The sequence below is a fragment of the Asterias rubens genome, chromosome 8 (assembly GCF_902459465.1).
Source record: "Asterias rubens chromosome 8, eAstRub1.3, whole genome shotgun sequence".
Taxonomy (NCBI): domain Eukaryota; kingdom Metazoa; phylum Echinodermata; class Asteroidea; order Forcipulatida; family Asteriidae; genus Asterias; species Asterias rubens.
In genome coordinates, this window is record NC_047069.1 from 6,617,543 (window position 1) to 6,689,631 (window position 72,089).

Here is a 72,089-nt window from a genome sequence, read left to right on the forward strand (position 1 = left end):
TAAGAATTTGTTATTATTATTACACATTTGCCTCGAAATTGCGTGGTTTCCCCCCTTACTTTGCGAACTAACACGTTCGGCCATTTATGGCAGTCAAAAACTTGACTCCCATAAAAAAGTAGTCGGACGAGGCAAAAGGAAAACCGAGCAATTTCGAGGCATGTTTGTGTGGATCATTATAATCTACTTTTAAAATATCTTTCTAATCATATGCATGTAACAAACGGTTTCAAACGCTTTTCAAAGACCAACTCGACCGATCCAAGGCAACGTGCTCCTTTAAGCATGGTTGTGGATAGCGGGCAGTGTTTACCCGCGAGCACGTACCGTTCAAGTTAATATACACGAAGGAAACCAGTCACAGTGGGAGAACAATAATGTCTGGGAGAAACACGCTTGTTGGGGCAGTCATTAATAATGTAACCTACTTCCTGAACGACACGAAAATATTTACGAGCCGATTCGCGCGTCGGGACTTCACATCATTTTTTGTTTTCGTGTATTTTAATGTGATTTTTTTTTGTGGGTACGCATTTCTCCAGCAAATATGAGATTTAATTTGTTCATTGAGCTGTGCACAAATTGTGCTAGATGAGAAGGAAGTCCACATGTATGCATGGTCTAAGCGTGAACCCTTGAAATTACTCGGTTCCCATTTCCGACAGATAGTGGTTTGCTGGCCGCCAAAATGGAGTAAATCCTTTGCCCTGATTCCCGCAAAAAAAAAAAACCTCTGAAAACCAAATCAAGCACTATTTATCACTGTATATTCGCCTTCCTACATGCAACCATTTTCCGCGTAAACTTAATCTACTGCAATCCTAATGAGGCCGGAGTGCTAGTGAAAATCAGCAGAAATAAATAGCACATGTATACGTGTGCATATAAGTGCTAGTAGAGTGTAGTATGACGCAGATATTTACCGGTCTTGGCACGGCCTCGATTAATGCGTGCGTTTCACGTAGCCAGTCTGGTACACGCGCAGCGAAACACGCGTCTTGTTCGTTCGGGTAAGCACTTACTATATTTTGTGTTTCCAGCCAGGCAACGTGAATGGACCCATGAAAATAAATAGTGCGAGAGATATTGGGGCAGTTTGCGTCTTTGTTGGTTTTACTTATGCTATTTTCTGTGTTAATCTTCCGGTTTTTTAATTTTTTTTATAAAGGTGCTCTATAGCATAATATATAGTTTGGTGTGAATGTTCGACTATGTACGTTTATAATCATTTTCTGTGGTGTTGTTGTCCTTAATAAACTACAACCCAGGCAAATATCAACCATACAGCATTCGTTTTTATTTTGACCCCCACAAATGGTTTCCTCAATTAACATATACCGTTCAATAACAAAGGTGCTCCCATTGCATATTGAAAACATTACATTGTGTGTGTAGTTAAACTATATCTCTCGCTGCGTCACAATGGTCTTTATTATATTATTATTGTTAAACAAATCAATCCAACAACCTAACTTTATTAATTCCGGTTTCTCAACTTCTGTCAAGATCAGACACAAGAACAATTCCCACTTGCGATAAAATATCAGATAATGATAAGTACGTTTTGTCGGTAATCATCAAACGCACACTGCGACGGCAAGACCACCATCAACGGTCAAAATCATCTTATGGGATGGGAGATAGACAGTGCATAGTAATCTCAGTGCAAATCACTATAGTTCTTCGGTCCGTGCGGTAAAAAATGTTCAGCAGCCATCCATGCGACCATCCTGCCGTATAATTTGAATTCAACCGCGGGCGAAACGTGGGAGCTCGGGATAATTTGAGATTACCTGCAAGATATCCTGAGGAGCCAAAGAAGAAGTTGTTTCCCTCCGTTTTTTCTTTTTCCGGTCTTTGCTTTGCAAAACAAATGTGGTTGTTATCGGTTTGCTTTTTAGAGTGACGGTCGTGACGTTTTTTAAGGCCATTAAAGCCTGTGTTTACGGTGTGGGGTGAAAGTGAGTTTACCAACTCGTGTTCGAGCAAACTTTCCCTCCCGGATCGCCGGCTCTTTACCCCCGTGAGGCATGGCTTTACATTCACCACTCGATGTGGGCAGTCAGCCATTAGGGACTTTTCGTTTTCGACGACGGATGGTTCTGCGACGGTTGTTCAGCTAAACGTTGTCGTTTTCAGCACAACGAAGATTCATCCCAAGTACTGTCGTAGAAATTGAGGGACGATCGTCCTCAAAGCCGACGCATGCGCAGATGACGCCAAATGTCATCTTTACCGTCGCAGAACCATCCGTCGTCGAAAACGAAAATTATGCCACAGGGTACGCACGAAGTCCCCTTTTGTAGAGGGGAAAGAACATGCTGAAATCTCACACGAGAGAGAAGAGGAGGAAGACAAAGCGCCGCCGGGGGTCTGACTTCATGCTGCTCTCCCCGCCGCAGCCCGGCTCGGAATTGCCCGATCCTAATCAGATTTACCGGGGACATCACGAGCGCATTGAGCGAAGTTCCACACAAGGCGCTCTGGGATGGGATTAGTAAGCAGGGTCGTCTCGGGACGAGGCAAAGGTACTGATCGTTCTAATAATTGAGGGCCGAAGGGAAGGTGACTGTTTGCCAGAGGTACAACTCATTGATGTGACTTGATGAGCTGAGGTTAGCCGTTGACTTTGACAATGAACAATCAATGCGTGGTTTCAATGTAAAAGTTGAGCAATACTCGCAGAGTGGGGGTGGGGGGGGGGGGGGGGTGTGCTCAATAGTGGGTACTGTCGCTGCAGAAGTTGTTGTTTAGGAAGACAGTCGCCAACAGTTTTCTTCATATAATGTGCAATGTCATAAACCCTTTAAGCAGACGTATTCTGCTTTAAATGGCCTCCCTTAGCAGTTTTCATTTTTAAACGCCGCCAGTGCTACCTTGCTCAAGCAACGCAAAGGGCAGCCAAACTTGCCAGCGGTGCAAGGGGTCGCTCCCTGCACTAAAGTCAAACGCACTATGTCTGTTGCGCTCGCATGTTTGGGAGTAACTGGTAACTCAATATAGGGGAGTCACTCCTAAAATGCGCAATACTACACATAGGGACATTGACCTCAAAAGGTGACGATGACATCATGTGACAGTTTATGTAATGGAAGACTTTTTGGACGCTTGGTTGCAGCAGACTTACCAGGTAAATTCCATTGTTTACGGTCATGTACGCATGCTCAGAACTACTTAAACGATTGAAATTTACCTGGTAAGGCTGCTGCCACCTAGCGTTCCAAAGTCTCCCATTGTTTCTGCTACAGCAAGCCGTTTGAAATATGAAAACAGCTTTATGAAACTGGTTCATACAATGTACGTTGCAGTTGGTCTACCATTAATCCGGTTTAAAACCATCAAATAGTGTTATGTCAAACAGCTTCGTGGAATCGTGTCCAGCGTCATACCATGCATGGGGACAAATTAAAGGTATTAATTATCTGTGGGTTTTTTTCAATTGATTTATTCAGGAGGAACGGAAAACAAGAACGCAGACGGCTGGAGCAAGAAACACAGATTGCTGAAAAGGTATGAGCAAAATCATGTTGAAAACTTAAAGTATACATTTGCGAACCTTAAGTGTCCAAGCTCTCTTCCCATTATCAAAACCGTTTATTATCTAGACGTGCTATACAGCCTCGTGTTAGGCCCTGCCTACTATTCTGAAAGCGTGTGCTTTCGATGCGGGGCGTCAAACAAGCGTTTGGAGCCAAAAACATCATAAAGTCATCTAGCCCAATCCCGAACCCAAAATTGGGCCCAAGTTAGTCTGCTATTTTAGTGTGCTTTCGATACGGGGCGTCAAACTATACGGGGCCGGAGCCCCAAAACGGAGCCCAACGTCCTGTAGCCCAATCCCTAACCTGAGCCGTGATTTCGAAAAGGGCATTCCTGCATTCGGACCACAGAACCCTCGCACGGTGTATAGGGTTCAAAGGTGACATTCGTGGCGAGAATTTGTCGTTGATGCCTATATAACGAGCCTGCGCCTTTAAGTCAAATGGAGTTGATGTCAATTTCTAAATCGGAATAGACCAGAGGGCAAATTGTCCAACCTCAGTATCTGCCCCGCGCAAACGCAACCCTTCCCCCTTAATTCCAGGAGTTGATTGTGTCTCATCATTTTTCTGCTTTCTGCTCCACTCAAATAATTCCACACCTTGGCCTAGTGATTTGCATTCTGGAAAATTCATGGGGAAAATGCACGGTTTGAGCGTGCTATATATTATTTCGCACTGACTATGGGGATTCTTAACCTGGCAATTTCTAATCAGGACACGTCCTTGTGCCGTTACCAGGACCATTAAAAAAAGAATTTCGCATTCTATTTGTTCGTTTGTGAATCTCTTGAGGAATGTTGATAGAATTCTACGTAGGAGTAATGTTCTGGTAGTCTACTTTTTTTTCAAAAAGACCTTACTGGCAGGTACAGAGCAGATTGTCCCACTTGGCCGGCGCAATGCTTTTCTGTACTCCGAAGTGCCACCGTCGTGTTGCTTTTCAATAGGGATTTTTGTTCTTCTAAATCCATTCAAAATAAGGAATCCTTAATAAAAATCCAGGAAAAGTTCTAAAGTGCTGGGGACAAAATTGATGGCCGGTGTCCCAGGGGATTCGGTCCCCAAGGGGAAATTTACATGATTCAAAAGAGGTAGTTTTTACAGGGTGCGTTCGATAAGCTTTCCTGGGTCGACCCCGCAGTGCTCACTCGGGTGAGCCCCTTGCAAGAGCTAATCGAACGATCACACTCGCCCTCTCGTGGTGACGGCATGCACCTCAGGTCACCCCAAGTGACCCACTCCACATGCAGGGCACTGGGGGCTGACCCGGGTGAGCCCCTGGAATGACGTCAAAGCTATTCGAACGCACCGGGGGCAGACCGGGGTCGACCCAGGGAAGGTAAACGAACGCACCACACAGTTTGCCATATTGGGAGACCGAATCTCCGTTGGGGGGGGGGGGGGGGGGCAAAGAATCTCCTGCCACACCGGCGAGGGAGTTGGAATAGAATGTGACACACTGCGTGTGGCCCCAATAAAAGTAAATTATAATTTTTAGTGGAAATGAATGATGCGTGCTCACTCACAAACTGATCGGAGGGGCTTGGGTCCTCCGTCCTTCGTTCTCGTTATCAAATGATTGTTCACTGATTTGTGTTTTGCATTCATAGACATGAAGTGTGCTGCTCCCTTTTATTGAGAATTATGGCGGGTTGGCGAATTTAATTCTTTGTTTTATTTTTTTCTGTATGACGATATTGCTGTAATAGGGAAGACATTTACGCGAACTCGAGTAAACAGGACAATGCACACAGTTAGGTTTTGTGTGGTCCTCCTGCAGTTGGAAACTGTGTACCAAACAAACTAATGGGAGCTGCTGCCAAAAAGTCAGTGCAAACCAAGTCATGAGGGACAATATTATGAGGTCACCGCTTGCAGGTGTTACACTTTGCTTATTATTATTATAATAAACTTTTAACAAAACCTATTATCAACTTAAACATAATTATCAGCAAAAAGCCTCACTTGGTAATGGGGTGAGGTTGTTAATAGTAAAAAACATTGTGAGCAACGGCTCCCTCTGCATTGACGTAGTTTTCGAGACAGAAAAATTTCAAATTTGATTTCAATACCTCAAGTTTAGAATTTGAGGTCTCGAAATCAAGCATCTGAAAGCACACAACTTCGTGTGACAAGGGTGTTTTTCTTCTGTCATAGTTATCTCGCAACTCCGATGACCAATCGAGCTCAAATTTTCACAGGTTTGTTATTTTATGCGTATGTTGAGATACACCAAGTGAGAAGACTGGTCTTTTACGTTTACCCATAGTGTCCATTGTCTTAAAAAAAACATCACCTTGACTTCCTCCAGTCAAGGTTTTATTCATGTATTGTCGGGTCTCAATATAACTTGTCTTTGACAATTACCAATGCTGTCCGCATATTTAAATAATTGCATTTTTTTTTCTAAACATTTTGTTTACTACCTCTCGTACAAAGTTTACGGGAAGATAGTTTTGTTATCGAAAACAGTTGATGCCCAATCTCAAGCTCACACTATTGATAAGTTGATGTCACCACCAGTCTTCATTTCATTCTGAAACACTCAAACATTGGATGAGAGAAAAAACAAATGGTCCTCAGTCGGGATTTGAACCCAAGACCCCTGAAACTCCAGACAGATGCTCTATGCCAACTGAGCTATGAGATTTTCCTTAGGTTCTCCCCTAAGAACCACATTTTCCTCTCGCCATTTTTTTAGGCAAAGAAACCTACACTGATTTGGTATGGTGCCTATAATCACCATATAAACACTGTCCATGTAGCGGAGATAGCAAAGTCCTCACAAATCACTGTTTCTTATTTCGATTGCCGCAATCGAATTACTGCGAATGTAGTCTGCGCAAATTGCACTCCTGGCTGTGGATTACAATGTATGATACTATTGTATTTCAAAAACTACGGAAATTGCATAAAGGCATATAAAATAAGTTATTGCCCATCAGTTGATAGTAAAAAGTTTATAATGATTTAAAAACTATTTTGGGGAGACTCCACAGTTACATGAAATTTAATGTGACGTCATCAGGGCCTTGGGAGTTCACTGGTACTCGGTTATTCACGACATCATCATAGGCTGGTGGCGGGTCATCCCCAATCGGGTAGGGGGCAACCACGGAAAAGTCTGGCGGGGGTTCGTTCGCATGTTGGAAGAGCTGCGTACTAGCCACGCCCCCGCCCACTTCTCGGATTTGGACAATGGGGTGCTGGGCGTTGGCCGACAGTGTCCGGCCGTTGTCGTCGACCGCCGTCTGGGTGTCGACTGATTTGGTGCAGGCTCGACAGCAACCAAGCACGATGGCGATGCCTAAAAACACAGCTATGACGATGACGATGCTGTTTGATAGGGCATCCATAGTAAATCAGTCTGTTGAACAAAACAAGTAAATCAATTGAACTTTATGATCCATCTTTAAACTTTTGTATTTTTTCACCGGTTCTTGAAACACCGTTTTGACATTTCGTCATACTTTAAAGATGCTTTGTCAGATTTTTGGCCGATTTGACGAACAAATTATGATTTAAAATTCAATAGGTTTTTTGATAGGGGTCGAGAAAGTTACAAGCTTTCATTTGAGCCATTGCTCGAAAAAGTCCGCCAATTATTAGTAGCAGTGAAATAAAGTGCTCAAAATTAGTTTTTGTCGGGATCCCGACAATATATCACGTGACCAATTCTTATGTGTTTTATAAGAAACGTTTTAATTTTTTGTCATGGTTCCATTAAAAGTAAAAGTTAAACTTTTCTTCGTTAGAGCGGGTGATACTCTTTAAAATACCATTCACTCAAAAAAAAATTGGGTTTAATGTTTGGGCCAAAAATCTGACATAGCATCTTTGAATGCCCTACGCTGCGATTGCCTGTTGGAATGTCTGTGTCTGAGTGTAAACATCCCCCATGTGTAACTTAAGACAAACAACAAACTAGCAGTAGAGGGCTCCCTTTGAAAACATGAAGTAAGGACAAAACATTTTGTCAACAATTTGTTCATGCTGAACAACCATTCCTGCCTCCTACCTTACCACCAAACACCTCATCGGGTCGAACGTTTTCAGTTTGTGCGTTTGTTTCAATCGCATCAAAGTAATGAACGTAGTACCCCCCCCCCCCCACCCCATAATATGATGGATTTTCGTTTACATTTTTAAATTCTTGAGGGCCAAAATGTAAGTTGTGGTGACACATCTCCTTCTTCATATTTATCCTATAAACAAGTACAATTACAAGCCTTTTTTATGTGTAATAGATTTAAAGGGACTGGACACTGGTGGTAATGGATTGGTAATTACTCAAAATAATTGTTCGCATAGAAACTCACTTGGTAACGAGCAATGGAGAGCTGTTAGTGGTATAAAACACTGTGAAAAAACTTAGTTTTCGATGAAGAGGTAATTTTTCACTACAATATTTGAATTGAGCTGAGGTATCGAGTTCAAGCATCTCAGAAAGACCACAAGTATGCAACAAGACTGGTCTTTGACAATTATCAAAGGTGTCCATTGCCTTTAATGCCATTTTTATTATTAGTGTAATGTTTTACTCCAAATTATTAATTATGTAACTGTAATTCTGCTGCTGGCAGCGACTTGAATAATTTTTTAATAAACCATTGAATACAACATAAATGGATCAAGCCTCATCTGTGAGTATTATGTCGTGCTATTATGTGGTGCAAAAAGTAAGCAGGCCGCGGGAACACATCAGCAAAAAGCTCACAGAAAGAAGGTGTATTTATTAAAGACACTGGACACTATTGGTTATTGTCAAAGACCAGTATTCTCACTTGTTGTATCTCAACATATGCACAAACCTGTGAAAATTTGAACTCAAATGATCATCGAAGTTGCGAGATAATATGGAAAACAAACACCCTTGTCACACGAAGTTGTGCTTTCAGATGCTTGTTTTCGGGACCTAAGAAAAAATAATTCCGATGTCTCGAAATCAAATTCGTGGAAAATAACTTCTTTCTCGAAAACTATACGTCACTTCAGAAGGAGCCGTTTCTCACCATGTTTTATACTATCAACAACTCTCCATTGCTTGTTACCGAGTAAGTTTTTATGCTAGTAATTATTTTGAGTAATTACCAATAGTGTCCACTGCCTTTAATCATGCATAATATACATAATAGATGCAGGTAGGCTGCTAGTGCAAGTACAACCTGGTGGGCTTATAGTTGTGAAAAGATCTGAGAGTTCACCTACTATAAAAGGCATGCATTTAAAATTAGAATTAGAATTGTTATTGTCCGCATCAAAACTATACACAAAAATTAGTTTCCATTGGGATATAAAGAAACATCCCCGTGTACTGTCAAACTTTTAGTCCCCAGACATGTTAAAGGGACACGTTGCCTTGGATCGGTCGAGTTGGTCCATGAAAAGCGTTTGAAATATGCCTCGAAATTGCGCGGTTTTCCTTTACTTTGCGAACTATAAAAACTTTCGGCCATGGTATGGAGTCAAAAACTTGACTCCACGAGCCGTGTTAGTTCACGACGCACAATGAAAACCATGCATGCAATTTCGAGGCATGTTTGTGTGGATTGTGTATTCTACTTTTAAAACATCTTTCTGCATTCCATAACAAACGGTCTCAAACGCTTTTCATATACAAACTCGCCCGATCCAAGGCAATGTGTCCCAGTCATAAAACAATCATACCTTCATGCAGCAATCACGATCCAGTTTGGATACTGTTTTGTCCTGAGATAGCCTGCATTAATAAATACAGTAAATGATGAATTCTACACATTATTCACATGTACTATTAGTGTTGAATGCAGCTCGCGCAATTTCCAGCAAACACAACTCTCCAATTGAATTTGTATCAGTGGGGCGACCTCTGTTAGTTTCAGTGACAGGTACGCACTAGTACGACCTTTGGATTTTAGACCCATCAATGTTTGATCAATATGTAAAATAATACAGTGGTTATATAGTAATGCCACTTGTGTACACTTTTGTCATACAAAGTTAAAATTGTTCCACACGGGTGACGTTATGAGAAAAACTATATTATGAGAAGTGAAGTTCAAGTACATTTCCTGTAATTTAAAATGTAAACAATGTCTAATTGGCGAGGCCGGCAGTCGAACTCAGACACGTCGTCTGAAGTTTGGCAATAAGTGCGCCTCAACTCACTGAGCTAGGCCGGTAGTGCTGTTATAGGAACACTATATAACGCGTCCTATGGTCTTCTGTTCACGTCCCAGTGATCAAACGACCGTCCCACAATGCACATGAACATAATAATGAGCACCGTTCACATTTTTTATTGTGGGTCCGTCATTATTCAAATAACTCATAATAATTTCACTGTCTGACGTCACTCGTTATGTGCTTTGATTGATTTACAGTGCGACTTTACTGACATCCTTGACCTTGACAGCAAGAAGTTTTCCAAAACACTACATCATAACGGAACCATCCCGCATTGCAATACAAGAACAGGAGAGGGCGCCAAACATTCTTTGGGGTAAGTCAGAATTATTATTGTAGGAATTTAAGGTGACAGTTGTGTAGCTTAGTATGCCAGTTCAAGATGCAAATTGGGTCAGCCTGCTGCAATTACATTTATATGTTAATTTTAGCACTTTTATTACAGGGGAAATATAGTATCCGAGACTGTAGCCGGTAAAACCTTAAACCAAGTGGTTGACAACATTACAACATGTAAGGACTGAATTTGTCTATGTCCCCGCTAGATACCCCGTATAGCGAAGTAAAAATGAGACCGTTAAGTTGGCATAGCGCCCTCACTTTGCTCTGTTTTCCTTGATTTATTTATTGTTCTTTCCAGTCGTAGGGATTCATAGAGTTGTAGGAGTCCCAATGACCAATGTGGTGTTGAATTGAAATTCTGGAATTCTATCGTGTTTAATTATTCACAGTTTTTATTTTGCACTGTTGCCAGACCAAACAAGCTTCACACAAATTATTTTCAGTAAATAGCCATAAGATGCCATAAGGAAAACCAATAAGCTTAGCGCACGGTTACACAAAAATAGAACTATAATTCTGGAAAGGAAGAATATTCCGGAGTTTGTGACATGAGACCTTACCGGTCGCTGGCGATGCCAGTAATTGGTAAACACAGTTCCACCAACTAGGAAGTTATGTGGTTTTACATTGCCCTCATTGTAATAATTTTGCTGCAGCCAATATTTTCAATAAAAATCCCCCGAAGACGCGGCAAATTCCTTCATTTACACCCCTCAAATTATTTGATTAGAAGGGGTGTTGTCAGCTAGAATCGGACAACTTCGCGATCTCCCTTATTACAGCCCGACTTCACGCCGTACACAACGCAAAAACCCGGCGCTTGAGCTCGCTCAAACCTCAGTAATTTACGTAATCTAGCCATACTCACAAAAGAAACCTATTCGGCTAAAACGCTGTCCCAAACAAACGTTGTGAAAACCTTTTCATCAGCTCATGTTAATTTTAAAAAATTTATTACAGGGGGAATCTAGCATTCTAGGCTGTAGCCGGCAAAATCTTAAACCAAGCAGTTAACATTACAACATGATTTTTGTGGTTTATATTGATAACGTTACAACATGTAAGGACTGAATCTGTCTATGTCCCCGCTAGATACCCTGTAACGCGTAGTAAAAAGGAGACCGTTAAGTTGGCATAGCGCCCTCACTTTGCTCTGTTTTCCTCGATTTATTTATTGTTCTTTTCAGTCGTAGGGAGTCATAGAGTTGTATAGGAGTCCCAATGACCAATGTGATGTTGAATTGGAATTCTGGAATTCTATATTATTTAATTGCTCACATTTCTATTGTGCACTGTTGCCAGTCCAAACAAGCTTCACACAAATAATTGTCAGTAAATTAAACCAAGTTTACCTTGGAGAAGATGCTATTAGGCAAACCAATGAGCTTTGCACACGGTTACGTGCAACGTCGGGACGAGCACAAAACAAACCATTTACTTAGTCTCGCTACACATTAAATTAGAACTTTAATTCTGGAAAGGAAGAATATTCCGGAGTTTGTAACATGAGACCTTACCGGTGACTGACGTTGCCAGTAATAAGTAAACACAGTTTGACCAATGTTCACTCAATGTCATGTGTTTGTGCACGGAAAGTATATGGTTTTACATTGCCCTCATTGTAATGATTTTGCTGCCAATATTTTCAATAAAAATCTCCCGAAAGGCTGCAAATCCCTTTATTTTCACCCTCAAATTATTTGATTAGAAGGGGTAGCTGTCAGCTACCAGTCGGACAACTTCGCACGCCGTATACAACGCAAAAACCACTGCGCTTGGGATCGCTCAAACCTCAGCTATTTACGTAGTCTATTTACTCACAAAAGAAATATCGTGGGCTAACCTTCTCATCAGCTCATGTTCATTTTAGCACCTTTATTACAGAGGGAATCTAGCAAAATACAGAGGGAATCGGCAAAATCTTAAACCAAGTAATTGACAACATAACAACATGTAAGGACTGAATCTGTCTATGTCCCCGCTAGATACCCCGTATAGCGAAGTAAAAATGAGACCGTTAAGTTGGCAAAGCGCCCTCACTTTGCTCTGTGATCCTCGATTTATTTATTGTTCTTTTCAGTCGTAGGGAGTCATAGAGTTGACCAATTTGATGTTGAATTGAAATTATTGAATTCTATATTTTTTAATTATTCACAGTTTCTATTGTGCAATGTTGCCAGTCCGAACAAGCTTCACACAAATAATTGTCAGTAAATTAAACGCTTTTTGAGATTCTCGGGGCAGAAAATCGAATAATACTTAGATGTCTCGACTAGATAGTCGTACTTTTTTGTGACCGTTAAACTGACATAGCTCCCTCACCGGGCTAAGTCATCACCCATTCTTCTTGTCGGTGCTTTTTGTTCAAGAAGTTGGTGGAGTCCCATGAGGTCTAACGTGATTTGGACTTTAAATTAAATCTCATTCCAAGGGAAATCCTTTGCTTGACCTCCATTGTTTTTTCCTCTCAGCCTCGATATGAAAGTTCCAAGACCGAGTATCAGAAGAAAATGAAGAAGTGGGAAATTTTCTGTAATGCGAAATGGAATATACGCCGACTGTATGCGTGTGTGCTCTTCTGAAGTATTAAACTTGTTTTTGACAAACTTATTGTTCACGCCTTAGAAGAAAACAAAACAAAATAAAATTAACAATAATTGTGCTCATCAACAAATTAATACTGGGTTACCAAGGTGTACACTTTTGTGGTAGGCCAACTTTTTTGATGTTCTTCTGTAATGTGATGTTCCCTGGACAAACCTTTAATGGCTTTCCCTCATACTTTGCAATACAACACATATTCTAACTAGATCACTCGATTACAGAGTGTAAAACAAATCCAATTTTAGGTTAAATTTGGCGAATTTACTGCTAGTATTACTTCAAAAACACAGCAATCTGATAGTTAAAAACTGCTAGTGCCACCATTTTTTTGTTTCTCTACTCTGAAACCAAATGTAACCAAACCGAGGCTGAAAGGGAAATTGGTCTGGTCCCTCAGTTCTAACTTCACAATCCGTATGTGTTATTGTTATTGCAGTCTGGAACACGGGACGACAAAGACAGATGGAAGATGCTTCGATTATAGCTTAATAATGGAGATTGAAATGTTGGTTGCTGTTGATACTTATAGTGGTAAGTCAAACAAGATTTTTGATTTTACAACATGAAAGCCTCAACTAATTTTATATCTAGTCAACATTGAACGGTTTGGAAAACAACTGTGCATGACTTGTCTTTTACTTAGTGGCAATCACTTTGCAACATGCGTTTAGGGACTGTGACAATTTAGGGGCCTTAACGGCTTTGTATAGACTCATAGAATCCCACAATGACACTGCTATTATTCTATGCATGGGAATTATATAATACTACAAAGGATGGTTGCAGTTGGCATTGTTCCGATGGTAGTAGTCAATCTGTACAAGTCTGAAATCGTACATCACCCTATGGTTAGCTTAGTATGCAATAGGTTCATAGTGAATACACCCAGTGCAAAAGTATTGTATTTTTAACAATGGTCCGTTTGCCAAGCGCTTCTGCCAGCTCGTCATTGCTTTCCCATAGCTATGTCAACCACTGCGAGAACAGAAAAGGCACTTTGGCTGGTCTTTTCTTAATGGACTGGCTAAGTGCTTTGACCCTTAACCTCGATAGAACACATTCCATCTATAAATATTACCTATGACCTTTGTTAACACCGAAAAGGGAAATAAATCATTTAAACAATTGTTGAAAAGCGTTACAAAAAATTGCGTTATAATATTATTCCTACAGAGAAGCGTGTTTTTTTTTGTAAAGCAGTTAAAACATTAAAAGAGGGGAACCAATGTCTGTAAATAAAATCTTAAAATTTATTGCACAGTTAACACAGATTTGTACACGTGAGCGTGCTCTCTTCTTTAAAAACAATGGTCATGTTTTTTGCTGGTCATGTTTTTTGTTCACATAGGAACCGTAACAATGTTTTTAGGATAATAATCTTTGAAAAATAATTGCATTAAAAAATATTGAATTGTACAGTAAGGTTAAAGGCAGTGGACACTTTTGGTAATTACTCAAAATAATTATTGCCATAAAACCTTTCTCGGTGACGAGTAATGGGGAGAGGTTGATGGTATAAAACATTGTGAGAAACGGCTCCCTCTGAAGTGCCATAGTTTTCGAGAAAGAAGTAATTTTCCACGAATTTGATTTCGAGACCTCAGGTTTAGAACTTGAGGTCTCGAAATCAACCATCTAAACGCACACGACTTCATGTGACAGGGGTATTTCTTTCTTTCATTATTATCTCGCAACTTCGATAACCGATTGAGCTCAAATTTTCACAGGTTTGTTATTTTATGCATATGTTGAGATGCACCAACTGTGAAGGCTAGTCTGTGACAATTACCAATAGTGTCCACTGCCTTTAAGCTAGCCTTTTAATTTAGAATTTCATGAACAAAATAATAACGTTCAATTTTTTTTTTTCTTTTTTTTTTTTTTCTTTCGATTGGAGTTATTCTACTCCGTTTGTTCTACAAACGACACAAACATCACTTAATCCACATTAAAAGCTTGAACAACGTTTTAATATATTTTTTTGTCATGGTTTTTTTCTGCCTCGAAATAAATTATCTAAACCTATATGAAAGGGCTATTGCCTGGCATTTTTTTGATCAGTATTTGACACTTTCATTTGCTGCGAGGGACCGTGTTCACATAGGGACCGTAAGAAACTTTTTTGGATATGATTAAAGGTTGCCCGAACTTAGCATTGTACTGGTCTGGTCTGTTATATAATGTTACAATGGTGTGGTTGCAAATTCCTTCTAGCTAGTCTTTGCTTCCCATAGATATGTAGATCACTGCTAGTTGAACGAAATGGCACTTTGGCAGGATTGGATAGAATAACACAAAAAAGGAAGAAACAAGTGTCCATTCTAAACATCTTTGAAAACAAATTGAATACAAAATATTGAATTGTCAAGTTAAGCTTGCCTATTAATTCTAAAATTCATAAAAAAAAATAAAAAAAAAATTAAATTTATGTTTTATATTTTCAAAAGTTTGAACTACGTTTAATATATTTTGTTTTCATGTTTTTTCCTGCTGTTAAATAAATGTATCCAAACCTATATCAAAGGACTATTATTGCCTGGCCTTTTTGATCAGTGTTTGACACTTTCATTTGCTGCGAGGGATCGTGTTCACATATAGGGACCGTACAACAAACTTTTTTGGATATGATTAAAGGTTGCCCGAACTTAGCATTGTACTGGTCTGGTCTGTTATATAATGTTACAATGGTGTGGTTACCAGTTCCTTGTAGCTAGTCTTTGCTTCCCATAGATATGTAGATCACTGCCAGTAGTACGAAATGGCACTTTGGCAGGATTGGATAGAATAACACAAAAAAGGAAGAAACCAGTGTCCATTGATATTTTTTTTATTTAATTAATTGCATACAAAATATTGAATTGTCAAGTTAAGCTTGCCTTTTAATTTAAAAATTCATGAATAAAATAATAAATTTAAATTGATGTTTTTTTTAAAAATATTTTTCTAAGACTTAAACTACTTTTAATATATTTTGTTGTCATGTTTTTTTTCTGCCGTTAATGTATCCAAACCTATATGCAAGGGCTATTGCCTGGCTTTTTTGAACAGTATTTGACACTTTCATTTGCTGCGAGGGACCGTGTTCACATATAGGGACCGTACAACAAACTTTTTTGGATATGATTAAAGGTTGCCCGAACTTAGCATTGTACTGGTCTGGTCTGTTATATAATGTTACAATGGTGTGGTTGCCAGTTCCTTGTAGCTAGTCTTTGCTTCCCATAGATATGTAGATCACTGCCAGTAGTACAAAATAGCACTTTGGCAGGATTGGATAGAATAACACAAAATAAGGGAAGAAACCAGTGTCCATTGATAAAATCTTTGAAAATTAATTGCATACAAAATATTGAATTGTTAAGTTAAGCTTGCCTTTTAATTCTAAAATTCATTAAAAAAAAATTAAATTTAAATTTAGTTTTTATATTTTCAAAAGTTTGAACTACGTTTAATATATTTTGTTTTCATGTTTTTTCCTGCCGTTAAATAAATATATCCAAACCTATATGCAAGGGCTATTGCCTGGCCTTTTTTTGGCGACGTCATCAATGACGTCATCATTCCAAAAAAGTGGCGGTTTCATCCACTCACTATTGCCTATGTACATAGTAAGTTTTAAGTTTGTACAAGTTTTACTTTTGTTTTAAAGCTCAAAAGTTGTTTTTTGATGAAAAAATGCGAAGGCGAACTTTGACCCAGGGTAACGACTGGAAGATAAGGTCATACGATTGGGCGTTAACTTTTCAAAATGTTGTCCAAGTCTTTATCTATCCGATGCCCAAGTATGAACATCGTTGAGATACAACGAAAAACAAATGTCGTTTTTGAACTTTAAAAACCTTGCCATGACGTCATAAATGACGTCATCATTCCCAAAAAGTGGCGGTTTCATCTACTCACTATTGCCTATGTCATAGCAAGTTTTAAGTTTGTGAAAGCTTTACTTTTGTTTAAAATTGCTGGAGAAGGTTCGGAGAGAAAGAAGAGCGCGAGAAAAAAAAAACGAACAGTAACAATAGTTGTTCGGCTGTTAGCAGAACACCTAAAAATAAAAAGATTTGCGTTGCCAAAATTAAAATTAAGCAGACTCGTTATTGTCGTGAGAGATGTCAACCTATGAGGTTACGGGAGACGATAGCGGAACGAAACCGCATAGTTCTAGCATAGGTTCTAGGAGTAGGGGGACCGAATCTCCGGGGGGGGGGGGGGGGCAGAATCTCCTGCCACAAACAGTACAGGCAAATAATAAACTGAACAGGGACAAAATTAAACGGGGTATGAACGGGACTCGTTGTTTTTTTCTTAAATCTGGTCTAGACTACGCGAAACTGATTTTCCACATTGATTTGTATTGTGACTCTGAGTGTCCCCACCCATACCCAATCATTTGCAGCAACGATTTCTAGCGGCATGTGCCGAGCGAAAATAATTTATCAAAAACTAATAATAGTCAACAGGCGGCGCCGTTAACGACTGGTGAGTGCGCCACCAATAGTTTTTTACTCAACAGTCCATGCATGCATTGACATGTGTGTTGTCTGTCGGATGAAAACGCGCTCCAAATTAGACGACAATTTCTTCATAAACATTGTCATTGTAAGTTTTGGTGCATAATCATTCATATTGGGTAACCGGTGGATATCCAACGCAAGTAAGTATTTTTTTAGAATTATAAGGTAGGGCTTAATTAAAGCCATTATACACTTTCGGAACAGAAAACAGAAAAAAAGTTCATAGATTTACAAATATTATAACTTATAATAAATAGGGTTTACACTTACAGAAGGTAATGGTGAAAGACCTCTCTTGAAATATTATTCCATGAAATGCTTTACTTTTTGAGAAAACATTTAAACAATATCAATTCTCGATATTTTCTCCCGACTCCGATGACCGATTGAGCCTAAATTTTCACAGGTTTGTTATTTTATATAGAAGTTGTGATACACGAAGGTGTGGGCCTTGGACAATGCTGTTTACCAAAAGTGTCTAATGTCTTTAAACGCTTTTTAAAATTATATCTGGCATAACAAGTGAAGTACGGTCTCTGAGTTAATACTTGTGCATTTATTGGTGCCACTGTTAGCCCTGGTTGGACTCCTCCATTTTGCATGCCATTATATGTAGCAATAAAAAACCAAGTTGCAAACAAAACGTAATTTATTGTTGTAACATTTTTTTGTTTACCTTAACCCTTAAAGCCATTATACACTTTCGGTAAACAGTATTGTCCAAGTCCCACACTTCGTGTATCACAACTTATATATAAAATAACAAACCTGTGCGTTTGTGTTTAAAATAAGTCCGTAATTCTCGCTATCGAGAATTGATATTGTTTTAATGTTTTCTCAATATTTCAAGAGAAGTCTTCCACCATTACCTTCTGTAAACCCTGTAAATTATTTGTAAATCTGTGAACTTTTTTTTTTTTTTCTGTACCGAAAGTGTATAATGGCTTTAATTAATTGAGGTCAAGCTAAATTTGTACTCACATTCTTGTGCCTGATGGGTTCAGAATTGTTAGTTTTATCCTTGGATGACATTATTTGTGAAAATAAAATTGATTTTTTTTTGCCTCAGTTGTGACATCCCGAACTGTCAAGCTTGTGTCGTCAAGACTTTTGGCAAATAAATAATTTTAAAAAGTTGATCATCCCCGCCTGCATCCTTTTATTCCTCTTTTTGAGGCTGCTTCCTTTTTTTTTAATACTTCAATTTTTCGTAAGAAAGAAAGATTTTTAATACATCTGTATACAAAGGTTTGTGTGCGTTGTGTTATGTGTGATGGCGAAACCGGTTCCCGGTACCTTTGAGCGAATCTTTTTAGGATAATAATTCCTGTTAACCTGGGTCCTCATGCAACAAATAGATAACAAGTAAGTGTGCAGTAGTTTTAAACTGAAGAATTGATGGCCTGCTTGAGTTAAAATACTTGGCGGCCATCTTGGACACTGGACACTATTGGTTATTGTCAAAGACTGGTCTCCTCACTTTGTGTATCTCAACATCTTATGGAAAAATAACAAACCTTTGAAGATTTGAGCTCAATTGGTCGTGGAAGTTTAGAGATAATAATGAAAGAAAAAAACACCCTTGTCACACCAAGTTGTGCTTTCAGATGCTTGATTTCGAGACCACAAAATCTAAATCTGAGGTCTTGAAATCAATTTCGTGGAAAATAACTTCTTTCTTGAAAACTACATTACTTCAGAGGGAGCCGTTTCTCACAATGTTTTATGCTATCAACAGCTCTCCATTACCCGTTACCAAGTAAGTTTTTATGCTAACAATTAGTTTGAGTATTTACCGATAGTGCCCACTGCCTTTAAGCCAGTTTCTTACTTCCAGGTGATGCGAATGCCAAGCAAATTTTGCTGTCACATCATTGGTTTTGCAGCGAATATTTGGCAACTGTTGCAAATTATTCGTTGAGAGCTTGTGACATCAAAATAAATTGCATCGCATTCACATTCTCAAGAGGTAGCATTTAAACCAGACTTTACTCTATGTGTGTACTTAATTTGTATGCATAGCAACCACGATATTATTTCTGATATGCAATTTTGTTCATGATTCTTGTTTATGTTCTTTTCCCCCCCCTTCCATGATATAGGATGGTTGTACTGCACTTTTACAGCAGCCCAGGATTGCAGGCTGGGGCTGCTGATGTATGTCTGACTAAAATCAGATCCTTACTCAGCGATGCTGGCAAGGTGGAGTTGAAGACAGAGTTGTGCTACAATGTTGAGGTCCCGGACAAAGGTAAAGAATCCTTTTTTTAAACTTTTTTTTTACACAAAACTACAGATCCTTTCAAATCAAATAAATGTATTTTTGCCAGAGTTTGATTGATCAAGTACCGGACATTTGAACAACACGAAACTTTATAACGGGAATTATCGCGGCCTTAGTGGTTAACAGTACAAAGTTCAATATCTGTTGTTTCTGATCAGCAGAGTGTGGGTTCCAGTAAGCTAGACACCCAACCATTGATTTGTCCTTCAGATGGGACGCAATAAAAAGAACCAAGTGCACTTATTGAAAAGAGGAGGGGTTTTGGCCCTGTGTTCCTGGTTCGATGAGCAGCTTATTGTGCTACAGAAAGGAGCAGATCTAATAATTCAAACGTAGTCCCACATACCTTGCAGGAAATTTCTGTATGTTAAAGTGCTGTGAGCGTCACTTCGTATCATTTATATTATTACACAATCCAATGTGTTGACTTAAATTATCACAAGATTCAATAATGTTGAGACACAGGTCTTAAACAGCTTTATCTACTATTTTATTACAAACCTGATTTTTTATAAAATGACATGCATTTACCTTGGTTGGTTTCCTCTCTGTCAGATCCTCTGAGCAAGAAGGATCTTCAGACCTTGTACTGGATCCTAGAGACACCCTTTGAGAGCACCGGCCTGGCGACAAGCTCCTCCCTGAAGACCGACCGAACCAAAGAGGGCGCCCTCATCATTGAAACAGGGCCAAGGTAACGCAGGAGTTAATGACTTCTTAGACTGGTCCCCAAAACTTCCAGTCCTGTATGGTTCTTTTTTTTAAGGGCAAGGGCACCAGGGAATTTTCTCCTTTAAAGCCACTAGACACTATTGGTAATTACTCAAAGTAATTATTAGCATAAAACCTTACATGGTAATGAGTAATGGGGAGAGGTTGATAGTATAAAACATTGTGAGAAACAGCTCCCTCTGAAGTGACCTAGTTTTCGAGAAAGAAGTAATTTTCCACGAATTTGATTTTGAGACCTCAAGTTTAGAATTTGAGGTCTCAAAATCAAGCATAAGAAAGCACACAATTTTGTGTGACAAGGGTGTTTTTTCTTTAACTAATATCTCGCAACTTCGACGACCGATTGAGCTGAAATTTTCACAGGTTTGTTATTTTATGCATATGTTGAGTTACACCAACTGTGAAGACTAGTCTTTGACAATTACCAATAGTGTCCACTGTCTTTAAGGGTCTTTAAATTTCTACTTTAGAGCATTTCATGGGCACCAAGGCAATGACCAGGAGGCGTGGAGGCAATCACCTTCGATGTCTCCTGGAAGTATCACACCTAACCTAAACTCCCATCATCCTCCCAAGACACGTATTGGTGTTTACAATTCAATAGCTCCATTGAAAAAGTTCAAAGAGTTTTATTTATTTGTAGTTTTGAGTATTTTGGGAAGCATGGTTTTCCTTTCCTGTTTCTTTTTTCTGCGCTTGGAATATCTGAGGTCACATTACTATTATTTTGGATTCAGGGTTGAGCAAGGAAACATTGACTGGAGCGGGATTTGAACCTGTGATCGCTGAATTAACATGCCAGCGATCTACAAACTGAGCTATGACATGAAGGCAACTCATGATTTATAAATTATTTTTGCAGACTGAACTTTTCTACTGCGTGGTCAACCAACGCTGTCTCGATGTGCCAGTCTGCTGGTCTGACTCAAATCACTCGCGTAGAGCGCTCGCTGCGATACTTCATCATGGCATCGATGGCGAACGGGTCTGGCGTGAAGATCTCATCCGTTGCGGAAAGAGAAATCAGTGGTTGTCTACACGACAGAATGACAGAGTGCCGATATGCTGAACCATTGGAAAGCTTCGCAATAGAGGTACCAGACTAAACTCATAAACCTCCTGACGATGACTAGATCAGTCAAAACATTGAGATCGGTTAAAGGCACTGGGCACCTTTGGTAATTGTCAAAGACCAGTATTCTCATTTGGAGTATTCCAACAAATGCATGAAATGACAAATCTGTGAAAATTTTGACTCAATTGGTCATCAAAGTTGCGTGTGAATAATGAAAGGAAAAAAACACCCTTATTGCACAAATTTGTGTGCTTTCAGATGTCTAGAAAAGGCTGCAGTGACAAATTACCTCTTTATTACAAACAACGTACTTCAGAGCGAGCTGTTTCTCACAATGTTTCATACTATCAATAGCTCTCCATTGCTTGTTCGAAAGGCTAACAATTATTAATAGTAACTACCGATAGGAGACTTTCCAACGCTAGGCGGCAGCAGACATACCGGGTAAATTTCCATTGTTTACGTAGTTCTGAACATGCGCATAATTCTGAGAACAATGGATTTACCCGGTAAGTCTGCTGCCCTCTATCGTCCCAGAAAGTCTCCCATTGTGTCCAGTACCTGTAAGAACTTGCTCAGTGGCAGTAAAGTATAGTATTAAGGAGAAGTCCCCTCAATCCTTAAAGCAAAAGTAGTCGACCAAAGTCTGCAAAATTCTGAAAAATTCTGGGCCCAATTTCATAGAGCTGCTAAGCACAAAAATTTGCTAAGCATGACATTTTTTTCCTTGATAAAAACAAGATTACCATCAAAATTTCCATGTGATTTCAGGATAAACAAACAACAGCTTAATACCAGTAACAAGTAATATAAAACAAATGGAAATTTGGTTGGTAATCCTGTTTTTATCAAGGAAGAAATTTCATGCTTAGCAAATTTCTGTGCTTAGCAGCGCTATGAAATTGGGCCCTGTTCTGCGGCAGTAGAATACATTGCAAGACAAGTTCTCCAAAGACCATAATCTACACAGTGAATATATATACACATGGTGTTACCGGAAACCAAAAATATACATTCAATAAGCTGAAGAACAGGAAATATTTCTTGTGTTTTTAAATAAGTTGTGGCACCTGTCCTAAAGAGGGAATGGCTGTTTCATCTGGCAACCTCTATTCTGCTAAGCAGGGCTTGTATATGTAGCTTACCAGGTTTATTAATTTATATGCAAAGTAATCAGGTTATTTTGTAAGCAATAAATGCAATAATCCAAAATGGGGGTTTCATTTTTGTCTTTTTAAAGATTATCATATTGAATGTGTTCTGGGGAATCAGAACTGTAGTAATGGGATGAGTTTTTAGTGAGCTTGCAGATTGAACCTAATAATTTTGTTTATTTATTTTAAACTCTTTTGTGAATAGGTGCGTCCAGAACCGGTATATGACGTCAAAGTAATGGAGGAAGGAAGAAGCGCTCTAGAAAAAGCAAATAAGGAATTAGGTGAGATGTCTGTTAATTACATATCTAACTCCAAGTCTCATCAAACCCTCTCCAACAACTCAATCAAGTTCTTAAGTTCGGATTGGTCTGCCCAAGCATTCTTTGCAAGATACTATACATTATCCTGATACAAAGAGTATTTTAGGCTCACCAGAAAGTCTCTCTCGATGCCATTGTAAATGTACATACAGTTCCTTGTCTTTGTCCAAATATATAACTTAAGTATAGAGCAAAACCTTTTACATCTGATGTTTACAAAAGATACCCATCCTTACAGCCTAACAGACTATGAAGTTTTAACCACTTGGAGTAGGTGGCATTGTGCCCCACGTGACGGTGGATTTAGTTCAATGGCCCCAAATTAGTTAAAGCCAGTGGACACTGTTGGTAATTGTCAAAGACTAGCCTTCACAGTTGGTGTATCTCAACATATGCATAAAATAACAAACCTGTGAAAATTTGAGCTCATTCGGTCATCGAACTTGCGAGATAATAACGAAAGAAAAAACACCCTTGTCACACGAAGTTCTGTGCGTTTAGATGGTTGATTTTGAGACCTCAAGTTCTAAACTTGAGTTCTTGAAATCAAATCCGTGGAAAATTACTTCTTTCTCGAAAAACTATGGCACTTCAGAGGGAGCTGTTTCTCACAAGGTTTTATACCATCAACCTCTCCCCATTACTCGTCACCAAGAAAGGTTTTATGCGATCAGTTATTTTGAGTAATTACACGTAGTGTCCACTGCCTTTAAGTGTAGTCATTACCTTGAAGTGGCCGACGGGTCCGGGCCTTGTGATGTTAGGCAATATCTCATAAAAACAAATAGCAAGCAAAGTGTTTCAATGTTTCTGTTATTATTTTTTTTCAGGGCTGGCTTTTGATGACTGGGATTTAGAATTCTACACCGAGCTATTCCAGAAGAAAGCAAAGCGCAACCCGACAAGCGTAGAGTGCTTTGATCTAGCACAGTCCAACAGGTAAAGCACCATTCTTAGCAGATGCCTTGTCTTTCGTTATTATTTGACTTTTCAACCCTGGCAGAGTCTTTCTTAAAGGCTAAAGTCTTTCTTGAAGGCTATCGAGAAAGACTCTGCTAGGGTCGCAACATCAGGCCATTAACTATTATTTGCTTTTATAACATGGTGAGCGGTTTGCAACAGCTAATTCTATTTTCTCCTTAAAGGATTTGGGTACTTTTATTAACACAACACACAATGTCACAGATTTACATTAAACTTACACGGTTTGAAGATAATGATAGTAGAAAGCGTACCTTCAAATATAAGTTGCTGAGGTGATGTATTTTTTTTTAGAAATGAGTAAAACAATGTCATTAAAACACGTTGTTACATGTACATGCTAGAATAATTTTTGTCTCATGATCACTGAGACGATGACATTGTTTTACTCATTTCTCAAAAACTACAGCACCTCAGTAAGTAATATTTTCAGGGAAGCTTTCTACCACCATTATCTTCAAACTGTGTAAGTTTAAGGTAAATCTGTGGACATTGTGTTTTATGTCCTACAGAAAGTACATAGACCCTTTAATATTTGAATTCACAAACCAGAATGAACATAGACTGGGAATGTGCCCCTTGTGACAGTTGATTTGGGTACACCCCAAACCAGTTGTGTAGCCCTTTGCTTCTGTCTGTGGCCTTGTGATGGTATGCGTTCTCTCATAACCCTCCCCCATAAAAAAATAACCCCAAAACAAAACAAGCTACTATAACAATGTCCTCCCATGTATTGCAGTGAGCACAGCAGACACTGGTTCTTCAAGGGGCGGATGGTGATTGACAAAGAAGAGCATCCGCAATCTCTCTTTAAGATGGTCATGGACACTCAAGAAGCCAGCAATCCAAATAACGTCATCAAATTCTCCGACAACAGCAGGTAATCAGGGGTTTGATTTTTGTCTTCCTTTCTACTAATTTAAGAACTGGCTCTGCGGTAGTGCAGTTAATCACTATCCTACATGTATTATTATTATTGTAGTCAATTATATTGACTGTCATTTCTTATTCAGTGAAAGTTGTGATCTATAATATTCAAATTATCACAAGATATTATACATACATGTAGAAGCAAAATAATTACTTTCATCCGCCTGGGTAATAGTTTTAAAAAAGCAGGGCAGTTCTTTTCAGAACTGAGAAGTCCCTCGAACCCCCAAACATTTACCCCGCGGTAGTAGAATAAAGCTAGACAGTTCTCAAAGAACAAACTCTGCCTGGCAAGTAGATACACAAATGGTGTTCCCGCAAGCCAAATATATATTAATAACAATGTTTTTTTATATTTATAATTAAGGTCAAATTCATAAAAACATAGAGATAAAAACTAAATGGAATGCCCCAGATTGCAGAGTAGGGCTATTAAAACTAATTTTAAGTGTTTGTAAGCTGGCTTGGCGCTCACAAACGTTCATGACTTGCGTTCTCAGTTCAGTTTTGTTTTCTTGAATAGCCTATCAAATCCTTTGGTAATACAGATTGTATTAAGTGGAGATGGAGTTTGGTTCCATACACGAGGGGTACGTTTTTTTAGGTCATAACAAATGGCTGTTTCGGTCATTGACCAGTGATTAACCAATGGCCAGTTAAAGACACTGGACACCATTGGTAATTGTCAAAGACCAGTCTTCTCACTTGGTGTATCTCACTTGGTGTATATGGATAAAATAACAAACTTGTGAAAATTTTATCTCAATTGGCCGTCGAAGTTGCAAGATAATAATGAAAGAAAAAACACCCTGGTCACACGAAGTTGTGTGCGTTAAGATGGTTGATTTCGAGACCTCAAATTCTAAATCTGAGGTCTCTGAATCAAATTCGTGGAAAATTACTTCTTTCTCAAAAACTATGTCACTTCAGAGGGAGCCGTTTCTCACAATGTTTTATACCACCAACCTCCCCCCACTACTCGTCACCAAGTAATGTTTTATGCCGACAATTTTGTTTTGAGTAGAGGTTGACAATGCCATGACGAGAAATGGGGTTGAATTCTTGGCCCGTTTATTGGCCGGTGATTGGCAGGCACTCATCTGTGGCTGATTATAGATTGTCTGGGTTGTCCAGAATCTGGTCCGATGCCTGCCCGATGTGAGCAATACCCTCCCTTACATCGGCCAGACTTCAACCGATTTATAATGAGAACATTATATTAGAAACTAGAGGCTTTGAATTGTTTACTCTGTGACAACAAAAGTCGGTAGGCTATTCTGAGGAACAGTTATCTCCTTTAAAGGCAGTGGACACTATTGGTAATTACTCAAAATAATTATTAGCATAAAACCTTACTTGGTACCGAGTAATGGGGTGAGGTTGATAGTATAAACATTATGAGAAACGGCTCCCTCTGAAGTTAAGTAGTTTTCGAGAATGAAGTAATTTTCAACGAATTTGATTTCGATACCTCAGATTTAGAATTAGAAATCAAGCATCTGAAAGCACACAACTTTGTGTGACAAGGGTGTTTTTTTCGTTTAACGTTATCTCGCAACTTTAACGACCAATTGAGCTCAAATTTTTAACAGGTTTGTAATTTTATGCATAATGTTGAGCTACACTAAGTGAGAAGACTGGTCTCTGACAATTACCAACAGTGTGCTGTGTCTTTAATATGTGTGTTTCTGTAAAAGTGAAGACATTAACGAAGCACATTTTACAGCTGTCTTCATAAGTGGAATTATGGGAGAACCCGAAACCTGATCCTTTTATCTAAATAATTAGTTAAAGGACCTCACTAAAAGAAATGACTGAACCCGAAAATTAACGGAGACATGTTTTATATCTGTCCCACTTCCATTCTTACTTGATTCTGCTATTTTGTGTTTGGCAGTGCAATTAAGGGATACAAGGTTCAGACTCTGGTCCCAGAGACCCCAGGTGTGGGTGCCTCATCATTCAACAAACAGGAAGCTGAACGACACATCATCTTCACTGCCGAGACCCACAACTTCCCCACGGGTGTGGCTCCGTTTAGTGGTGCAACCACAGGGACCGGAGGGCGTATACGTGATGTACAAGCTGCAGGCAGGGGTGCTCATGTTGTTGCTGGGACGGCAGGATACTGCTTTGGGAACTTACATATTCCAGGTACAGATGCATCCCTTTTAAGGGTTCGGGTACTTTTTGTCTGACACAAAACACAAACTTTCACAGATTGACATTAAACGTACAGGGTTTAGCGATAACGACGGTAGAGAGCTTCCCTGCAAATATTATTTGCTGCGTGCTGTAATTTTTGGAGAAATAAGTGAACAACCAAAACATCTTCCTCCAAACATTGCTCTGTGATTTTCATCAAAAAAATTTACAACAAATGAAGCTGAAACAAGAGGTATAAAAACTCTTGAAAGTAATCCCTGGTTGTATCGTATAATTGGGTGTGATCGCTGGTTATACAGCAAGTACAAGTTGAGAGGGAAATTACCAATTTGAGAGGGAAATGGCAAGAGCAGAGCATTGAAGGCGCAATATGGTGAGCTGGATCTCTATCTTTTGTTTGAATGTGAAATACGCCATTTCAGCGGGGAAATGTTTTGTTATGGCATTGATAGCATTGGTAATTGTCTGCACTGGTCCATTGTTGTTTCAAAAGAGTTGCTTGCTGAAATGGCGCCCAGTGCACATTTGATATTTCAGCATGAGTTCCCTATTATCTTGCGACTTCGGTGCTCTGTAAACTTTGGGTCAGAGAATAACAGTGGCTAAAACAAATAAATAATGACTTGAAGGCCATGGACCTCAATATCAAGATCGACACACCTGAGCATAAATTTATGGCTCTGCTTACCGTCGAATTCTACGCTTACGATCACCATTCTCTACTTACTGGCAAGGGGGATATTTCTGCGCGAGCTGTGTAAGAGAGAATAATGCATAGTAACGTGAAGTCTGCATGTGCATAAGCAAGGATTCCCTGCTAATCCCTACTTGACGTAATTGCATGAGCCCTGATTCTATGCTTACAGTAAGCAGAGCCATGAAATTTGGCCCTGTTGATGCATCAATAGAGCCGCTTGCTGAAATGGCGTCCAGTGCACATTTCAGCTTGAATTCCCCATTTTGTGCCATTAGGGCTCTGTGATCTTTGGGTAAAATATTTCTTTCCTGTTTGACATGTTTAGAGTATGATCTACCTTGGGAAGAAAAGTCATTCGAGTACCCATCCAACATGGCGTCCGCTCTACAGGTGATCGTCCAGGCAAGCAATGGGGCGTCAGACTACGGGAACAAGTTTGGAGAGCCGGTGCTGACCGGTTTTGCGCGGTCATTCGGCATGGTAGTCGGTGATGCAGACAGACGAGAATGGGTTAAACCAATCATGTTCAGCGGTGGTATGGGGTCGTTGGAGAGTGGTCATGTGACTAAAAAAAACCCAGAGACAGGTGAGAGTAGGCTGGTGTGCACAAGAACCGAGGTCAGCTCCCCCCAAAAACACAAACATGCGTCTGTGAACAAATGTTGTAACATTGTATTTGATTTTGGGTTGAATAAAGAAAAATTGACTAGAGCGAGATTTGACCCAAACTTGAACTTGGTAAGTTTCCCTTGTGGTTTATAACTTGATATTTTAAATAAGCAAAAAAGGATTCCCATAAGGCCTCAGATTGCTGTGGTGCCATGTGTGTTTGCTGTGATGCCCCTTGCAAGGTTCTAACATGATTTTTTTATTTTTCTCATTGAAGTTACTGTGTCCCTTCAATAGGGAAGTTCAAGGCCTGTAAAAACTCTACAACATACAAATCTTGCTATTTCAGAACGTTTCTCAGATCAGGAAAATATCCTGATACTTCATAGCAGTTCCCTTACACAAAACCTTTTCTCCCATCCCCCCAGGAATGAAAGTGGTAAAGCTCGGGGGCCCTGTGTACCGCATTGGTGTTGGTGGTGGCGCGGCCTCTTCCATTCAGGTCCAGGGGGACAATACTGAGGAGCTTGACTTTGGAGCCGTTCAGCGAGGGGATGCTGAGATGGAACAGAAGATGAACAGGGTGATCCGTGCTTGCATAGAGATGGGCACCAAGAATCCGATAAGCAGTATACATGACCAGGGTGCTGGTGGGAATGGTAAGAATTGGATACAGCTGACTTGGGCGAACTTGGCTATGGCTATGCTGGTCGGTTGCAATGATAGCAAAGACGAATAAACCAAAGCCAAACTCATTGATTTCATAACCATTTTTATGAAGCGTCGAATGTGTGTTTGGAGAAAGTCGCATTTGAAGCTGAACTGTTCTTCTAAAATTGCCATAAGCCTGTTTGAGGTATGGCGGTCGTGATACGCGCATCACACCCGGTGACTGATGTCACACTCACCATGAACATTGGTGGTCAATAGGTTTACATGTAAATGCCGCGGCGCCTAAAAAAAATCGCACTTCACTGAATAACACGCGTTCTATTTCTATTTCTATATTCCTTATAACCCTATAATTCATGACTTTAATAGTACGAGTCCATTTAATGATGACTCGCCTTTGTGTTGTTTGTAGGCCTACACCTATCGTCTGACCATGTTGTCCCTTGTCTTTGTCTTTGTTTGTGTTCCTTGGTATCATGTTTGTCTGTCAATAGGTTAGGGCACAAAAGCATTTTGCTTAACCTTACACCTAAATGTTGTCTTTAAATTACTACTTGTTTATTTATTTATTTTTTTGAAGTATTGTGTACCTAATCATACCTCATACTATATTGCTTGTTTTAATTTTGACATAAATGTACGCTATTGTATTATTGTTTTGTATGACAGCATTGAAATAAATGTACTGAATAATGGTCAATATGCACAAATTTACCCAAACCTCATAGTGTTGTAGCATTGTGTTCGCCATATCTCAAAAAGGCTTATTTAGGTGAAGGTATACTCTTTTTTTTTGCCCTGGCGGCCAAACCCAAGTGGTATATAGAGTTTGCCTTGACCTTCCCTGCATGTATATAGTCGTGTTTTGATGCTACATACGGAGTGTGTACCTGAGCACTAAATAAGTCCACACAGTGACTGCAATAGTGTGTGCAATCATTGTCGGAGCAGTAAATCAAGGACTTGGCATATCAATTCCAGAATTGGTGCGTGGATTTGTCTTGGGATCCCCTGGAAGCAAGTTGTTTTTGGACCCGTTCAAATGTCAGGTATATTGTGGCTAAAACAAAAGAAATGTTGTCTGAATGACAATGCAGGGATATGACTCTAATCTCATTAGGGCATTTGTGTTCGTCAACACACTATTCTTGTTTTTGCTCTGTTTTTAATACCAAAATGAAACGGACGTTTTCATTCAAACAGAACGTCAACATGTTTTCAATCTTGCGACTATTGTGATGAGATATAATAACTCCTAAGCACATTTGTCACTTTGTTCTTGACTTTTTGTCCTTGAATGTCGGTTTGATCCACAGGCAATGTGTTAAAGGAGATTTCTGAGCCAGCCGGTGCCCTGATCCGTGCCAAAGAGTTCCAATTGGGAGATCCAACCATCAACACAATGGAGCTATGGGGCGCCGAGTACCAGGAGAGCAACGCCATTCTCATTCCGGGGGAGGCAGAAGGCATTTTGAGTGACATCTGCCAGAGGGAGAAATGCCCAGTTTCATTTGTGGGAGACATTACTGGGGATGGCAAAGTAAGAGCCTAAATCGTTTTGTTTTATCTTCTGACACTTTTCATCAATGTCACTTATTTTATTTCAAAAGTTAGTATTGTTGATTATTACAACCAGACTTTAATACAGACTTGATTTAATAACAAAATAATTATGGGACAACACCTCACATCACAAAGCGGCAGCTATACTTAACTAATTTTGTGCTATCAACCCAAATCAAATGCCTCCAGAGGCAAGTTGCCGTCTACTCCTAGGGCTGAAACAAGGTTACCCCCTTCAGAGTTCATAAGGATGTAGGCATGGGTATCAACCACTAGGTTGGTAAAGCAGAAAGCACTACCTTCCCAACTTTTTACGAAGCAACAATGGTTAAGTGCCTTGCTCAAGGGCACAAGTGTCATGACTGGGACTCAAACCCACACTCTACTGCAGACAACACCAGAGCTTGGGTTCTGTGAAATAGACCACTCGACCATGACATGCATAAATGTTTTGGTAGCAGCTGATAAAAGTCGCTGTGACACCAGTGCAAAGGGAAGTGAACATGTCAAGTTGCTCGTAATTTGATTAATCTGTGTTTACTGAGGACATCTTGACCAAGTTCACTTAGATGGCTCGAGCTAGATGTATGTTATGGCCTGGGCCAAATTTCATAGAGCTGCTTAAGCACAAAATTCTGCTTTAAGTAAAATAATCGATGCTTAGTAAAATCAGAATACCGGCCAAGACTCCACTCACTTGTTATGCTTAGTAAACAATTGAATATCTCAATACCAGTCACAAGCAATGTATATGACATTGTGGCCCAGGGTCCAATTTTGTAAAACTGCTTAAGCACAAAAAGTTGCTAGCATGACAAAATGTCGCTTACCAGAATACGGTTACCAGTGAAACTACTATATCCCATGTACAGTTTGTGACTAGTATGCTGCTCATTTCTGATCAGCATAAAAATTGTTAAGCGGCAGAAAATTGTTTAGCAACATTGTGTACTTAAGCAGCTCTATGAAATTGGGCCCTTGCCTTGACTTGATTTGGTGACACCAAAAATGAATTTCATTTTCATATCCTTAGATACGACTGGAGCAAGAAGAGGCAGAGTGTGTGGAAAATGGCGCCCTCAACGGGGAGTCAGCTAGTAAGAAGAAGAGGTCGTGCTCATACCCTGTTGACCTTGACCTGGAGTGGGTCTTGGGGTCAATGCCCAGGAAGGTGAGAAGCATTGTGGGAATGCAAAGGTCACAAGTTGACCTTAATATCCTCGTCTTTTTCATGTTTTGGTTTTATATTTCAATCTATTATGTTTTACTGTATGCACCATATCTTTAGACCAGCGCTCACCCTTAACAGTGCTCCGTTGGCCAAGTGCCAGTTAAAACACCAGAGTACCAATCAAACTACACTCCGAGTGGTGTTACAGGCTACTCTGGCATCCCTGTTTCATTTGAAATATGGACAAGTGAATAAGGTGATGGACTTGTAAAATTACAAGTTAGCTTGTCCTGGTCAGTCACTGGAAAGATAAGATAGAGTTCTGCTCCAGACAGTTTTACGTAGTTGCTTCCATCTATTGAACATGTAGACTTTGTTTCCGAAAAAAGAGTCACCATATCCATTCCAGGGCCCAATTTCATAGAGCTGCTAAGCACAAAAATTTGCTTAGCATGAAATTTTGGCCTTCATAAAAACAAGATGTCCAACCAAATTTTCACGTGATTTTCAGGATAAGCAACAACAGCTGAATACCAGTAACGGGCAATATGCATCAAATGAAAATTTTGTTGGTAATCATGTTTTTATCAAGGAAGAAATTTTATGCTAAGCAAAATTTTTATGCAGGGCATTTCCTGGCAGGAATTGGTGTTGGAGGATTGGTGTTGGTCTGAACTTTATAATCAGTGAGATTTCAACTTGAAAATCATCATTCGTATTTTTTAAAATCCTTTTTCTGTAGATATTCAACATGGACCGTGTCAAGCCCAATCTCAAGCCACTTAGCCTGCCGACTAATCTCACAGTCAAAGATGCCGTTAATCGTGTTCTACGTCTGCCGTCTGTTGCCAGCAAACGATACCTCACAAACAAGGTTAGCTGATGAGGAAATATTGAGGTGGCTAAGAAACATTACAATGGCGTAAAATTTTTGTTACTTCCCAGACCCCCCCCCCCCCCAACAGTAATCAAAATAACTATTTTACCTGTTCACTGTGACTCCTTTTTAACACTCAGAGGTTTCAATTCAATTCAAGTACACAACTATTTCCATGAAAGATATTGGCAATTACATGTACTACTGTGTCAAGCTAAAATTTCATCAAGTAACAGTAAGCAGGATAACCGTATGGGGCCATTTTAATAAGCGGGAGCTTGTAAAAAAAGCAGCCAGACATACAAAGAAACAAAACAAACAGAAAAACAAGCAGACAAAAGGACAGACGAATGTGTAAAGACATGACGCAACAAGTTGAATCAAGGATCTGAGGACCATCATGAAGATGAGTCGGTCCTTCATAGAATCAGGCTTACAATCACTTCAAGGTAGTGGACACTATTGGTAATTACTCAAAATAAATATTAGCACAAAACTTTACTTGGTAACTAGTAATTGGGAGAGGAAGATAGTAAAAAACATTGTGAGAAACGGCTCCCCCCGTAGTGACGTAGTTTCCGAGAAAGAAGTAATTTTCCGCGAATTTGATTTCCAGACCTCGGATTTAGAATTTGAGGTCTTGAAATCAAACATCTAAAAGCATGCAACTTCATGTGACACTGTGTTTTTTTCTGCCACTATCTATCTCGCAACTCCGACGACCAATTGAGCTCAAACTCTCATATTTTATGCATAATATGTTGAGATACACCAAGTGAGAATACTGGTCTTTGACAATTACCAATAGTGTCCAGGGTCTTTAACACTACTTTTCTATCTGTTCAGGTTGATCGCTCAGTGACCGGTCTGGTAGCCCAGCAGCAGTGCGTTGGTCCCCTCCATACCCCACTAGCTGATGTAGCAGTCACGGCTCTGACTCATTTTGATACTGTCGGCTCAGCTACCTCCATCGGTGAGCAACCAATCAAGGGACTGATAGATCCAGCTAGTGGTGCTAGGATGTCCGTTGCTGAAGCTCTGACCAACCTCGTCTTTGCTAGAGTATCCTCACTCAAGGTAGGTCTTTCAGGCTTCTATTTTTTTAAGTTTATCATTCATACTATTAAAAGCTACTGTAAGTTTTTAACCAAAACTTTTATTGCCGTTCATTAAAAGATGTATACATGTACCTTCCCTTTAAACATTTGCTTCTCATCTTTTGCCTGCCACTGTTTTGCTAGGATGTGAAGTGCAGTGGCAACTGGATGTGGCCTGCCAAGCTGCCAGGCGAGGGTGCTGCATTGTTTGACGCATGTGCAGCCATGTGCGATGCGATGAAGGAGCTGGGGATAGCGATCGATGGAGGGAAGGATTCTCTGAGCATGGCTGCTCGCGTTGGCACAGAGACTGTCAAAGCTCCTGGTGAGAATTGTGTTTATATATGGCACTCTTTATTCATGTTTAAGGGCCATTCTTCTGGCAGTCCCTTACTCATGTTTACCTATTTATGCATATATCAGGGCTGATACTTCACGTAGACAATGGAGGAGATTACCTCCATGCCTGGAAATGCTCCAGTAGAAATTTACAATTTCCTCATAGGGTGCCCTTTACCAAGAAGAAAATGCCTTGGTGCCCTTGCCCTTAAAAAAAAGGAAGCATACATGCCTGCATATTTGCAAGAAGCAGACTAAACGCTTTGAAAATATACAGCACCGTAAATAAAGAAATACTTTGGTTATTTTTCGGCTTTATGCTTTGCATTATGTCTGTTTCATGCAGGTGCCACTTACCTTATTGATACACAATATCAACTTCTACCCTTGCATGTACCTATTTATACTTGGTGAAGAGAAGCAATTACAGAAAAGCATCTTGCTCAAGGCCACATGTGTCATGACCGGGATTCGAATCCACACTCCAGTGACTTTACCGCTGGAACTTGAATCTGATGCTCTAAACACTCGGGCCATGACACCCTAGTTAACATTGATTTACAGTTGAGAATCCTACCTTGTTTTGAAATTGACCCGCAGGCTCACAGCCTTTTGTGAACATGTTATGATACAGGTTACATGGTGTATTTGATGATATTCTTTATTGGATTGGTGTTTAGGTGCTCTAGTGATCTCAGCGTATGTTGGTTGCCCAGACATTAACGCCACCGTCGCCCCCGATCTGAAGTGTCCCAACGGCTGTGGTGAGTGGCAAATAATTTAAGGTTATCTCAAAATCTATATTACTCCCAGCTTAGTAACATGCCTGTGATTATCTTCATGAGCTCAAGGAAAGTACTGAGTATTAAAGCCATTGGACCCTTTCGGTAAACAGTGTTGTCCAAAGCCCACACTTCGTGTATCACAACTTCTATATCAAATAACAAACCTGTGAAAATTTAGGATCAATCGGTCATCGGAGTTGGGAGAAAACAACGGAAAAACCCACCCTTGTTTCCGCGCGTTTCGCCGTGTCATGGCATGTGTTTAAACAAAAATCCGTAATTCTCGTTAACGAGAATTTATATTGTTTTGCTGTTTTCTCAAAAAGTAAAGCATTTCATGGAATAATATTTCAAGAGAAGTCTTTCACCATTGCCTTCTGTAAACCCTGTAAGTTATTTGTAAATCTGTGAACTTTTTTTTTTTTTCTGAACCGAAAGGGTCCAATGGCTTTAAGTGCTTACATACATCGGTGTATATGGGTAAAACCAAATCGAATTTTCTATCCCAGATTTAACAACTAGTAAATTAAAGGTTGCTTTTCCATATGCACTTAAAGGCAGTGGAAACTATTGGTAATTACTCAAAATAATTATTTCTGGGTAATGAGTAATGGGGAGAGGTTGATAGTATGAAACATTGTGAGAAACCGCTCCCTCTGAAGTGACGTAGTTTTCGAGAAAGAAGTAATTTTCCACGAATTTGATTTCGAGACCTCAGATTTGGAATTTGAGGTCACGAAATCAAGCATCTGAAAGCACACAACTTCGTGTGACAAGGGTGTTTTTTTCCTGTCATAGTTATCTCGCAACCCCAACGACCAATCGAGCTCAAATTTTCACAGGTTTGTTATTTTATGCATACGTTGAGATATATTAAGTGAGAAGACTGGTCTTTGACAACTACCAATAGTGTCCACTGTCTTTAAGGTCAGCTTTTTTGACTTTCAAAAGCTTTTAAAAAAAAATCAATTTTTTTTATAGTTTGACATTTTTTCAGAAAATGAAAGCATTAGGCAGACTTTAACCCCCTCCCTCGGAGCGGAGGGTTTTTATGCTTGTGATAGTGTTGATAACTGTGAGCGGTCCCTAAGTGGTTAACTGAAGTTGTTGTTTCCAAGTCAAAGTGTTCACATAAAAAGCATGGAATATTGATGATTGTGATTTTGCATTTTGTTAGGGAGCATCTTATTTGTTGACCTTAGCTGTGGTCAGAGACGACTAGGAGGTTCGGCCCTGGCCCAGTGCTACAAGCAGGTTGGTGACACGGTGCCCGACATGTATAACCCTGGTATGCTGGCTCAAGCATTCAACATCATGCAGGAACTAATAACTGGTAAGTCACATTCTCCATATGGGTTGGAATTGCAAGACACTCTCTCCACTAGCCTAAAGGTCTCTTGTAGCTTAGAAAATTTACTGGATCAAGAAATAATTTTACATGACTGATAAACTTTGTGTAAGAGCACCGAACTCTTGTGTTTCTGATCGGAAGAGTGTGGGTTCGAGTCCCAGTCCTGACCCTTGTGTCCTTAGGCAAGACTCTTAACCATTGCTTCGTCCTTCGGATGGGCTTAAAGCTGTAAAATAACTCAGTGTACTTATAAAAAAGAGAAGGGGTTCGCCCCAGTGTTCCTGGTTCAGACCTTCGTTTTTGAGGAGCGCGAACGCGCTCGCACTCCTACCGTGCTCCTGGGGCTGTCTTCAGGTGCGCGATCGACAGCGCTCCTCCTCGGTCATTACGGTGTATTTTATTTATAACACAAAAGCAGATTTCACGCCAGTCGTTGTTACTTTGCATGCGATAATAAATAAAAGAAACATTGAACGCTAGAGGTCGCTTTAGAACGATGCACTAGCATGATATTAAACGCCCTCTATTGGTAAAATCTACGCGGACCAGCAATAAACGCATTGAAACAAGCCTCAACGGGTCACGAGGGAGTTTTAGCGCATTTCAAGGCGGCGCAAATGCGAGGACGAAGCGCATACCGTCTGCGTACGTAGCTCAATCAACATCTGTTGTGCTATCTCGAGATTGAGCAGCGCAATATTAACAGATTGCTAGCTTTACGAACTCGCAGCCGGGTACATTACTACACGTACATGTACACACACGCTACTGAATACACTGTACGTACGTCGTCCGTGCAATACTAGACCTACTACTAGATCAACCATGGATCAACGACGTATTTTCTCGTAAGAAAATGTGTGTTTTCTAATGCTTTATATCAAATGTGAAAACATTTTAGAAAAAAGGAAACATTAAACATAAAACCTTAAAATCGTGCGGTATTTTGTCACACGGGAGTATTTTATTTTGTCTGTAAATTTTATTTGTGTACGTCCGATCCGACCTGACCATTTTAGTATAAATCATAAACTGAGTATGCTACTATATGCTAGTCAAACAAATTGAGCTCCTGGACAATCTAAGAAGAGTGATTTTTTAGGAGCTCAAATTGAGCTCCTGAGTATTCTCAGGAGAGCGATTAAAAGAGCTCCTTCTATTTCTATAAACGAAGGTCTGCTGGTTTGATTTGCAGCATATTGCAGCACAGCACCTTGTACATTAAACCATTACATGGTGCTATGTAAAAGGAGTAGGTCTCATAAATCAAACAAAGTCCCAGATACCTAACAGAAAAATACTGTATGTTAAAGTGCCTTGAGTCCCCTCGATAAAGTATTAGTCCTGGCAGATTTTCTACCTTCTGCCCAGGGACAAACATCTACTCTGCGGTAGCAGAATATATAAAGCAAGATAGTTCTCCAAAGAATATAACCTACCTAGTAAATACATACACACATGGTGTTACTGCAGACCAGATATATCATGCTCTTGACTAACTTTTCCCTACTACCTTACCCTATGACTTCCTTCAGAGGGGCTGTTGACCAGCGGTCATGACGTCAGCGATGGTGGACTTATCACTTGCCTATTGGAGATGACCTTTGCAGGAAATTGTGGAATGGAGGTCAATATTGAAAACAACAACAAAGGTTGGTTTTATATAATTGAGCTTTACCTAATTGAAAATGGACACTTTGCAGTGATTTTTTGCAAAATAGATACTCCAATCAAATCAAGGACATGTCATGATGTAAAATGGAATAGTCAAGACTTAACGTGATTTTATTTGAAGCAATGCAATTGCATGCATCCAATATTTGACCCCATGCACTAATGGCACAAGAGTATCTGCAATGCTCGCCATTTTAGGAATCAAGTTGTTTGTGAAAATTATGGTGAGTGTTGAAACGCTATGTTGTCTAAAATTCACACTACATTGTATAACTCACAGGGACATTGATTCACAAAAATTGCAAAAGTAAGGTTATTGTGCTGCGGATGTACGGGAAATTAGATCAATATGGCACTTATTGTTTACATTTGCTTATTAAAAATTACAATTTCCAAATCAATAATTATTCTATCTTTGATAACTTCTAGTCTCAGATTTGGAGGTTCTATTTGCGGAGGAGTTGGGGTTAGCTTTGGAGGTGTCGACTGAGCATGCCCAGATGATCTGCCAGAGGTTTACCGGGAAGGGAGTGCCGTGCTCCGTGATTGGTCAATCCTGTGGACAGGGTCCGGACTCCATGGTAAGGGTCCAATAGGTACCAGGCTAAAGCTAAATGAAAACAAGGCCAGATGCGTTTTGGCCTTAACAGCTACAGCTACGGCTGTTGCTAAGGGTGTTGCTAAGGACGTCCTATACCTCAATGCATGATGACGCATAGCTATAGTTATAGCTGCCAATTCTGACATGGCCTGATGGTGTCTACAGCTACGGCTATGGCTGTTGCTAAGGGTGTTGCTAAGGACTTCCTATACCTCAACGCATGATGACACAGAAATCTGGCTGTAGCCGTAGCTGTAGCCGCCAATTCCGACACGGTCGAATCTTAGATCAGAAATGGAAGGGAAAATCTTCAAACTGTCAGGTTTGATGTAGTTGATTCCCGTGTTTAAACCGTTTGAAACTGTGTACTAGCGGGCTGTCCCAATCCTTCATGACCATTCAAATAGGTTGAGTTGTTAGCTGATGAGAATTAGTATTTCTCATGAAGAAGGCTAATTTCAGTCACTGGCAAACATAGAATTGTGCACTTGGCAGACACACAAATAAAAAAACAAATGTGTCACACCACCATCAGCCCCGTGAGTCTGAAAGAGAATAACGAAAGAAAAAATTTACAAATTTGTTGTACTTTCATATGCCTAATAAAAGGCTTCAGGCCTGAAGTCATTTTATTATTTAAGTGAGAAATTACCGCTTTCTCACAAAGGGAGCCGTTTCTCACAATGTTTTATATTATCAACAGCTCTCCATTACTCATAACATATGAATTTTTATGCTAACGATTATTTGAAATACCTACTAATTGTACTGTCCAGTACCTTTAAAGACAGTGGACACTATTGGTAATTGTCAAAGACCAGTCTTATCACTTGGTGTACCTGAAGATATCATAAAAATAACAAACCTGTGAAAATTTGAGCTCAATCGGTCGTCGAAGTTGCGAGATAATTATGAAAGATAAAACACCCTTGTCACACGAAGTTGTGTGCTTTCAGATGCTTGATTTCGAGACCTCAAGTTCTAAATCTGAGCTCTCAAAATCAAATTTGTGTACAATAACTTTTTTTTTCAAAAACTACATTACTTCAGAGGGAGCCGTTTCTCACATAGTTTTATACTACCAACCTCTCCCCATTACTGTTACCAAGTGAGGTTTTATGCTAATAATTATTTTGAGTAATTACCAATAGTGTCCACTGCCGTTAAGTAGGGTTACACTTTTTTTGGAGAACCAGGTTAGCTTTGTAGTATCTATCCCTGCCTTGTAACTCTTTGGACAGCGGTTTGAATCCTGCCTCAGATAGAGAACCAGGTTAGCTTTGTAGTATCTATCCCTGCCTTGTAGCTATTTGGACAGCAGTTTGAATCCTGCCTCAGATGCAGTCCCATGTGGATGGGTTTTCAGTCCTTCTACGAATGCATGTGGTTTCCTTAATCCACCCACTAAACATTTCTAAACCATCACATTGTACTTCATCCTTCCATTGGTATTTCCATAGAATGTCCAAAATAGTCCTTTCAATTTGCCTAAATTCTTTTTCCACCAGGTCCGTCTCTCGGTGAACGGCACCAACGTCTTGACAGAGAAGATGACCTTCTTGAGAGACATCTGGGAGGAGACGAGTTTCCGTTTGGAGAATTACCAAACCAACCCAGAGTGTGTGGCTAAAGAGAGAGAAGGACTGTCTAAGCGCGTAGCTCCTCCGTACAAGCTGACCTTCGACCCCAACCAGCACAAAATCGATGAAGGTGAGGCTTTGTTTAGGCACATGGTTTCATGTATTAAGACCTCAAATGTCATGGCTGAGCGGTCAAGATAAATTTGGGCAAATGAGCGTCACATGAACTTAACTTTAGACTTGTTAAGAGAGGTGCATTATGTAGCTGAATTTAGGACGACCCCTCTCTTTCATGGGAAGTGTCCTTGGCGTTCTAACAGACAACGAGGTTTATGTTGTGAAAGATGGAGGCCTGATGTTAGGGTCTATCATAACAGAGCTGCAAACTCTCCAAGTAATTGCAGAAATTTCCCTGATAATAAACCACTCTTTCCATGTTCTTATGAACAAATTTGAAAACCTCCCTGTTTATGGGAACTTTGTTCCTATTATGTTGAATGTAATTCTAAATATCTCCCTGATTGTTGTACGAAATCTTCCAGATGGCAAGATGCAAATGTTGGCAGCTTTGCCATGTCTAAGCAACCATGACAATAGAAATGGTCAGTCATCCAATGGAATTTAAGTTAGTAGTTATGCACAAAGCTCTTCCATTAAACGCACTGGACATCTCTTATGACTTGTTGATCTCAAGATATGCATAAAATAACAAATCTGTGGAAATTTCGGCTCAATTGTTCATCGAAGTTGCAAGAGAATATATTAAAAGAAGGACACACTTGTAGCACAATCATGTGTGCTTTCAGATGCCTGAGAAAGACTTCAGGCCTTAAGTCTTTCCCAGATTCAAATATTTTAAGAGAGAATTTTCCTCTTTCTCAAAAAACTCAGTTACTTCAGAGGGAGCTGTTTCTCACAATGTTTTATACTATCAACAGCTCTCCAATGATCGCTACCAAGTAAGCGTTTATGCTAATACATATTTTGAGTGATTACCAAAAGTTTTCAGTGCCTTTAAAATACCTACTTTCAGCCTGTATTCATCTCTAAGTAAATAAATGTACATGTACTTGTGTTGATATGAGACTAACAGTACCACTTGATCTCCATGATAACAGAAATAGCCAAGCCAGGCTTCGTCGGACCTAAAGTCGCTGTGATTCGCGAGGAGGGTAGTAATGGTGATCGTGAGATGGTCGCCTCGTTGATGAGCGCTGGCTTTGAGGTCTGGGATGTCAACATGCAGGACCTTGCTTCAGGGAGAGCCACCCTGGACCAGTTCCGAGGAGTGGTGTTTGTTGGTGGATTCAGCTATGCTGATGTCTGTGGCTCTGCTAAAGGTTAGTTTTCGTTAAAAATGTTTGTTTTATGCAAATCGCAAGACACACACGTCTTTTACCCAGGTGCCATTGCCACCTCATCCTTGAGCTGAAACAGGGATACCCCCTTTACAGTCCATACGGATGTAGGCCTAGGTATCATCCATCAGAAGCCTGGCTGGTAGAGCAGAAAGAACTACACCTCCAACTATTTTGAAGCAATCATGGTTTTGTGTCTTGTCTAAGGACACAAGTGTCATGACTAGGACTCGAACCCACACTCTGCCGATCAAACACCAGAGCTTGAATCCGGTGCTCTTAACCGCTAAGCTATGATATATAGTTAGTTTGGGTTTTAACAAAGTAAAATTAATGGAGCGGGACTTGATATACTGATGTCCAGATTAATGTACCAGCACTTGATTAACTCTGCTATCTAGCCCTTTGTCTCCCTGATAGTAAATATCATTGTTCAGGGGTGCAAGTCAGAAGCCATTAAAAAGGTTCGTCAGGGTAAATGATCAAGAACCAGGACTCGGCGGGATTAAAGCACTAGTTGAAAACCGATTCAACACACTTTGATTCCCTTTCATAAATACCTTTTCGGTCAAAAAACATCAACATTTTCTGGTCAAAAAGTAACATAAATGCAATAATTATAATTGTTCAAAGATTTCTTTCAACACAACACCCGTCCAGCTATGAAATGGTAAGGCCCTCGGGTTAACAACTCCTTATAAGGAGATTGCTGTGCGCGTGGCGCATATAACGAGATATGGCACAACTATTCCAGCCGTTGCTCTCGACCAATAGGAATGAAGAAACTGTCTTATAATCACAGGTGCAAGTTGTGTGTCACGACTATGTTTCAACACTTTTTTGCTGGTGTTAATCCGTTCAAACAACCCCTCGTGATGTCCTCTCGACCATTCAGAATGGATAAACTGTCTAAGGTATTTGTGAATTGCCATTTAACTCACCTGTTTAAGATACATTGGGCCGATAACATTCCTGAAATCTTGTTCAGCTCCCTGGGGAGTACACTGCTACAGGCTTCCATGGCACTCCAAAGGCTTTTTTATACACAATATCAACCTCCACCCTCGAAAGTGTCATGACTTAGATTCAAACCCACACTCAGATGACACAACCACCAGAACTTGAATTTAATACTCTAAACCGCTCAGCCATGACAACCTAATTATGATATTTATTGGTTTTTAATTTGTACTAAAGGCTGGGCTGCGGCCATCCTGTTCAACCCTACGGTGCGAGCCCAGTTTGATGCCTTCAGGGCGCGTAGTGACACCTTTTCCTTGGGCGTCTGTAACGGGTGCCAGCTGATGGGTTTACTTGGCTGGGTGGCCCCAGACCATGGACAAGAAAAGACCAGTGGAGGTAAATAAATCCATGTACACTTTTTGTGCTCACTATTTTTTCCTGCAAGGTATGTTAGATACGTTTTGAAGTATGAGACCTATTACTTTATTGCATCATGTAATGGTTTACAAGGTGCTTTCATACCAACAACACCGGGGTAAACCCCCTTCTGTTTATGGTATGTGCACTGGGTTCTTCTAGTGCATTAAACAAGACACAGAACCTAAGGCTTAGCCCATCCGAAGGAAGCAGCAATATTGGATAAGAGTCTTGCTCAAGGGCCCGCCTGGTGTGTGGGACACCTTACCAAACATCTGTCCGACAGTGACCAATTTATTGCCGATCAGTTTGAGATGTGAAACACTGCACTAGCTTTTAAGTCTAAGTTAAAAGTAACTCGGTGCCCGCCCGATTGCTAATAATTACCTGGAAAACTGCAGGGAGTTCTGTGGAACCCCGGTCGAAAAAGCTTAGAAATTTCATCGCTAACTACTCCCAAAACCCATTGCAAGGTGATTGTGATAAATGTTGACTTAATTGGTTTTGACCTTTCACTCAGATTCAGCCTCCTCCAAGCAGGGTGTTTTCCTCACACACAACAAATCTGAGAAGTTTGAATCGCGGTTTGTCAGTGTCCAGATAGACCAGAGTCCTTCCGTCCTGCTTCAGGGAATGGAGGGGTCTACACTAGGCATATGGGTTGCTCATGGTGAAGGTAAATACTATGGTTTCTTTTTTTTTCTTCAAGCAGAATTTCATGTACTTCTTATTTGAAAGATTTTGTATCTTCTTGCCGACGAGCTGTACCAAGTTTCATGTTTTTTTTTGCAAAACAAATATCACCTTTTTTTACCACAAAAGTTGACAACTTTACATCATACATTGGCGACATTGACTTGTGAAAAAAAAAACCAATTGGTGTCTACCCACAAAAAACGAATGGCAGTTTAAACTCAGTTGTTTACTATTTCTTTCTCTGTTTGCAACACCCAGGGTACATGAAATTTGCCTCGGACACCGTCCTGAACGAAGTCACCCAGAACCATCTAGCCCCCATACGCTATGTTGACGACCAAGGGCACCCGACCACCCAGTACCCACTGAACCCAAATGGGTCCCCACTGGGCGTAGCCGCCCTCTGTTCTCCAGATGGGCGACACCTAGCCCTCATGCCCCACCCAGAAAGGTGCACCTTCACGTGGCAGTGGGCGTGGATGCCGCCCGCGTGGAAACAAGACTTGAAGGCGTCGCCGTGGATGCGCATGTTCAAGAATGCCTGTGCCTGGTGCTGTCAAAAGGTATAGATGTATCAAATCAATCTGAAGTACTAGAGTCTTCGGTAATGCAAATCATTTGTTGGCAAAGTTTGTTCCTACAATAGACCCTTCTGATGAAATGCAGCGTGTGCACTAACATTTTAGTTGGCAAAATGAGGCAACATCGTGCTGTTTTGTACACATGGGAAGGGTCAATTATGGCAACGAGCGCTTGGTACCAACAAGTTGATGCTACTTTTTAAACCAGGCTTTAACAGAGAACAAGTTAAAAACATTGTTTGTCACGTGACATTTTGGCTGGTAACCATACTCTAAGTAGCAGCTATATGAAACTAAGCTCGACGATTACCAACGGGACCAAAATGCTTGCAAATTTTGAACATGTCAAAACATATTCCATGCAATAAAATTTGGTGACGGTTGCACACATTTTTCTGAAAAATGGCTATTATGAAACTTATTTTCTTGCCATTCTCGTTTTGTTTTGTTTTTCCTTCAGCACGGTAATGCAAATAATTATATTTATCTATAGTTTTGAATCTTTACTGGTGATCAGGGAGTTGGTTTTCGAAGAAAAAGAACAAATGAATAGTTAATTGCCACTCAAAAAAGATGAAATTACAAAATATACTTCACGTTTCAATCCTGCAAGGGTCGACTAAAACTCAGTAGCACTTTTTACTTGAACGACAATAGTAATTGAAATTTGCTCCATTTGATAGCAGCCATTTTATTTTTATTTATCTTTTCTACCTGAAATATTTCCACTAAAGTGCAGTTATCCTTCAAAAATCTGAGCAAAACTTCAGTGAAATAGAATCAAGTTTGCATTGTTTTATTTTTGTCTGGAACATAAGAGAGTTCATTTTCTACACTTGACTGAAAACCTATAATGCACTGTTTTGAAAACTGTTTTTATTTACACAAACAGCTGCAAATCTAAATACAAAATAACATGAATTGTATGACTGCTTTTTAAAAGTTGTGAAAATGTTGAAAAGTAAACATCACAATTCATATATTTTCTTACCTATTGGTGCATTGAACACCTAGTGTTTGTTACGAAAAACGCTAAATTTTTGTTTGTTTTTTATTATATTATTAAGTTCGGAGAAAAGAGCAGAATGTATTCTCTGTTAAGTACTGAAATCTCATAATTCTAATATTAAAGGGTCTGTATACGTTTGGTAATGATGAGTCTGAGACTAACTGGCAATAAAAAACTTACTTTGTAAGAAGTACAGTAGCTTTGGATGGTATGATGTATGAGAAACATTTCGCTTCAAAGTACTGTGATTATGAAACGAGATGTTTTGATCCCAACAAAATTGAATCTGAGAAGCGTTAGTGATGTTTCTCAGATTGTCTATTTCAATTGTAGATCATTCTTCCTGCAAGGACATAATCTCTCCAGATTTTCGGCAACATCTCAAAATTGGCAGCTCCTTTTGAAATAAAAGTGGGTTCCAGTTACCAAACATATACAATCCCTTTAAAGGCAGTGGACACTATCGGTAATTACTCAAAATAATTATTAGCATAAAACCTTACTTGGTAACGAGTAATGGGGAGCTGCAGTAGATAGTATAAAACATTCTGAGAAACGGCTCCCTCTGAAGTTCAGTAATTTTCGAGAAAGAAGAAATTTTCCAAAAATTTGATTTCGAGACCTCAGAAATTGAAATCAAGCATCTGAAAGCACACAACTTCATGTGACAATGTTTTTTCTTTCATTATTATTACGCAACTTTTTTATGCATATGTTGAGATACGCCAAGTGAGAAGACTGGTCTTTGACAATTACCAATAGTGTCCAGTGTCTTTAAAGGTAGTGTCATGGACTGGTATTTGTCAATGCTTATTCATAGGCAAAATTGTAAAGACGGATCAATTATGTGACAGTCACATTATGTCAGTTGCAACTGAACAGTGTCTGATTGTTCAGAAAACAAGAACACATAACATCGAATCCATCACTGGCTTGAGGTGGCAACCACATATCGGGCCGCAGTATTGCAAACAAACACAAACCCTCCGAAATCTGAAAACCGATTTATGCATGATTAATTTCTCAGATTCAAATGTTTTGGGGTGCAAAATTAACCAAACCATGTAACTTTAAAGGGAATCCTTCCTCAAAATAGTTTTTTGCATCAACAAATGCAGTGCTACTCACTAAGTAAGTTTATTTTTGGAATGAGTATTTACCAATCTATGACCCTACCTTTAAAGATACTGGACACTATTGGTAATTGTCAAGAGCAGTCTTCTCACTTGCTGTATCTTAACATATGCATAAAATAACAAACCTGTGGAAATTTGAGCTCGATTCGTTGTTGGAGTTCCGAGATAAACACCCTTGTCACAAAGTTGTGTGCTTTCAGATTCTTGATTTCGAGACCTCAAATTCTAAATCTGAGGTCTCAAAATCAAATTCATGGAAGATTACTTCTTTCTCGAAAACTACGTCACTTCAGAGGGAGCCGTTTCTCACAATGTTTTATACTATCAACCTCTCCCCACTACTCGTTACCAAGTGAGGTTTTATGCTAATAATTAGTTTGAGTAACTACCAATACTGTCCACTGCCTGTAAAGCGTGCTTATTTTTGTTTTCTATTATGAAATAATGTCACGACAAGACTTAAAAATGTACGATAAGATACAGTAATAAAAGTATCTTTCATAAAAGTACAAATTGCAGAATTGTAAAATTATTTCAGATTGATTTTGTTGTCTTTCAGGTTGTTTACCAATAGGCCTAACTGACATCTGCTTGAAATCCATGAACAATTCCAGCTGATAAGGGCTCAATTCACTGGTTTCCCAACTGGGGTAGGATAAACGTATACCCTGATTTGAACTTGCAAAGTACCAAATAGTGCCAAATAGGTATAATCTTGGGTGGAAACATCCTATTCTACTTACAAGCTATCCTATACGGGGTATACTGTTACCCCGTCTGGATCCCATATAACCTAAAGAGGAGAACACCAGGGCCCAAATTGAATAAAGCCTTAGAAGCATAAATAGTGAAACATTACTTAAACGTTTCACTAGACAAAATTGCATTAAGTTTACATGGTTGTGTTTGGTGTCCAACTAAATTTTTGCTAACCAAAGAAATTTTTCACTGCTTAACAGCTTAATGAAATTGGGCCTAGTTCTTCACTTGGGAAACAACCCTCAGGTGACATTATCATCTCAGGCTACAGTACACAGGCTAGACCACCGACACTTTCATCTGTGATGTTCCTCAAGCGTAGCTGTTCCTGTCGTACAGCTTTTGCCACATCCGGGGCAGCAACCTCCACAGGGGCACCCCCATTCGACACTCTCCCCCTCTCTGCTTCAAAATCACCTCTGACCCGTCCCAATTGATCAATGTTCCCACCCTCCACACCATTCTCAACTGATGAAGCACTGTTAACGCCATGGCCCCGTAACATGGAAGAAAACTGGTCTGTGGATAACTTGAGCAGATGCTTGCATGTAACCGACAGCTCTTTATCAATGGCTTGCAGAGCCGTTGCTATGGCAGTCTTGACTTGATTGACAGGTGGGAGGGGCTTAATGATGACATCATCTGGTAGCAGCTGGCACAGGTGCTGGCAGAGTAGGAGAAGGTCTGATTGATCCCTATATTGAAATGAAGACAAGGGGACTGTGTTGTTACTGTCTTTTTTTCCTCTTCTGATCTCACCGTTATTCAATCTTGACTGTATTGGAAACTTAAACTGCCCTATATGGGATAATTGCTGTATTATTTCATTTCTGCTTCGTTTTTGCAATTTTACAATGCACAAAACACAGCGCACACAAATATTTGTTGTATGTAATTCGTGCAAATGAAAGGGGTCACATATCTGCCAACATTTCAGATTGAATTGTTCAAATTTTTGAGATTACAGGCCTAAAAAATCAGAACATTCCCACTATTGATCAGAGACAGCAATGAACAAGATTTAAAAGATCTGGAGAAAGATGGTTAAACGGTCAGATTTTTCTTAATACTAACGCTTAGATTCAATCACCTATAAAGGCTCCCGCACAATGGTGCGTTCCAGTGGATTGCGCTGGGTATGCTTGAAACATTTATTTGTGCCTAGAGTGTGTCCAGTTTTTGAAATGCTCCCTACACAAGCAATTTTTATTTAGTAATTTTGGTTTTACCCATATACACCGATATATTCAGTACTTTCCCCGAATTCTGTGAACAAAATCACTGGCATATTCCTGGGGTGGGATTCAAACCCACGACCTTTGCAATGCTAGAGCAGCGTCTTACCAACTAGACAAGATTTTTATTTCTCCGCTAGATCAAAGATCTTACCTGCTGTGGACAACTACTCTCCTCCTATGTGGACCTTCAGATGCCAGAATCTGGACCCTCATTAGACTGAGCAACCCATGGGGACAAATAAGCTCTTGCCCCCTCAAACTTTGGAAGCCCATGGGACCTCTCAGGAGACCGTCAAGGCAAAGTAGATTGCTGCACTTGGACGTCACAATCAAAGATGTAGCAAGCTGAAGGGCATCTAGTGCTTGAATGTCACAGTCATACTGACTTGCTAAAAAGTCAACAAGTGGAAAGAAAATGTTTATTCTTCAAAGGAGGTTTGCAAGATGAGAATATCTCATAAAGTTGTGAAGGCTTTGAAATTGAGTTGAACTGCTTTGTTCATCAGGTATAAAAATACAAAAGATTTAAATTCCAATTGTACAGCAACAGATAAAATACAAAATTGTCAAGATTGCACAAGATCAAGATATACCAAAGACCAGACCAAATCTCACAACGCTTCCCAGCAGAAATTTAGCCCTGATGGTGTAAAACTCATCAGGATTGACAAACTGTGCACTCTTTTTGCCTTTAGGGTAGAGCCATTACATAATGTGAATTTGATGAAATACCTGTTTTGTTTTTTAAATTCATTGAACTTTTTTCTTTGATTGACGCAATTCACCTGACGCCACAAGCAGTGTGACTCCCAATGACGATGTTGGTGCAATTAAAAATAGCTTGTCATAATTTGACCAAGTAGGGTACAACACAATTTGGGTGATGATTGACTAAGGCTGCTTTTTATGGGCAGACAGTTTATTGGTGCTTCTTGGTCTTGAAGCCATTCTTTATATTTTCTTGTGGGGGAAAATAATTTGCATACCTGATCTTGCTGCATCAAGTGGTTTTACTTCCAATTTTCCAGTCACAAGATCGGAAACATGCAACACAACAGTGCCACAACTCTGCATTCTATTAGCCCTGTTTGACTGCAGCGTTGCAGGCCCTCGATTGACTCCTTCAGGCAGGACGCCTGCTGAGGATTCACTCCACTTCAGCATCACGTCAAACTTGGCGATTGACCCACTCTGGAATTCAGGGATATTTGTAATGGCTATCAACGTCATGACGAGTCCTGGTTGCAAAACGGTCATCCCATCCTTGTTCTTCATTGAGTCCGTCTTCAACCTCTTCCCCACCGGCTCCTCTACTGGTTGTGATGTTGATGGCCTTGATGGGTTGGGCAGTGTACAGGCTGCGGTGGGGGCTACTGATTTGACTTTGCAAACGGATGTAGCGGCTGAGCAGAGACTAGTCTGGCTTGTGGCAATCGGAATGAGGGATGCAGTGATGTTTGAAATGTTCCTACAAGATATCAAAACAAAAGGCAACTTGTGAATGTCTTGTTTCAATATAGGAGAAAATAGAACTAGCTTTTGCAAAATGCTTACCAACCAAAAGAATCTATGGTTTAACCACAAAAAATAGATAACGGTCTAGCGTTTCGACCCTAGCAGAGTCTTTCTTGAAGGCTAAATGAGCAAGACTATGGTTGAAACAACATGCATTAACTATTTTTTGCATTAAGTTTCAATACACTGTTCTTTTTTACTGCATAATTATTAGATTTAGACATTGTCAACATCATGTTTTTATTGGTAACCTAAGATCTTGTTTCATAATGTCAAAATGTCTGTATCAGTATTTGTGTTACTCTTTTAATACCCACCTGCCTGTTTGGTTACAGACTTCAACACCTACAATCCACTGATTGGCAACAATGCGCTGCCAACTACCCAAGCTCCTCAGGGTTCCATGTTCAGCCCTATCCATCTCCACTGCATCTTCATCTTTACCAGAGAGGTCACAGAAGCAGGTCAAAGAAATCTGAATGTATCAAAAACTCACATAAGTTAGAAATGACTTATTCCTTATCACTTGGCAGCTAAACTTGCTACCTTGGACCACCCCTGGGCCTGAATTTTAGTGGAATTCCCTGCTTACAGCCTGTATAATCGCATGTTTGTAAGGGCGCTGTAAAATTAAGCGCAGATTTCTGTTGTAAGCAGCGCCATGAATCAGGCCCCGGGCCCAATTTCATGAAGCCTGTAAGCACAACAGATTGCTTAGTACAAAAATCATGATCAGCAAAAATTGGTTACTAAGCCAGAATACCATACAGTTACTATTGCCGAGACTGGGTACCCCAATCATTTCTTGCTTAGCTAAGAAATTTGCTAAGTAGAGTGGCCCTGTTTAGAGCTTACGTGTGGCATTTGTGTAGGTGACTCCTGTCCTGCGGCCATTTTGTACAATGCATCGTGGGCTTGAAGGATAAGTTGTTCTTTCCGATCGTACCGTTTCTCTGAAGATCTAAGAGCTACCATTCCAGTCTAGGGTAATTAAAAAGTTTGGATCAAAACTTGTCATTATTGGTAGAGCGCTCGTAATATGAAAGTGCAGGTAAAGATTTGATCTCAATTTTATATCACTTTGTAGGACCTTTAGATCACAAGAGGGAATTTACTGGATAACTTTACAAGGATACAGCCAAGTGAAAAACATTCACACTTCAATTTTCCAGTGGCATATACATGTAGAAGCAAACTTTATTTCTAAAACTAAGGCGGGGGCTTTAAATGGATCTAATCCAGAGCTGCAAACTCTTCTGGATTCTTCTGAAAGTTCTCTGAAAATTAACCAATCTTTCCATGTTCTGATGAATTTGTTTTTTTAAATCTCACTGATACTGAAAAAAAGTTTTGAACGCACTTCTAAATTTCTCCCTTATTGTTGAAGAAAATGTCCTGGCTGTAAGATGCAACTGTTGCCAGCTCTGCAAAGCATTCATTTTTGCAATTTTCCAATTTTGTTTTCTATTTTGTTTTCTTGGGGAGGGGGGGGGGGCAGGAGAAGAGACAAGAGTTCCCCCTGGGTGCAGAGTGAATCCCTTGACTGCCTTCTTTTACCTGTATTTGAGCCTCGAGAGCCTGTACTGCAGACAAAAGATTCTCAGCACATGGCACGTTTCTTGGTAATGCAGTCTCTCCATTTTCCTGGGGGAAAAAAGAGGAAATATATTTACGTAGGTTTGACACAATTACCACAGAAGTTCTTGAACTTCCCAACATACATTTTATGATTTCATTTACAATTTAGCTGTTCTTGCCTTTATACATGTGGAAACACAATCAAATCTAGAAGCCAAGTCGACAAGCTGTCTAAAATGCTGAAACAAGTCTTCTACACTGCAGCTAAAAATGTCCTCCTTGAAAAAGAACACTTTAATTAACAAATCTTCATGGTCCCAATTATAAGGGGCTGTTATTTTGATCAAAGCAGGCCTGTGGCTGTTTAATTTGAACTCTGGTCAAGTTACTGTATGCGCATGCCCCCCTATGTATCATATCTATAGAAAGCATGGGTACGCATGTATTAAACCAGGTGAGAGTTCATAATTCCATGTACAGCCACAGGCATGCTTTGATCATGATGAAACATCTCTTAAAGGGGTACCGTACTGTCATCAGGATCATAGAGTCTGTCAATTATGCGACCATCACCTATCCCCCCCTCCCCCACTAAGGAAAGTTTGGACAACAGGGCCCAGTTTCATAGACCTGCTTAAAGGCAGTAGACACTATTGGTAATTACTCAAAATAATTATTAGCATAAAACCTTTCTTGGTGACGAGTAATGGGGAGAGGTTGATGGTATAAAACATTGTGAGAAACGGCTCCCTCTGAAGTGCCATAGTTTTCGAGAAAGAAGTAATTTTCCACGAATTTGATTTCGAGACCTCAGATTTAGAACTTGAGGTCTCGAAATCAACCATCTAAATGCACACAACTTCATGTGACTAGGGTGTTTTTTTCTTTCATTATTATCTCGCAAGTTCGATGACCGATTGAGCTCAAATTTTCACAGGTTTATTTTATGCATATGTTGAGATACACCAACTGTGAAGGCTAGTCTTTGACAATTACCAATAGTGTCCATTGCCTTTAAGAAGCACAAGTAGCCAAGCACAAAATAATTGTGGTTACCAGAATAAGTTTACCAGCCAAAATCTGATGTCGCATGTACAATTTATGACTGGTACCCTGCTCATTTAGGCTAAGCAGAACATTTTGAAGTATTTTTTCTGCTTAAAAAGTAGTGTAACTCTATGAAATTGGGCCCTGGTTCGAGTTGAAATACTTGCTTCAGTCATCCAATTGCAGCTGCCAAGATCAGTAAGCAGGAACCGCTCTCGATAAGCATCTGCCCCGCCTCCCAAGAGCAAGACTTGCTCCGCTCCAAAGGACATGAAATCCCCCACTAGTACTGTGTGATAGCCGGCCCACTCAACAGCAACCTGTAGTGCAAGAGGAAAGAAGCACAAGAAATAAATCAACCATATCTACAAGACTAGAGATGGATTCTTTTCAAAACCATAGCTTCAAGTTCAAGTTAGGCTCTGCCCTGGGCTGAGTTTGTAATTTTGAAAATGTAAGTTTTTGTATCAGGACTGTTAACAGGTGGTTATCGGAGGCTGGAACCAACAGAATACTCAAGTTGTGGTTTCAAAATAGCAGGGCTAAAATTTAACACCGAACCAGTCTCACAAATCCTAATGAGTAGCACCCATGAAGCAAAAAAATTAATCCTCTCATCATTTGTTTATGTGCTACATTGTAACCAATGCAAATGCAATTTAATGGGTTGTTAGAGAGAACAAAAAACATGAGAAATTCCATTCTGATGCTACTGTCGATGATAAAAACACTGGCAATGATTGAAGAAGTCATCAAGATGATGTTCAAGATGATGTTCTCATAACAACGACAACATGCCTCAAAAGATTTTCGCCAAACAGCACACATTTTTCCGCTGGTCGACTGTACGACAATCAGCTCCTCTGCACCCGAAACCATGGCAACAGAAATTCTGCAGGAATCACTGAAGGGGAGGCTGCAAACTCTCTGGACCACCCCTCCATTAGCTTCAACCAGTTGGAACTGGTTCGTGGCTGCCCAAACCACTTCTCTTGACAGTCTTCCACCCCATTGGCTCATAGTGCTGAAGTGGATACAGGTTACGATATTTGAATATTCATGAGGCATGATGGTAATACTGTCTTTTATTGGCTGGGAATCATGTAATCTAACCACAGTCCATTTATGAACCGGTCGGTCAAAAATAGCCGTGCTTGAATGCCAATCGGCTTCGGTCTGCTTCTCCATTCCTATGGCAACCGCATCATCATGTATCAACCCAAACCACTTAAGAGTGTTGGAGAGTTTCCACATGTGTTGTTTAAAACTTATTACGTCAACTTTCTTTCCATTTGATCTCGGACTCGCACACGTGATACAAATGCATCTTTGGTGTTCCCAGCAGAGTGTGGGACCATCAGCAAGTCCAACATTGGACAACTTGCTTAAAGAATACCCCAAGCTGATGGAGCCGTAGACCATAAATTTCCACTTTTGTACTGATAATAAGATGATGATTATCCGAACTCGGTTAGAGCTCCCACCATCCCCAGCACTCTGGATTCGTTTGGTTTTAGTTTCGGTTTCAACAACGACACATGGCATTTTTAATCCTGTCAGATCATCCACAACATTCGACAATGCGACGAGTCTGAGCAATCTGGATGTTGAGTCAATGGGTAGAATGGCTTTGTTCTTTCCTGGTTCAAAGCTGCCACTTTTTGTTGAGAAACGGAAAGATTCGGCCAAAACTGATGGTGGCTTAGTAATGTTGTTTACATCATGTGTTTGATGGGCGGGTCCGTCTTCAGCGCCTCCTACCCATGGACATGGTGTTAAACTTAAAGATGAGATCTTTATGAGTTGATCGCCAACTGATGTGTACAAAAACTTCGACATCGTTTCAACTGGAGTAATAGTTAGAGTGATTGGATTTTATTTTATTAAAACAACCCAAAGTGTTATTGGCGGTGTGTGGCTTGTGTTGATCAGCCCGCGAAATTGTGTTCAAAACCAAATTGCATATTATTGGGGAATTTCCGAGTCGTGACAGCTGCAGTTTACATGCATCATAACATAAGAAGTCCAGGTACCAGCTCAAGGTCTGGTTCCCAGCTCATTAACATACTTAAGCGATACACTTTTTTGCAGGGAATACAGACTATGGCTACCAGACTATACTTCGCCACATTGAAGACCAAAACACTCGGAGCACTTCGCAGACGAAAAAACCTTCACGGAAATCTCTCAAATTTCACATTCAGGGGCCACATTTTGGACGCAGACAAAAAAAGCTTTATCTGCATGCTCTGGAGGATGTACTGTGTCGAGGTTTGTGATCTTATGAGCTTCTGAATTCTCTGGGACGTCACGACAAACAACCGGTAAGTTTGTAAACATGTTTTCTGCTGAATGCGTGCTCAGCTGACATAATTAAAAAAGTTGTGTAAATTTTTTATCGTCCGTGAAACTGTTGTACACGGTCCAATGGCATGCTGCGCTGAATATATCGTCTGGTCGAAGATAGCTGTTTTAGGGGGAAACAAAAGAGTCTGCAGGTCCTGCTACCTACGTACATGTATGTTCCAGTTTTTTTAAATTAGAAATGAAATAAATGAGTACCTTATTTACTCAACTCAACCCCCCAAATGCAATATTCATTTGGTAAAAAACATGGAGGAAGAAAAAGTGGTGTTTTCTATTTTTTTTTAATTTTGCGTAATCTGCCACCACCATTTCACTTATTCTTTTACCAAAATTAGATACTATTTTATTTCTTAATGAATGAAAAAGTGGCAGGACACAGAAACCTTACCATGTCATTTCTTGCTTGCCTTATTTTATTTTTTTTTAGCCAAGAAGTTTGCTTGCTTTTTAGCAGAATTTTCTGCTTATTTTTTTTTATCGTGCTTATCATCAGCTGGCAAGGGCACTATCCACTATGAATTATTTTATGAAGTGTCAAAATCATGCTTACTTCTTGCTTTTGTTTGTACGCACCATATATTGGCTGGCACAAATTAAAAATTTTATTCAAAATAAAAAGATTGCACCTGACATAGGCCTAATGAATGCCAGTTGCGACACTAAGCCATATGTACATGATGAGCTCACACTATCTATCAATTGGTAGGCTTACATAATACACCTATCAATTGTAAGACGCACTGTAGGACCCCGGGGAGGGTGCGTTAAATCTGCGTCTTTACTCTCAAAAAGTGACGGTGGGTACGTAAAAATCCACAGTGGTCAGTCAAAAAATCTGTAAGAGGTGCGTCGAGGTAGGTCATGTTCTGTCGTCGATGTCCATTTCAACATGTATTTTGTTTATTTGGTGGAGAATCAAATAATGAAGCCACCTTCCCCTCCCTGCCTTCGTATTTGCATTATATTTGCTCGATTTAATGTGACCGCGATCGTGATTGTGATCGTTTATTTTGCAGTAAAACACGCATCCGCTGTAGCTCATCTGTCGAGCGCAATCAACAAATTTGCGCAACAATTTTGTGCGCAATTTGATACTTGCTCTATGCAGAATAGGCAGTTCCAATTGTGTATCAAGCAATTTGAAGATTGCGCACCATCATTCAGGCCCCTCTGTTTTCTGTGCGTTTTAATAGCTAGTGCGCTGGGAACCACTCGTCTCGAAAATCAAAAGGTACAACCTCGAACACCTCAACTGGTGCATGCACTTGCAAAACCGTGAAACTTGTTCTCGTAGGTATAAAGTTGAATTATTTGGTATTCACTGCGCCTGCGTCGTTTACAAGAGATTTTATGTGTGTCAGTTATGTACGTCCATGTTGCGTCGTTTTCCGCGATTGGTAAGTCAAAAACTCGTTCAGAGGTCCGTCCAAATCTGCAAAAAGTGTGTCAATTTTTTTACTCAGAGTGGGTCTTTGGACACGCAAATCTGACTCACACATGGACAGTGACGCACCCTCCCCGGGGGTTCTGTAGTGTGTCTTACAATGGATAGGTGTAAATTAATCACGTTGCCAGTGTAGAACTTTGACTTATTTTTCGGAAATAATTTCTTCCATGGAATTTGTTGTTAGCTGTGAACTCGTTGAAAGGTTGTAGTAAGGGATATTAAGAAGATGTAAAAACATGAAAAATCAAGAACATTTTAGTCAAATTTGTGTTCGCACTGTAAAGAAGCTTTATACCCAGAACATCAGTGCATCACACTGACTGACATCTTACCAGGCCCTAGACAAACAATTGGGCCTGTACTGTTTGGAACTGGGACTACGCTGGTCCTTAAAAAGTATTCTTAGCCTATGGTATTGAATATTAACAGGATAGTGGATACAAATACACAGGCACAGTCTAAAAGGTTGACTAAATAAATTGGATACTAAATGCTTTTTGTTTGGTGTGCTTGTTTTTTTTACAGCTGTGTAGACTGTAGAATACATTTACCTGCCAAAATATCATTTTACACGTGTACCTTTTGTGACTGGTTTCCTGCTCATTTTTGCTTATTAGGAAAGTGATGAGCAATATTTTCTGCACTACATGTAGTTTGAAACAATTGAAGCTGATTTCAGCTGGGCAGGAAGTTGTTTACCTTTCGTACGTCACTCTGTCCATTGTTTTGACACATCACAACATGACCCACTTGTGAAATAACTCATAGGGATTGCTTCATATTTTTTTAAAACAACCAGTGCCGCCATTGAAAGTTGGAGTAGGTAGCATTAAAAATGTCAGGAAATGACATTAGAGGGGTAGATTAGAACTGTCATCTTGACACACATGGTGCATTACCAGGGCTGGATTTCACAAAGTACAAAGATTCATCTTAAGATGAGTTGTCCATAGTAATTTGTATTGTGACATCACATTTTGTTTCGCAATTAAGATTGATACACAATTAAGATTGATCTTTGCTCTTTTTGAAATCGGCCCCAGGCCATGTTGCCAGCAAGTAAGATCAAGTGGGTTATATTGAAGACGTCAGAGGTGTATGTACATGTACGAGGTGTACATGTCCATACAGATGAGGCATTTTCTTTAGGCCAAACAAAATAATATATGTGTGTTTCCGGTTACCCGGCCGACCCTAGAAAAACACGCCGACCCTATGGAATTTTATACATTTACAGACAAAATAAAATAAAACAACCCCAATCCCACTCCCCGTATGACAAAATACCACACGATTTTAACGTTTTTATATTTTAATGTTTCCTTTTTTCTAAAATATTTTCACATTTAAAATAAAGCATTAGAAAAAACACATTATCTTACGAGAAAAGACGTCGTTGATCCATGGTTGATCAAGTACTAGTATTGCAACGACGGAGGGACGAAGTGTAGCGTGTTGGGAGGTCGCTGCATGCGAGTTCGTAATGCTAGCAATCTGTTAATTGCGCTGCTCAATCTTGAGATTGCCAGCAGATGATGATTGAGCGATGTATGCTGACGGGCTGCGCTACGCCCTTGCATTTGCGCCGCCTGGAAACGCGCTAAAGTTCCCACGTGACACGTTGAGTCTTGTCTCAATGTGTTTATTGCTGGTTCGCGTAGATTTTACTTATAGAGGGCGTTTTATCTCACGCTGTTGCATCCTTCCAAAACGACCTCTAGCATTCAATGTTTCTTGTATTTTATTGTCGCACGCAAAGCAGCAACGACTACAGGCGTAGAATCTGCTTTTGTGTTATGTGGTTGCTTTTTGGGGCTTATTTTCTGTGTCATTTCAAGAGATTTTCGAGTTGAACTTGGACATCGTTGAATTTACAGGAAATTAACATGTATGCAAGGGCAAAAATATTTTTAACATTCGTTCCTACCCTAAGTTTTGAAGCAATAAAATAATTCAACAAAATAAAATATGTTTTCGTCCCTACCGACCCTAATTTTTTGCCCAGTGTAATAGGAAACACACATATTATTTTGTTTTGCCTTAGTGGAATACATGGTATTAACTTTCTGAGCATGTGGGTGTATTTAACAGCAAATTGACTTGTAAACTATCACAATTACAGTTTATCGTATTTTGAACGCGTAGTTGTTTTCTTGTCACGAAAGCCAAATAAACAATATTTGTCTTACTTTTGCATTGGTTTACAAATGCTCTCACCTCACACGTGTGGTCAAATTATGCAAATTGCTGGCTGACATTGCTATATAAAAATTAATTTACAAAATCTGAGACTGAAAGGATTATTGTTTACGAAGATTGACGTCGGAGTTTTGGAATTGTAGACTTATAAAAATGTTGTATTTAATCGAGTTAAATCTTCTGTGGTTTTGAATGACATTTTTATATTTTTTTTTATTATTATGTGACAAAAATGAGTTTAAGAAACAATTACTCTAAAATAAATGAAGGAATGAAAACACCTTGTTGAATAAAGTAGTCGGCTTTATTTTAGTTTTTATAAAAAAAAAATAGTAAGCAGACTCTAAAACAACAGTCTGAAAACAAAATGTTATTTTAATCAAAAGTTTTCTACAAGCACAGATTATTTTGCTGGACAAATGGTGTATTATAACCGGTATATTGGTATATTTTTCACGCTACTCTGTCACACCAATCAATATCATCCAAGGTTTTGAATGATAAACTATGCTAACCTATAATCATATCATATGGTGGATGAGTTGTGTTATATTTTATAATGGGGTACACAGTTTACCAAGCTAATGTGGGACCATTCAATACAAGGATTTTCAATGACAGACAGACTATCTGCAATATCGTACTATAATTTGATGAATACATCTATACAGTGTGTGTTCATGGACAAAGTCATACAACTGTCTGACCGTTGAATAAATAACCATAGGGACTTTGAAGAAGGAAGCTACCTATAATGCCTGCTTGCAATACGATACCTTATTGTGAATGCTACACAGTGCACAATTATCCCAGACACTGTCTGACCATTTAATAATATCAACTGTGGTTTGAAAGAATGGACTTCACGTCAGCTGCACTGGGATATCATATGGTGCAAGGTTACCTGTATGATAATACCGTAGTTTCCTGCATACAAGATGCGACTTATCTGACTTTCCAAAAAAAATTACTGTGTCTTATCTAACATTACCACTTATCTGATATCGCTTGAGTTCATTGTGAAGATCACTGTGTGAAACCTTACATTATACTGTAAAATAATCCTTTCTTTCTGCCATTGTTACCCTACGTGCTATCACTTGATTAAAATCAAACCTACACGGTACACCCGTTGTGTAATTTTAACAAGCTTTGACGAATCTTACCAAAGAACGAAGTCACTGTCCACAATAATTTAGTGATGCTGCATGAACCAGCAAAGACCCATGCTGTACATGGCTGTTTAATAATACACCAGTGACACATTCTAGTCTATTTTGTAACAGCAAGTCCTTTTTATATGATGTTATTGTGTAAAGCACACATTACACTGTCAAATAATGTTTTCATCATAAGTTGTGGTCAGCTAATGTAAATTTTATCATTTCTAAGTCTGTGCGTTTACGATTGTAAACGTGTAAATAACTGTTTCTGAAACAGCCAGTTTACACCAGCAACTTGCCTAACCGTTCGTTTTTAAGAAACAGCATTTTGAGCTGAATTGTTTTATTATTATTATCCCATAGAATGATTTAGCGATAGTTGAGGAAGATAGTTATTATTTTTCACCGTCCCACCAGAGGGCTATCAGTTGTGATGACTCTGATAGCCCAAAGATATTTTCACCATTCTTCGGCTAGCAGGCCGCCATTAATTTCAGGTCTGGTGTAGAGCTGTGTTGCATCTAAACGGTGGTGCGCCTTACACATTTTAACTTGTACATTTACTTAATAATTCTGTGTACAGTTGTTCCATATTACACAACCCAAGCAATTGAGTGGTTATAAATGGTGGGTCAACTCACTGGAAAATTGTCTCGAGAGTAGAGGGGTTTTCAAAATCAAAGAGACGCCACTCATGAGTTTTCACTCAGTCAGCAAACTTTGGTTTGCTGCCTGATTTGTGTTAACTAGACAAGCCGCTATTCCATTTGCAATTGATGCTGCAGTTGTAGTGTGAGGGTTTCACTCAACAATCAACAGACTCGCCAATAACACCTCAATACTATCTATGAGCCCTGAATTTATTTCCAATCACTCTGTTTGTGAATTTCATGGGTGACCGGTGGGTAAGGGACTTGAGGGACATTGGAAAACTAAATGAGATTTGGGATATTTGAAATGAAGGCAGGGAAAGTAACATCTTTGTTATTGTGTGGAGATAAGAAGTGGTTTTGGAACTGAGTCACAGTACGTGTAATTTACTGCACATGGATGGTGAGGATGTAGGGAAATGGAAGAATCATGATTCAATGCGAAAACTAAATGAGATTTGGGATATTTGAAATGAAGGCAGGGAAAGTAACATCTTTGTTATTGTGTGGAGATAAGAAGTGGTTTTGGAACTGAGTCACAGACGTGAAATTTACTGCACATGGATGGTGAGGATGTACGGCAATGGAAGAATCATGATTCAATGCGACCAAACTTGACAGCTGTCATGATAATCTACAAATCTCTTCCTAAAAAACCCACATTGTTAGCTCGAAGTGCACCTGCGATTAGTTTGGAAAAAGAGGAAATTCTATGTGAAATGGAAAAATTTATACATTATTTTTGAGAATGAATGTGTCAGAACCAGTTTAGGCTGACAACTGCATAGCTGTTCTACTTTTTATAGATCAAGATTTGAAAAGGAACATTTCTTTTCATGCAAAACATGCCCCCTCCCGACCAGCCAACCCCAGGCGTTTGCAGTTTGCACTCACTAGAGGGAAATGAGCGGACGACACCTAGTTTTGTACGGTATTCTTAGAACACACTTTTTTCTTTTCTTATTTCTTCTGTTTACAGAACCCTGACAAATTTATCAATATTAACAACAATGCACCATAATGCACACATTGCAGTTAGTTTTGACCGGACTGGTTCTGTCCTGAGTTTACCTGAGTTTGCACTTAAATCACTGATAACATAATGCATTGTGATTTTATACAATTGCAGTACTGAAGTTATGTATGCCTACTGTACACTGATTTTGTACAATAATCAACGATACATTCACACCAATTAGCTCTTTCCAAAACTGTTTGTAATCCTGATTTACACCCATGGTCAAGGCCGAGATTGGCAAAAAGATTTTTGTCATTAAGCAATGATATGCCTTTAATTATCTCACCATAACAAACCACGTGTGGCTATACATTACCATAAAAAGGAGTACAAGCGAAAAGAATGGGAGACAAAAAAAAACACCTAACAGCCATCAGAGAGAAATCCCCAATGCATCTGGCTATTGCGCAGTTATTGATTCCCTCCATGAAGTGTGATCAAAGTGGGGTTAATCACTAAAAAGGGTGAAGAGAGAACAGAAAACATCACAGATGCTAGAGTTAGCACTGATGGCATTGTAGTATGCAAGTTGTAACCTAACCTACATAAAATGGGCAGGGTCCAGGTGTGTGAATTTTTACATGTTTTCATTCTGTAACATTTGTGGTTTAAAACCTGCTCCAGAATTCAGGGGGGGGGGTATGAGTCCAGCTCCAGAAGCCAAAGGGGTACTTAGGGTAAACCAAATTTTTGTATTGTTATATATTTCCAAATTTTAAATCTGTTAAATATTTGATGTATCTGCTGTTAAATGTGGACACTATTGGTAATTGTCAAAGACTAGCCTTCACAGTTGGTGTATCTCAACATATGTATAAAAAAACAAACCTGTGAAAAATTGAGCTCAATCGGTCATCGAAGTTGCGAGATAATAATGAAAGAAAAAAACACCTTTGTCACACGAAGTTGTGTGCGTTTAGATGGTTGATTTAGAGACCTCAAATTCTAAACTTGAGGTCTCGAAATCAAATTCGTGGAAAATTACTTCTTTCTCAAAAACTATGGCACTTCGGAGGGAGCCGTTTCTCACAATGTTTAATACCATCAACCTCTCCCCATTACTCGTCACCAAGAAAGGTTTTATGCTAATAATTATTTTGAGTAATTACCAATAGTGTCCACTGCCTTTAAAGTATAGGATTCGGACTGCCTGTAGCTAACGGGCAATCTCGAATGGTTCAAATCCCACCTGAGAAATATGCCTGTGATTATTTTTCACAGAACTCGGGAAATTATTGAGTATACATGTACACAGTGCTGAAACCTAAACTAATATTCTTTATCGCTGACGCAAATTTAACCCAAAAAACAATATAGTTGTGCGTACGTGCTGTATTAGAGCACTTCAGCATGCGAAATTAATAACTTGTTTTATATGGGTGAAGTCATGCATAGTATGTACAAGGTCATATAGGAACCAATTTAAACCAACTGACCTAAAAACTGCGGCAAAGGCATGCTGTAGCGGTTAATGGTGTATGCTGGCATGCGTTCTCCAGTATGCCATTAAATTGGGTTGAGTATTTTTTATTTGATTATAAAATGATGAAATGGTATTTTTTTTTAGGCAAACATGTTTCCCAACATTCGTTAGTGTTTGTGTTGTTTTTTGCAAGAAATGAATTATACACACTGTACACTGTACACTGTATTTATGTATATATACAATAAAATATTATATATATATAATATTTTATTGTTCATTTAAAAAGATTTAAATTATGATATACCAGGGTTTGCCCTGAACTTTGTTAGTGACTGGCCAGCTGGACTAGTAAGCTTGTTTAATTTCACAAGTCCATCAGCTTTTCCAGTAGTCTGTATTTCTAATGAAATACATATTGTACTTGTACATGTGTAGGTATCATGCTTTTTATCCAGCGGGATAACTTTGATATAATTTAGAATAGCCCTGAAGTGGTTTTTTAAAACTGGCCAAATGCCAGTGGACCACTGTTAACTGTAAAAAGTACTATACCATAAAAACAATCAGTATGTCTAATAAAAAAAGAAAATTGTTTATAAAATGTCGCATTTACACTCCAATAGACCGATCCACTAAGCTGCGTCTCATTGCGTATTGACCAATCACAACGCAACGAAGGTACGACAAATAAGGTCCAACGTTCGTGCGCGTATCTTGGCGCGCGCGGCAGAGTTGTGCAGAAAGGCATCGGAGAGCCCCTGTGTTCTTGCTCACACATGCATCGTGGGCGGAGCCTTCTGGATCAGTACAGGGTACATGAAACTTTCACGCGTTATAAGTGTGTTTCATGTATTTTAACAAAATCTGGAGGAACAAAAATTAGGATAAATTTCGGTAATAACAAAAATAAAAAAAGTTTTAGCAGAGGAAAATGTCAAACAAAATGTATCAGCCTACTAGCTACTCAAAAATCACGATTTGCTACTCAATATTTGCATTCAGTGTGCTACACAAAATTACTGGCAAAAATCTAATTACTGAATTACTGTTCTTTTACAATAAAAGTGCAAATAAGTGCAAATTCAAAAATCTTGTAAAAAAAATCAGTAATAAATGAGTAATTGTTTATACATACATTGTACATGTACATACTACTCTCTAAATGTAAAGTAGAAAAATGTAATGTAAACTGAAAAACACCACTCTTAACATTTCGAGCTGTCCCTCATATGGCTCTTCAAAAAGAGTGGTGGTTATTTTACTCTTTTAGAGGGGTTTCACTCCAGGACAGAGTGAACAAATCACTCAAAAAGATGCAAACATCAATCTAAATGAGTGGAAGACCACTCGGAAAAGAGTTGTCCTTCATGTGGCTCTTCAAAGAGTGCTCTTCACTCTTTTACATTAAGAGGGTACAGTCTGAAAGTAAAATTAGTTGTTTGGCGACCCAGTTGATTTTGATTATTTTTGTGTATTTGGAAAAAGCAACATTTACGCATACTGCTTTAAACCCCATGTTGATACTGTTAGTTCAAAACTTTTGAAAATAGAAAACTCTAAGAGATGCAAGAGAATAAAACTTAGAAAAAGGGATTTAAAATCAAATTGTTTATTGACAAATACATCTATTGTAGGCACATTTTATTTCATTGCTGATGTTAAACCAGTTTGGGTATTATTTATCAGAAAGGAAGTTGCCAACATAAAGTGAGATACCTTTTGGTATTTAAAAGTTCCCCTAAAAGATTTGTGAAAATGTTACTCCTGTTTTGGCTTGTTTCTCAATAACTGATACTTTTGACAAATGACTCATTTAGGTTGACTCATTGCATATTTTTATACTGTTAGACTGTAGAAAAAATGCATGACAAATGTTTAAAGGCAGTGGACACTATTGGTAATTACTCAAAATAATTATAAGCATAAAACCTTTCTTGATGACGAGTAATGGGGAGAGGTTGATGGTATAAAACATTGTGAGAAACGGCTCCCTCGGAAGTGCCATAGTTTTCGAGAAAGAAGTAATTTTCCACGAATTTGATTTTGAGACCTCAGATTTAGAACTTGAGGTCTCGAAATCAACCATCCAAACGCACACAACTTCGTGTGACAAGGGTGTTTTTTTCTTTCATTATTATCTCGCAACTTTGATGACCGATTGAGCTCAAATTTCCACAGGTTAGTTATTTGATGCATGTTGAGGTACACCCACTGTGAACGCTAGTCTTTGTCAATTACCAATAGTGTCCTGAATAGTGTCCACTGCATTTAAATAATTGTCTTTTGAAGGAGGAATTAAATCCTATTTACATATGTAGGTGCGGTGAACACATTAAAAAAATACACCTCTGAATGATGAATGTTTTATCGATTGATTATTCATTCAATCCAATGTATGCCCTTGAGACCAGGGACAACAAATTGCTGATATGCATTCATCATAAAATCTAACTTTTAATGTAAATCCTTTTTAAAGAAACTAATTTAGCAAAGATATTTTATGTTTTTCATCAATGCCAGAAATAAATGCCTTTGGGGATTTGTCAAAGAAAAAATAAATCCTTATCCCATCGAATGTAAGATCGCCACTTAACACCGCAAAAGAAAAGCACTACGAAAAGACGAATTTGTATACAGCCATATCATCCCAGGTCATCAGCATAGACTCACTGGTTACTTGACACAAACGCACCGAATGCTAACTAAAATCTTTAATTGAACACGTGGTGTATTGTCTCCATTCCAATCTTGACGACTCTATTGATGTCGGCAAATATCTTTTGTAATAGACCAGGATTTAATTTCCCCTCAGCGGAATGGCCCCCATGGTGATATTAACTTCCTGCGAGAACAGCGTGGATTTGTTTAAAGAGATGTGTGACAATTGACTGCAAAAACTTTCAAACAAATATTAATTCCCTATAACAAGGTTGTTGTTGTTTTTCTCAAATCAGTAGGAACCAAGATTTTGTATGATACTAATGGGGTATTTGGTTGTCAGGCAACAAACATTTTGTTGAAAAAGATATGGAAAATATGTTTTTTTCCTTTTCTTTATAATTTATAAAGTCCTGGATAAAGATGGGAGGTCATGACTGACATGATTGAGCGATCTAGTGCAGTGAACTTGGATTCTATAATTTACAGAATATATTGTACTGTAAAATAAGCAATCCAGTATGTATTTGAATCAGTGCTCAGCCATTATTAGAACAATCCGTCATGTCTTATCATGGAGTGGTTTCCAAGTGTACCTTTTCAAAATGACATTGAAATAACCAGCATTAATCATTTTGGACAGTTGTTTTTCTGGTCCTTGTGTGCTTTATACTGCCATTTTGAAAGAATAATGTTAAGAATCACCACCATTTTTTCAGGGCCTACTTACAGTGTGAATGGCGTTTTCACCACCCATACAATGTGAACAGTGTTTTCACCACCTTTACAATGTAAAACGGCACTTCTCACACACCAAGGGTATTGCAGGCCTATGTTATTATCCGGCAAACTTGAATCCTCGGCTGCTGATTTGGTCAACAGCCGCAGGATATATTCATAGGATCCACTCCAGATTCCTTTACTGCAGCTTTTATATTGAACATAACACTCGACTGAAACTTGACTGTGTTTTGCTTACAAGTAGCCTATCAGCACTAAGGTTTTCCCCAGGTTTTTTCAAAACTTGGTGGGGCAGGCCTGTATGCTTCGTTTTTAAAAGGGCAAGGGCATCAAGGCATTTCTTTCTTGGTAAAGGGCACCCTATGAGGAAATTGTAAATTTTCAGTGTAGCGTTTCAAGGGCATTAAGGCAATGACCAAGGGGCATGGAGGCAATTGCCTCCGTGAAGTATCAGGCATTCTGGACCCAAAGCCAAGGTAAGGGTCGAATGTATACCTTCCCTTCAAGTCTCTGATGAGGCAGTGTGAAAGTGTCCATGAGGAAATGGATGACATTTCATTAAAAATCAAACATCTCCGAAATGCTCTTAACAGTGGCTTTTTCCCGTCCCTCTACTCCAGAGGGACGATACGGAAACTGCCTGAAGGGAAATGTGAAGATTGCAACAATGAAATTTGCATTATTTCACGATTAATTTCAAAGTGTAAGGCTGTGTTGTTTCGTCAGTCATTTGCGTACCAGACCTGCTGCTAACACATAGGAATCGCACTGCCTCTAGCCTCTGGGCTAGCTCGTTGGTCTTAGTTGTAAGACATCTGCTCTAGCAATGCAAAGGTCAGGGGTTCTAAAGAGTGCCTCTGTCAGGTCCAAGTTGATTAGGGAAATCAGTTTCGGGGTCCATTGTTACATTGTGTAAAAGACACCAAAGAGGTCCGTTCAAATGGCTCACATGTGAAAAACATACACTGTACGTGCAGTTCTGCCTCTTGTTTGCTGAAATAATTCCAAACATTATTGCCATTATAACCTACACCTTCAGGCTCAGAGAAGCACGTAGTGTAAATCATATCTGCCATTTGGGACTGCACTTAGGTCAATTTGAAATGAAATCAGCGCTGTTTGGAAAGCAAACAAATCGTTAATTATATGAAATATCCTTGAACTGATTATAACAGACATGCAAATATTACGCTGATTAATTGCAATTATGTTTCTCTCAAGGATACACTCGGTGTATAATGGCTGCCTGAGCGCTGTTGTTAGTAAAAGTGTTATTGCACACGTCTGGCGCTACAGTGTAAATCTTGTTGTAAATAGCAAGGGCGTGGCAATGTGTCCTGTGGGGGGGGGGGTACTTTGGCCCTTTTCATCGCCAGAAGGATTGCGATGGTTGTGCAGGGGGGATACCTGAAAGAAACTTGACCAAGTTAGCACACCCACTGCATCACCACACTTTCCAGTATTAAAAAATATTGAGAAAGCAAATCATTTTGAGGCTAAAATCTTGGGTTCTCTTGTCGAGACCTTTCAATTCCCTAATTTTATTACCAACCAAAGACATACAAAAATAGAAAAAGGAACTCCCAAAAATAACAAATGGCTGACAGAGTAATTTTTCAAGCTAGACCTGTTTTTGTTTTTTAAAGTTGCAGTCCCACCAAAGTTGTGTGCCTGGTCCTTTTTTTCCGCACTTCACTGAATAACGCACAGTGACACTGCCCACCAAAATTGAAAAAATTGCGCATCAAAGAATATTCTGATGATGACGTCAGGTGAATTGTTCATTCTAACACTGTAACTATTTTAGTGGTTAATCTTATACTATTTTCAAATATAATTTTGTTAAATCATTGGAGAAGCAAAAATGCCATTTAAAAAAAATAATGTACATTGTAGTCCATGATGACGTAAATCAGTAACCTTAAAAAAATGATGAGTGAAATTTAAAGCAGGGCATTTTAAAGATACCCAGACAACCATCTGGCAGGCTTTATGCATTGGGGCGACAAGAGGGAGTCTTGATCTTGAAATGAACGGTTGGACTTTCCACTCATTTTCATCAACATGTCTAGGTGGACAATTTCAACATAATGGTTTGATTTTGTTTGATCACAGTGAATCTGGATACCTGGAATAAATCCGGGCTAACACCGTTTTTTGATGTACAAACAAATGTTCATGATTGTAAAGTTGAACATGGAAAAGTGTTTCCTGTCCACATTTTAAAACTTTAACAATGAGTTAACTTAAAGTGGGGCTTGGAATTCGAAGTTACATGTAGTTCAGTGATGCTGTGTTTGAAGACTATTACCTCATATTAAAATGGTTTAAGCTCAATTTTTTATTTGATTCTTCATTTAAGAGCAAAAGAAAATAATCTCTTCAACCATCTGTTGTCCCCCCCCCCTCCCCCCAAAAAGAAGCACAAACAAACAAATAAATAAACAAACAAATAATTATAGAAAGGAGTCTTTCCCCAAAGGTCTGAATAACTGACAATGACAAACCACAACTACAATGTAATCAGTCTAACAATTAGAATCCAAATTGTGACAAAACTGTTAGGTTGCGTGTAAGATGCTGTTTAGAAGTAAATGTGAAGAGAATGTGCGTCCCCAAGTTGTGTCCAGTGAAAAGAATTTGTTTAAGCTCCATGATGGAAAATTCATTTGGGAAATGGGAATGACTTAATGTATTTTGCATTTTCACACAGATGCTGTAAGTAATGCACATTGAATAGATAACAGACATTTGTAATCCTATTCTCAGGCTTTTGAAATTACTTAAAGAGAGATGGAGATATGATAAATTTCATCCAGTGGAATGGTTCAGAGTCAACATGTAAGGGGCATATATCACAGCTTTGCTTATCGTTCATGAAAAATCAACACCCATTGAACAACTCCTCGGCATTGTCCTTGTTAAGAGCCAGATGCATTGTTAAAGAGAGCTCTACAGCCCTTGCTATTGATGTTGTAGGTATTGATGCTGTCGATGTATTGATGGCCTTGAGTACCAATTAATTGGGTTAAAGTACCTTTGATTAATCAGTGATTATGGGTAATTTGTATTAAATGATATTGCATTTGTTTCCATAGTGATGGCAAACCATACTTTTACAAAACTACGTACAATCGGCTGTGTCGTAGCCAAAAACAAAAAGAAAAAAGGTCTGAGATAATGTATTTTTTATGATGGTGCCTCCATCTTTCCTTATTTCCATTCAACTCTTGCCATGTTGGAATCAGGCGCATTTGGCTACGGCTATTGCCGCTTGATGTAATGGCAATGTTAAAACAATACAGTTATTTGGCAGCCATAGCCAAGACTGAAGTCATCAATTTGGGAGCTGGCTTGGTGTAGTTAAACTGAGATTGAGTCAGGTTAAATATTCAAAATAGCCATTCTTTAAATTTGTGTGATTGGTACCAGATAAGAGATCGCTGAACCGTGTGACAAAATATAATGAGTTGGTAAAGCATCGTGCACTGATCCATTAAAACTTTTGATTGTAATTTGTTTTTGATGAGATTACAATTCAAGACGATACGTCAATGCATTGTTGGCTTTTTATTCATTAGGGCTGAAGGTACACACTTCAATCGCTTGCCGGCAGATTTTCTCATTGGATGAGTTTTCAGTTGGTTTGCGTGGATCAACAATCGTAATGTGACAAATTAAGTGATGTGTGGTTTGTGTTTGGCATGGAAGTTTTATGTGCTTGACATTGGATTGTGTTCAGTCTGTTAGATCGACACGTAGGATCTGGGCACCGGAGTATTGCATTGATTAAAGGTTATCTGACTGATGTCACGGTATGCTGATAACTTTTTAATTCTGATAGTTGTACAAATGGATAATCAAGTGTGCTGCCTCTGAAGATATTCGTTTAACAAATGAAATCAAATTGGCTTTGAAACAGTATTTAAATACAGTATCGGGAGTTTTCCAGGCACCCGGCTGAATGAGGCAAAATATAAGGGATGATTTTATTGCATGTAAAGTGAACTGATAATGTAGTAAAGTGCCTTGGACCCCGACAGCAGCTACGTAGGATTTGTGTGCTGTGTAAGAACCTTGAGTATTTTTTTTAAATTTAAGGCACTGATGCATTCCAGCAATCCGGTTACAAACAAAGTTTTGAAAATTTGTTCTTGTTTCTTTTTGCATCTTTGTAGGCGTTTATTTCCAGCACAAACCAAGAGGACTGATCCCGATGTACGTGTCGGTTCTACTGGATGTTGATGATAGCCCAACAGTACAGCCCAAGAGTTTCCGTCAGTAGGTAAGCATATAACGTACTTTTGTTTTTCTTGGCTTAGTCAAGGACAACAAGATTTACATGAAGGATGTTTCCCGCATCCACATTTTGAAAGAATATTATTTTGATTTTATGCTAAATGATAATGAGTGATATTTTGGGCTTTCCTTGAAACTGGTGGGGAGAAAATTTCTCAGGCAGTACTACTATGATTGGACTTGAACCCAAGACCTGCTGCACTCTAGAGCATTTCAAACTCTTTGTAATTTGACCACACTTCAGCATTTGGCTGCAAATGTCATTTTATTACAATAGCCAAATATCTTTCTTATGAATACATTGGAGTGACTTGCCGCAGCAGTTTTCACCCTCATTATTGGCCAGCAAACGCATGACTGCAAAGGACCTATTTCCCGTCATCAACAGCAATTTGTAGCTGTTGCGTTTCATTCTCACCGAGGTCATTATTCAACATTATCCTGATCCCCATAACCCATGGTACTACATCATCCTCCTGCCATCATTTATCATTGCTTAACAACCAAGATCCTCGTACCATCCCTTCGGTGATATTAGTCGCTTGGTTTGCCCGAAGCACATCACAAATTGAAATCCCTCTACTGTATCACGCTCCAGTGATTATTCATCAAAGACGTTTTTATGAAAATTTAATTTAACACAACGCTTTGAAGACTAATATTAGCATACAGCGAGTATTAAGCTGCCATCATCTCTATGTTTGAATGCACCCTCTTCATAAATCTACTCATCTATTTGGTACCTGGGCATTTCTGATGTAAATTCCTGTAAGGTTCCTCCATATAGAGGAGTTTGAAACCGTTTGTTATGAAATGCATATTGGTTTGAAAGACGTTTTAAAAGTAGAATATAATGATTCACTCAAGTATCACTAAAAATTGCACGGTTTTCCATTTACGTCGCGAACTAACATGATTGGCCATTTATGCCGAGTCAAAAATTTGACTCCCATAAATGGCTGACCGTGTTGGTCGACGAGGTAAAAAGAAAAAACCGTGCAATTTCAAGGCATATTTGTGTAGATCATTGTATTCTACTTAAAAATACAACATCTTTCTACCCATATGCACTTTATAACAAACGGTTACTCGACCGATCCAAGGCAACGTGTTCCTTTAAGCGCTATCAGTCACTCCTTCCTCAGTTTGTACTGTAGTTTGTACATAGTACTCAGTTTGTATTGTAATTTCTACAAATACTCAATAGTACTGTAATTTTCACATGTAACATTGAGTATAAAAACTCAATTTTGTGTAAACACTCAATTTACACTGTATTACATGTGTTGTAAGCAACTGTTAGGCCTATGTCATTATTGCAGAGTGCTATTCCTCTCTCGTCAGTTTATCTCTGTTCAACCCACCCAATTGTTTAACATTTACCCAGTCAGTTTCCCTTGTGGTTTATTACTTGATATTATTCAGAATATAAATTTTTGTTGTTTCTTAACGGTTCTATTAACATTTTAAAATTGTGTTTTGACACAAGTTCAGTTGCATATATAATGCAACCAACCAACCAACCCAAACTAAAAAGGCGTGCAGTGTTGTCTGCGTGCGTCGTCGTTGTCTTTGAAAGCTTACCAGTGTAAAGCGCTTGAGTTTATTGATCTAGCTGAAAATGAACCTTCACTCTCTGCGCGTATCTCCCCTCCAATAAATTGACATGAGCTCACATGTTGAATATTATGTGCAGATGTGTCGCTGCCCTAAGGGAATTTGGTGTATGATAATGAAGTCTGAATTAATTATAGTTATAAGGTGGATGAATGCAGGGGATTTGGGGGGGGGGGGGGGGGAGGAGGAAAAACTACCCCAACTCAACGGTGTAAGCCTTTTATTAGCCTACTCTCTTCATGAAACAGTGCGTTCGTGATGATGTGTTCTGAAATGACAACCTTGATGATGATGTGTAGGTTTTGTGTGTTTGGTTGAAAGAAATGCATCAACCGCAAAGCTACTGAATTCGCTCGACGCTGGGCCGGGGGTTCCCGGGGGG

The 72,089-nt window shown here is 39.3% G+C and overlaps 2 protein-coding genes across 3 annotated transcripts; one reads left to right on the forward strand and one right to left on the reverse strand.

Annotated features, from left to right (window-relative positions):
• Nucleotides 1–3,452: 3,452 nt before the first annotated feature.
• On the forward strand, nt 3,453–45,130 carry LOC117293521 (phosphoribosylformylglycinamidine synthase-like). Of its 2 annotated transcripts, XM_033775871.1 has the most exons (27): nt 3,453–3,510; nt 9,905–10,023; nt 13,090–13,184; nt 19,267–19,415; nt 20,004–20,142; nt 21,043–21,274; nt 22,615–22,693; nt 23,563–23,671; nt 24,453–24,593; nt 26,541–26,797; nt 27,832–28,092; nt 28,544–28,774; nt 30,104–30,327; nt 31,384–31,521; nt 32,264–32,395; nt 33,245–33,475; nt 33,640–33,820; nt 34,515–34,598; nt 35,797–35,952; nt 37,506–37,622; nt 38,074–38,225; nt 39,754–39,955; nt 40,944–41,165; nt 42,381–42,542; nt 43,084–43,239; nt 43,518–44,304; nt 44,784–45,130. In XM_033775871.1, the coding sequence occupies exons 4-26, from the start codon at nt 19,268–19,270 to the stop codon at nt 43,826–43,828; spliced, it is 4,065 nt and encodes a 1,354-aa protein (XP_033631762.1). In that variant the 5' UTR covers nt 3,453–3,510; nt 9,905–10,023; nt 13,090–13,184; nt 19,267; the 3' UTR covers nt 43,829–44,304; nt 44,784–45,130. The 2 variants fall into 2 exon arrangements, with proteins under 2 accessions (XP_033631762.1, XP_033631761.1); XM_033775870.1 differs by lacking the exons at nt 3,453–3,510; nt 9,905–10,023; nt 13,090–13,184 and adding an exon at nt 17,176–17,304.
• A 1,218-nt stretch (nt 45,131–46,348) lies between these two features.
• LOC117293883 (Fanconi anemia group B protein-like) lies at nt 46,349–54,063 on the reverse strand. Its single transcript, XM_033776358.1, has 8 exons — nt 52,921–54,063; nt 52,290–52,442; nt 51,055–51,141; nt 50,353–50,478; nt 49,815–49,972; nt 48,969–49,450; nt 48,134–48,371; nt 46,349–47,439 (listed from the first exon to the last, which is right to left on the reverse strand). The coding sequence occupies exons 1-8, from the start codon at nt 53,959–53,961 to the stop codon at nt 47,010–47,012; spliced, it is 2,715 nt and encodes a 904-aa protein (XP_033632249.1). The 5' UTR covers nt 53,962–54,063; the 3' UTR covers nt 46,349–47,009.
• Between the last annotated feature and the right edge of the window lie 18,026 nt (nt 54,064–72,089).

Excerpts from the sequence above, each read along its gene's own strand:
- LOC117293521 (XM_033775871.1), top strand. The coding sequence starts at position 19,268 with ATGGTTGTACTGCACTTTTACAGCAGCCCAGGATTGCAGGCTGGGGCT. Across the intron at positions 23,672-24,452 it reads GATCTAGCACAGTCCAACAG|TGAGCACAGCAGACACTGGT; the intron begins GTAAAGCACCAT and ends CATGTATTGCAG. Across the intron at positions 33,821-34,514 it reads AGAGACTGTCAAAGCTCCTG|GTGCTCTAGTGATCTCAGCG; the intron begins GTGAGAATTGTG and ends ATTGGTGTTTAG.
- LOC117293883 (XM_033776358.1), bottom strand. The coding sequence starts at position 53,961 with ATGTCGAAGTTTTTGTACACATCAGTTGGCGATCAACTCATAAAGATC. Across the intron at positions 50,479-51,054 it reads CTCTCGAGGCTCAAATACAG|ACTGGAATGGTAGCTCTTAG; the intron begins GTAAAAGAAGGC and ends TAATTACCCTAG. Across the intron at positions 48,372-48,968 it reads ACTTGATGCAGCAAGATCAG|CAAGTCAGTATGACTGTGAC; the intron begins GTATGCAAATTA and ends TTGACTTTTTAG.